Source organism: Brassica napus, chromosome C3, assembly GCF_020379485.1.
Source record: "Brassica napus cultivar Da-Ae chromosome C3, Da-Ae, whole genome shotgun sequence".
NCBI lineage: Eukaryota > Viridiplantae > Streptophyta > Magnoliopsida > Brassicales > Brassicaceae > Brassica > Brassica napus.
The window spans coordinates 35,830,565-35,892,015 of record NC_063446.1 but is presented as its reverse complement, the minus strand read 5'-3'; the positions used below and the strand labels follow the sequence as shown (position 1 = coordinate 35,892,015).

The window sequence follows — 61,451 nt, the reverse complement described above, 5'->3', positions numbered from 1 at the left end:
TTTTAATTGTTTATAAATTTAAAATTTTATTTATTTATTTTTATTTTATTTTTCTAAGTTTTATCTCCTTTTCATTTATTTCTGATTTCTTAAAATTATTTTTTTTAAAAGATATTTTTATTATTTATTAATTAAAAAAACAACGGACACGTCATACTTTTTTATACACTAATGAACAGTACCGCTCACATTTTTGCTTGGTAAAGAAGCCAGTTAGTTTCAAGGTTTAATGTGTTAATATAATTGGTTTGAGGGTTTGAAGTGTGAGTTTTTGAGCACTGAAGTTTAAAGTGCTACCTTTTTATGCTTTCATGGTTTAAAATGCAATTTTTCCGTTAAATTTTACATTCTTCATACTGAAATTAAAACAATTTGTGTGTTGAATTCGACTACCATAAACGTAAATATTACAGAATTTGAAATGACATCAAATAGCTCTATGTTTTTGTTACTAAAGTAGTCTACAAAAGTCAAGATAATGTTTAAAAAATTGTTAGGCCATGGTTAGATGCCTTTTAACGATTATTGCTCATGCGCATGCCTAAATCAACTTTTTTAATGTCGACTTTTTAACGTTTAAATTACTTTTCTCAAAGATAAAAAATTCTAAAAAAATTTCTCGTTCGAAATCGATTTGCCGACTAGTTGTCGCATAAACGATGGATCAAAGTGATCAAATAGATTTCATTGGGATAATAACAGTTATACCATTTCCTACCATATATTAAATAAAATTAATGAATCTTAAAAAATTCCAATTTTTTTAAAAAACTCATATTATTGAATAAATATACTATATCTTAAAGTTTAAGAAGATACTAATAAAATATGCATAATATCTTCATAAAATTTAACAAAATATTCAAAAATGTGTATTAAAAATATATTATGAAATCTATATCTAAGAAAATCTTCATGAATATATATTTATTAATAATTTACTGAATTTGTATTATATATATATATATATAGTAAGATATTCTTGAATATGTATAATATTTTCTTAAAGTTCTAGGAAAACCTTCTTCAATTTGATTTCTGAATTTTATAAAAATATTACACATATTTAAATATGCATAGAAGATGTCATACACATTTAGAAACTCTTTCCTAAATATACATATAAATTATATTCAAAAAGTTTAATTACACGTTTACGAAGATAATCCTGAATTCGGAAAAATAAATTTATATATTCAAGAAATTATCATCAATATTCAAGAAGTTTTTACTACCCCAAAAAAATTTGCAGGAACAAATCTTTTTTTTTAGAAATTGAAATTTTATTTTAAAAAAGAAAAGATTTCGAAATTTTTTTTAAAAACAAAGTATTTCGAATTTATTATTTTTCAATATTTATTTATTTTATATATTTAATAAATACTTAAATTAATTTATAAATGAAAAATATAGTATCATTTAACCCTTTAATGAAAGAGAATTTGCACAATTTTACAATTTGAGCTCATATTATACAGTGTAATATATCAGTTGGACTAATGTATTAATTATTTTTCCATTTTTTTATAGTAATTTTTCATTTTGTTAACTTATATTTTAATATTATATTACATCATTGAATAGTTGTGTCTTAAAAAAATAGTAATAATTGTGTCTTTTCTTTCATTGTGTCCATCAAAGAAGAAATTGCTTAGATATCTGAACTATCTTTCAACAAATCATACTAACACTCAACATACAACGGATCTCACTGTTTAGTATAATTAGAGTAAATGAAATCAGCGAAAAAGTTTTACCGGTTTACTCTAAAAAGTGAGAATACAAATAAGAAAATAAAGTAAAATTTTTCACAATTCGAATGAAATAAAGAAATTTACCTAATGATACTATTTTTCTTAAATCTGATTTCTACTTTTGTTTTCCACCTTTTTACTCTATTATCAACCAAAACATGTGTGGAGTTTGCAAAAGGTTCTCACTACAATTTTTGTATGACAATTTAAAAATATAATAATTATCTAAAATGATTTAGTTTGTCAAATTAATAACAAAAAGCAACATAAATATTTATCACAAAAACATATCACACTAATTATAAGTTTATAACCATTGTTTGTAGGACAAGATATGTATTCTTTTTTAGTCAAAAAAAAGAATTGTATATATTCTTGAATCAAATTCTTTAAAGTTGAACTGAAATTGAATGAAAACACTAATCAACTGCCAATCATTGAAATCATTTTCACCATGTCAGTGACTTCCGTGAAACGACTTGCTAACAAAAAATAAATTCTATGCTTCAACAGTTCCTGACACGACAAAAAGAAAGCACAACATCGTAGAATTTTCATCGTTAATTTCAGACCATCAGATTTTACATCATAAAATAACATATATTTTGATTCCATCAAAAGCTAGATAAATAGATCCCCAGTCACCTCGACTATATTTCCCTTTTTTCTTTTTTCTTTAAAAATTATATTAACACGTGTGATGTGAACCAGTTGATCGTGAAAGAAGTAGCTTTATCGAAAATAGCCATTAGGACATGATTATTGGTAGTCCCAACATTGGTCTTTAGTTCGTTTGGTGTGGAGTCCACTACATTTTTCTAAAAACTTTGTTCAAATGTTTCTAATTAAGAAACGTCCCAAGGGTTGTCCCTAACTGTTTGCGGATCCCACTGACACGTGACGGTCCGCAATTGGTTCATCATTTAATTTAATTTTTTTTTAAATAAAAAAAATAAAAAATTAAGGACCAAAAAAATGTCCTTAGATTTGATTCGAGCTTCTTGATCTGTGTTCTCTGGTTAATGGAAGATTATCTTATTCGATTGTTTTCCATTGATTCTATATACTCTATGTTTTCCATTAATTCTATATTAGCTTTTTGCTATGTTCTGTGGACGGTGGACCGTGGCCAGGATTGCTCCAATTTCTTAAGCTCTGAAATTGTTTGTAACATGCTATTTTTTTTTCAAAAAAAAGAAATTGTTTGTAACATCGGCTCTACCAATAAAATATCTATATATTTTTTTTTAAGTAATACTAGTTTAAAACCTGTCACAAATTATACTCAAGTACAAATATGATCTTAAAATTCTCAAAATTCGAAACTAGACACACTACTAACTTTTGGCTACACCATTGTTTATTGGTTATGAATCGGTTCATTACAATTCTCTGCTTATATAACAATAAATATAATCAGAACCAATTCTGATCTTAGAAGATAATCAAATTTGCGTTTGAGATCGCTGATGTGTTTAAAGTTTTAGGCACCAATTTTTATTTTTTAACAAAACGCCGATAGTCTTCTCGTATTTGTTCATATCAGTAGAAGAAGGCAACAAGTCAATTCCTTGTGAATGATTGATCACTTCCTGAAAACAAATGTTGATGTTGCATGCATATTTGAGTAGCTTGGCGTTTGGGAAACGAAAATATCATCTTGAGGGGATGTACAGCACGTTGACACTGAAACCGATACTTAGGGCTCAGTTAGTGAAGGAGATATCAGTGGTAGAGCTCGTAGATGATTGCGATGATCAGTATCTTGTAAGATTCCACTAGACTATATTTGCGAAGTGATTTTGCCACATGTCTTATTTACAATCATTTTTACAAAAAAAATGATGACATGGGTAATAAGATTGATGACATTGCTTATATATTATTGCTTATAGTTAATATGACATTGACAATCACATTTATTACTTACATATATTTTTGGTACACTTTATAGAATATGACAATAATTAATACATTACATTTAATGTTGATTTATATTTTTGTTAAACTTCTTAAAATATGGTAATAATTCATAAATCATCACTAAAATAAATATATTGAAATATGCATTATAAATTTCGAAATACATTATTTAATTGTATTTTTATAATTATACAATTTTTATTACTAATATTTTCAAAATTTTCTACATCTTTTTTAAAAAATTAATAAATTGCTAATCGTAATTTCATTAGTTTCTTTTAGATATCTACAAATTTTGTAAATATTGTTTAGTTATAATTTTTAATAACTATACAATTTTTATATGATTTTTAGTAATTTTATACAAGTTGATTTAATACATTTAACCAAAATAAATAGATAAAAAATTTATCTAAGATTCGAATTTTAAATATATTACATATATATTATTAAATGTAATTTAAAATAAACAAAATTATTTTTTCTTAATTTTATGTTTAAATAATCAACTTTATATTAAATATTAGTCAAAAATAATAAAATATATAATATTAATAAATTTTATTTTAAATATAATTTAACTTTAAAAAAATTTATCACTGCACATGGTGCAGAAAAACACCTAGTGTTCATATAACTGCTTATAGAAAATCATCGTATAGTTTGAAGTCGTGGAGAAAGTTCCATGTATCTGCCCATGAAAAGGAAACTGACATGAGGATTGTGGAGTCTCTTGTAGATTATTTGTGGCACAAGTAAGAAGAGGAAACTTGCCTTTTGAGAAGATGGTGTGGCACCAATAAAAAAAGGTTGGATCTCCGTAGAATAAAGAAAATTTGGAGGTATAAAAGAAGATGAACCTAATGGAAATTAGGTAAACCGAAATAAAGAGAGTAAGAGAACAGGCAAGAAGACTAGGTTTATGATTTTGGTGTATGAGTTATCTTGTGCGAGACGATTGCTGTGTAGGGTATTTTTGGATAATAATTAAGAATTAGTCAGTAATGGTGAATCACAAGTGTGTTGTCATATAAAACTGATTGAACATATCTTGTAAGATTGTTCATATAACTGCTAATAGAAAATCATCGTTGGTGATATTGATTCGAGTCACAATCTTTCATTTTACCACTGCTCTAGGTTTTACAGCCAAGTGATGGACTAGACTCGGCACTTTTGGAAATTCATCCAAGATAATTGCAAGATACTTTTGAAATATATAGTTTTTGCGCACTTTTTAATATAGACAATGATATCTGAACGTGTAAAAACATATACAACAGCAAAAACTTATCATACATACTGCAACACATACGAGGTCTGATGTATTATTTCTGTTATCAAAAAGAATGAGATTGCTCAACCACCAAGAAGCAAAAAATCAAATTCAGCTTGAATGCCATTAAACTGATACAAAAGATAGAGGCATGAATCAAAGTCGATATCAAATATAATAATGACACTAGTTAATTTTAAAACAAAGCAAGGAGAAACAGAGACCGCCAATAATATTCTACTTTATTGTTTTATAATAAGACCAACGCAAAAGAAGAAGAAAAAGGACAAGTTGTAGACATTTTGCAAAAGAATGAAGAAGGGTTAACTTGGAGTCTTGAGTTTTATTGCGACGCATACTTCTGGGTCCAGCTTCGAGCCGTGGCTTCGTACCTGACCCTATCGCTTTTGTATATGTGAGCTATCTCTGGAACCAGAGGATCGTCAGGGTTTGGGTCTGTAAGAAGAGAGCACACAGAAAGAAGGACCTGCAATACCAAATATGTTGAATAACTTGTGCTCTATGCAATGGAGCCAACATCATCTTGGTATATAATCTTAAAAATGATTTAATCTAAATGATTTCAAACAAACCTTAGAGATTGTAAGGGCAGGGCTCCATTGGTCTTTGAGAATGTCCAAACATATGTTTCCATTGCTGTTGACGTTCGGATGAAAGACTTTGGTTTTGAATACAACCTGAAATCATCAACCAAAAACATAACAACAACAATCCAATCATGATGGTTTTTGTTTTGAGCCCTAGGGAAGAGACTATTTATAGAGTTGCGTATTGTTGAAGTTATATATACCTTGGGGGGTTTAAAAGGATAATCTTTAGTGAAATTGATATCGACAAGGAAAACACCACCCGTGTATGGACTTTCGATCGGACCCATTATCGTAGCTTGCCAGTGAAACATATTTTCTCCTATTGGACCTGAATATCAAAAACAAAGGAGACAGAGAGACAGAGAGAGAGCGACAAAAATCAGATCTCCTATTGGATCATTACTTTGATGCATGGCTTATAGTGTACGTGCATTAGATATCTACGATGAAAAGTTTTTCTCTTTACCAGCACTGCATGATACAGGAGGGTCTCTCTCCAACTCCCTTAGCTCTTTCAATATCCGTTTCGTCGCCATCGTGTTTGTTTGATTCAAAGGAAATCTCTCTTGCTTGGATGGGTCTCACCAACTAAACCTAATACTTATATACATACATATATACAATAAAACATAAAAAGTTTTTTTTTTAAATCCCAAAAGGAAATAAGAGAAAATAGAAATCTTAAATAATTTACCAAAATCACGAAAGGAAATAGAAACTACATTAATATTTTTTTTTAAAGAATACATTAATATGAACGAGTGGCCTGTTTTTAAAGCGTGAGCCGTAAGCCTATTGCTGATTCTCTTAGAGCACAATTAACGGGATGATAAAAGGGTTTCTTAAGTGGTAGGTTCCAATTTTTTTGTAAAAACTGATGATAGAAATGATGAAATAGAGATCGATTTTGGTTAGTTTCTTGTACTGTTCACGGACCCCATTGACATATGGCGATCCGCGATTGGTTCAATTTTTAATTTTTTTTTTAAATCAGACAAAAAAAAATATTTAAAAAAAAAAATATCTCCTAAGAAACCGTAGTGCACTACGGTTTTAGCGTTAAAGACGTCCTTAATGGACTTAGAGCATGTGCATTGCTATAACCCTTTAATAGCTCTTAGCTAATATTTTAGTAATTAATGTAGATTAAGAGTTAATGCTAAGAAATTCTTAATTTTTAGTCTTCCAATGGAGGTTTCGTTAAGGGTTCTTAAATTATTTTTTTTTAATTTTTTTTTGGAAAAAAAATTTATTTATTAAATGAAACAAAATAAAACATTACATTTTAATCATAGAATTTAAAATAAAAACATAAAAACAAAGATTACTAAAATAAGCGATAATAATTTAAAAGAGGCATTAAAGATTAGTTGTTGTCTTGATCACCTCCAAATTTAGACCACAAATGTTCAACCAAATCAGCTTTAAGTCGTTCATGAATTCGTCTATCACGAATTGTAGTTCGAACATTCATCATATTGCCCATATTTGAAGGGATGTCTGTAGAATAGGTGAGATTGACTTGTGAACTTCCGTTGCCTTCTCCTTGTTGGAATTCCGAAACATCAAACTGAGTGTTTTGATCTCGTTCGTCTTGTACTATCATATTATGGAGTATGATACATGCTCTCATAACCTTACCGATCTTGACTTTATCCCAAATACGTGTCGGATTTTTAATAATGCCAAATCGAGCTTGCAAGACTCCGAAAGCACGCTCGACATCTTTTCGGACAGCTTCTTGACGTTGAGCAAATAAAGTTGCTTAGGGCCCTTGTGGAAGCGAAATAGATTGGATAAATGTAGTACATTTCGGATAAATACCATCAGTGAGATAGTACGCCAAATCATACTCTTTTCCGTTGACCCAGAAATTCACTTTCGGAGCTTGACCATTTATTATGTCATCAAAAACAGGTGAACGATCAAGAACATTGATATCATTTAAAGTACCTGGAGGTCCAAAAAATGCATGCCATATCCAGAGATCATATGAAGAAACCGCCTCTAAGACAATAGTGGGTTTTCCAGAACCACGAGAATATTGCCCTTTCAAAGCGGTGGGACAATTCTTCCACTCCCAATGCATACAATCGATGCTCCCTATCATCCCGGGAAATCCACGAACCTCTCCAATGTAAAGTAGACGTTGAAGATCATCCGGTGTTGGTCTTCTTAGGTACTCATCGCCGAACAAATTTATTATTGCTTCCACAAAATTTTCCACACATAACCGAGCAGTGCTTGCACCGAGCCTGAGGTATTCGTCGACCGCATCAAGCGGAGAGACCAAGCCTTTCGAGACCGTCTTTCTTTTGACGAAAGAATGGAACTTCATTGGATAGCTGATCAACAATACGCATGAACAAAGGCTTGTTCATTCTAAACCGTCGTCGGAATATATTTTCAGGATATGTTGGAGTGTCGCTGAAATAATCATTCCATAACCGGAGATTGCCTTTTTCCCGATTTCTCTCGATAAAAACTCATTTTTTTGTTGTATTTCTTTCATCTTCTTGATCATTGATGAGATTATCAAAAGCTTCATCAAATTGTTGATCAAAAAATTGATCGAAAGCTTCATCAAATGATCCCCCAATATTGATACGAGAAGAAGACGCCATCTTTGTTTTAATCAAAGAGATGAAGAGAATGAATTGTTTTGTATCAAAGAGATGAAGCAAATGAATGGTTTTGTATCAAAAGAGATGAAGAGAATGAATTGGTGAATGGTGAGAAGATGAATGAGTTGTTTGTTGTAGAAAGAAGAGTTATTATTGTGATCAAGAGAATTGGTGAACTTTCAGAATATATAAAGAAGAGTTGTTGTAGAAAGATAATCGAGAGAAGATGAACGAGTTGTTTGATATAGAAAGAACTCAATTTATACAACTCATCAGTTTAATGTTTGTCTCGTGATAGGACACAACAAACTTCTCGTGATACAACACAACAAACACAACAGAAACTCTCGTGACTAAAAAAAACAACTCCTGTGACAAGTACACAAGAACATTCTCGTGATTAACTCTCGTGATACAACAAACCGTTGACAAGTACAGAAGAGAAGACCACACCCAACATTCTACAACTTAAGTTCATTACATATGACCAACAGACAAGAACAATAAAAAGAAACAGAAACTTAAATACTCAAACAGACACAAGAACCTAAACAGACAACACGTCCTCAATCAGCTTCGTCTTTAGAGCTTCTTCACTCTCAGACAGTGGCTCTCTCTTTGCAAGAAGATTGTCAAGCAGAGACATCTTGTAAAGCTCTTTCTTTGCAAGAAGATCCTGCTGTTTGATGGACCACATTGACTGAAAATCAGCTGCCTTCCTATCAACCGTCTTCTTACTCCGTGCCTTAGAAGCCTTTACACCCGAGGGGCGGTTGGTGCAGTCATCAGCTGCAGAAGCCTTGCTTTCGGTTGCGTGTGAAGCTGATGAATTATATCCGTCGTCCAAATTCCTCTTTTTAGAGCTTCCACCGTGTCTAGAGCTTGAAACATCACACCACTTCTGGTCATTGCACAGCTCCATCCACGCATACTCTAGGGTGAACTTCTTTTTATAGTTGTTGTAGAAAATCTCATGCGCTTTTTTGAGAACATCAGTCTCATTTTGCCCGCTGGTCTTCTCCCTGATTGCAGCCTCGTACGAGCCACAAAACTTGCACGCGAGGTCGTTGATCTTCTGCCACTGCTGCTAACAGTGCAACGCCTCTCTCGGTTCGCACCCTGCAACCTTCTGGCTTGCCGCGAAGTAGCTTGCAATTCGAGACCAGAAGGCGCATGATCTCTGCTCAGTACCCACGACTGCATCTTTGCTCGTGTTCAGCCATGAGCTGATGAGCAAAATGTCATTAGAGGGCGTCCATCTCCTCCTTTCTCGGCGCTCTACAACACTCTCTGGACCGAGGTTGCTATCCACCGTCTGTTGAGTTCCAAAAATAGGAACTTCTGATGAACCAAATACACGTTGACTTTGAAGAAGATCAACAAAGTTAGACCCACTCGTATATGAATTAAAATCCATATCTGAATGCAAACAACAAAAGAAAGAAAGAGAAGAACAAGAGGAAAGTGTTTAAGATAAGAAAGACAGGGAACAAGAGGGAACCAGAGGAAGGCGTTTAAGATAAGAAAGACATGGAACAATAGGAAGGCGTTTAATAGAGGGAAGAGGACTTGACATATATCTAAACACATTCATCACAACCTTCCTAGACTTGACATATAGCTAACACATTTAAAGATCTAAACACATTCATCACATCTATTTATTACTTATACAATTGTAATCTAACCCTAAACGAAACATTTATTGCAGACACTTCAAGTCAAACAAGAATCAAAAGACATTAAGCTCAGTTGTTAAGATCAAACAGAGATGTTTACCTGTATTGCAAATGTTGCCCTTTTTCTCTCCTAGCCTTGCTTATGTCTCCTTATCGTGTCTCCTTATTATGTATCCTGAACACGTCTCCTTATCCAACAGACACAAACACATAGAAGAATCAAAAAATAATCACAGGAAGGAAATATTAAATTGAACAAAAATATTCTTCATTCTCAAGATTCTAGATCACGACACCAAGCCACCTAAACCAATACGATCAAGAATCTACTAAACATTTTATCTACTAAACCAATACAAACATGAATCTACTAAACATTTTTACTAAACGAGAATCTACTAAACGAGTTCAAGAATCTACATAACGAGATTCCACTAAACCAATAAGATCAAGAAGTACTAGACATTTAACGTTCAGTGAATCGAAATTTATAGAATTCACTCAAAAAATCAAGGAAATTATCAAAACATTCCGAAAGTTCTCAATCAACATCACATTATCAAGGTGATTTGTATGGTATACAGGACCGAGAAGATCAAGGTTGGTAGGAAAAACAAACCTTGAGTTTCAAGAGAAGATCGACTGTCTCTCCAGAGAATTAAGGATTCTCTCTTCAATGGAACTTCAATATGCAATTTAGACAATCAGATTTACAAACTAAACATCAAAAGCGAACAAGAAGGAGCAAAATCATTCACATGCAAATTTGAGGATTCAAAAATAAAAACGAAATAACTTAGCTTTGCTCATCGATTATACTCAGCAGCAACCGACGACCCTGTTCGTAAAGCCGAGCCACCGATATTTTCTCCGTCAAGCCACCGAGATTCGCCGTCACTGAGAGCCACCGAGATTCTTCCTTGAGGAGAGACACCGACTTCTCTTCCTCGACAAGACCAACGAGAATCTCGGTCAGGGAGAGCCACCACCAACGAGATTCTTCGTCGTCGAAATCAACCCAGAGATTCTTCGAGGAGCCGAGACGGATCGTCTTCTACGGTGAGAGAAAGAGGCTTTTGCTTCTTTTCCTCTCTTCTTTTCCTCTGTTATTTTCCTCTCAAAAAACAAAAAACCAAGAGACATAAAACACGTGTACACCAACGCTTAATTAAGCCTCGATGCTTAACTAATTACCTTTTTTCCTTTTATTTTTAATTACAAATTAGCTAAGAATCATGGTTAAGCAACTGCATTGAACATGTTCTTAGATTTTCCATTTACACGTGTTTAAGCAATATAGCCGCCAACTTTGTCCCATAACGGTAATGGAGAAAGAATCATTATTTAGTTCTGATTCTGAAAGAGAAGACTTATCCTGAAGCTAAGAGCACCATCAACGGAAGCGCTTGATGGAGTGTTTCTTGGTGGAACCCACCATAAAACAAGAAAACTGAGTGCTTAAAACGCCTGATTAGGCGTCGCTGCTTGAGCTGTTTCGCGGGTTCCACTGGCACGTGGCGGCCAGCGATTAGTTCGTTTTTAATTTTTTTTTTTTTAAAACAGAGAATAAACAAAAAAAAATAAAAAAATTAAGCACGCCACTTGGGGTACCAAGTGCTAGGGTTAATGGTGGTCTAATGATCTTTGCATGCTTGATGCAATGTATTATATATATTGAACGGTCTTTAAATGAGTCATGTTAAATTCCTGAAGGAATCTGAGAATAAGAATTTTTAACATGAAGAATAGTTATTACAATATCCTTTGTTCTTGTCGTCTTGTTCATGTTCATTGGACCAGGAAAATGAACTGTTACCAACTTGCAAATCAAAGTCGTTTCAGAGTACACAAAAGCAAGTAGTGTGAAAGAGAAGGCTCTTGGTCTCTTCTTGCGACCATCTCTCTTCTTACACACCATCTCTCTTCTTACACACCACCTAGCTTGGGAAAACATTTAGGGAGAATCATTTCTAATGGAATGGAACGAAAATATGAATTCATATAGTTACAGATTCAGCGTGCAAAGAAAGAATACAAACTCGAAGTTTCAGTACTTAACAAATCTGTTTTCTGTATGTCACTTTTTAGGACTACAAACAATCGATTCTAAACAAGGATTAGTCAACTGTTGATTCGTGTTTCTTCTTCTCCAAATCACAATATAGAACAGCCCTTCTGAGATTTTCTCTTTTTCTTATTCTTGTTTTTGGGTAGCTGGAGAACTACTTTGATGGCCACATCAAAGACAGCTTTAACATTCTGTATAATTGAACGAGTTTTCTCGTCAGCAAGATTCTGAAAGAAAACTATAAAAATGATGTTGAATTTTGTAGTTACTTGTTGTGTCTTTGCACTGCATTCTATATAAGCAAAAGCTCCAACAAGCTTCATTAGTTCTACACCCTACCATGAATAAAGGAAGCATATAAGAAGAAGAAACTTACGTAAAAGAAAACGAGGATGAGGAGAGTTACATGAGAAGTAGATATAGGCACAGCTCCAGGGTGCTCAAGCAAGTACTCCTTATCATCTCGAAGATCTGAAAAAGCATCCATATCAGAACTCTCTTTTTATCTTTTAACTGATAATAAATTAAATAAAAACAGAACCAACCAAGCTTTGTCCCAACAAGGAATATGGGAACACCAGGAGCATAATGTCTGAGTTCAGGAACCCACTGAGAAAAAACATAATGTATCAAAATGACTTAGATAATATCTCAGAACTGATGATTTATATTTAACCTTTTTAGCAACATTTTCAAAGCTAGCTTTAATGACAAGAGAGAATGCGAGCAAGAAGACATCAGTAAGATGATAGTTCAATCGTCTTAGTCTATTATAGTCAGCTTGTCCTATGTTGTTTCATCAAAGGCAAAACATAAACACAGAAAGTTTAAAGACAAAGAGGACTCGAGAACAAAAGAAAGGTTTCAAAGTTATATAACTTGCCTGCAGTGTCCCACACCCCCAAGTTGATGGAGTTCCCATCGACAATCACATTGGCGCTGATAATATCAAATACAGTTGGCACATAATCCTGTCACCACAACATTCCACAAAAGAAAATATATACGATGAAAAATTTACGAACATCCCAAAGAAACAATTGAGTATGTTATGAAGCAGACAAGCTCAACCCTATAGATCACCAAAGTAACATCAGTGAGACAAATGTCCTCCTAACTTTCTAATGATCGGTAAAACGAAGTTTGGGGATTAACCAAAAAGTGAACTCACGGTGGGGAAAGTGTTGCTAGTGTAGGAAATGAGTAGACAAGTCTTGCCGATGGCGTCATCACCGACGGTGGCACACTTTATAAACATTGGATCACTCAACTTTTCGCCGTTGACTTCAGACTCGAGCAGAGGATTTTTTGGTGAAGGAAGAGAGAGAGACTAAGGCCGACATTATCGGTGGTAGGGGAGACTGCTTAAGCGTGGATCCCAATCACTTTTTCTTAATGACTGTGCCATAATGTTTTAATATAAGGAATTTCACTGAGTCCTTAGCACTGTTTACGGGCTCCACAATACGTGGCGGTCCGCTATAAGTTTATATTATTTAGATTTTTTTTTTTAAACCAAAAAAAAAAAAAAATTTAAAGACCAAAAAATGGGACCACCGATAATGTTGCCCTAAGATGTCGATTCTCTGACTTGGATTCTTGTTACATTTCATTTTTTTATTTGTTCTTGGGTTGACTTTTCTTGAGACCCCTCTACTATTGAATTCCACCCTCAATTCCCCCAAACTCTCGATTTATCATTTAACCTCCCAACTGAAAATTTCATAAGTAAAACTACCTATACTATTCGATTGGAATTAATTCCACAAATCAATGAAATTGTTTAATCACGTTTACTTTACTAAAACATGATTACCTAATCGTATTTGCCTAAAACGTGATTAACTGATTGTATTTGCCTTAATCCAATCTATTGCCACATCTTCCCTTGCAGTCATCTTACTCCTTCGATGATTCAAAACCTCCTTAGTCATATCCAAAATTTTGGATCTGTGGCCTCGCGGTCACAGGTTAAAGCAGAAGCAACACTTGAGGTTGAAGAGATGCCCATTTTAGTGCATCCTTTTGCCCCACTAGATCGTAGAATTTTTAACATAAAGAATCGTTAAGACAGTATCCTTTGTTCCTGTCTTCTTGTCCATGTTCATTGGACCATGAAAATAAGCTTACTAGAGCATCTCCATTGTACACCACTCTAATTTCTTTTAAAATAGAAATCTCTATTATAGAGGTGAAAATGTTCCAATGTATGCCCCTATAATAAAATTTTTCTATTTTATAAAAAAATATAGAGGAAAGTTACTTTTTGCCTTTAAACAAATGGATAAACTGGGTAATGCAGTACTTCACTTCTGTGTCTTATTTATTCCTAATTAATGACACAATCTACGGGAATGTGAAACCTGATATATGGTGTTTTTGGCATCTTGTATATATGTTTTCTAATTAGTTTTAAAGTCTTTATCGAGTTTTCCTAATCCTTTTCGAGTCATTACAGGTCTGAAGTTGCATTGGATGGGAGATGAACCAGCTGGAACAAAAGAGACAGAAAAGAGTGCAACTTGGAGTTTTTCACGCAGAGCAGTCTGACGGAGCAACCTAAGTGCATGTTCCAGCGGCAGAGATTTTAAGGAAGTTTCCAAATATTTCGGGATTTTACCTAGGGCTTCCCCCTTTTTCTCCTGCAGCCGCCAGAGACCTGCAATATATATTTTCTTATTATTCTAGACATTCTACGTTACTTTTTAAAAAGATTTTGGAGAGAGAAAACTTGTACTTTTGTTAAGGAAGAAGAATATCTACATCCTTGGGAGAAGATTTATAAACCTTCTTTGCTTTTTATTATTAATTCTGACATGTTTTCTTCATCTGTTATCTCTGTGATTTCTCTGTCCATGGCTGAGTAATCCACTTGCTTAGTTTAGGGTGTTAGGGTGTTAGATTCGTGAGTTAAACATAGATAAGTGAATCCCTTGATTGTCTTCATTCATAACTATTCTTAATGTTTGCATTAAACTGGCCGCTTAATGTTAGATCCTAGGTTTAACATGTTCATTAACCGTGTAATAGGTTGCTAGCTCTGTTATGAATGAGCATTGCATCCCTATTCAGCGAGAGTAGATATTAGGATGTATTGTGAACATATCGGACTTGATCTCTAAAGCTTGCTAGCGCGTCTTGATCCAAACGAGAGTTTAGGCATCAAGACCGACTTGCAAAGGAATCAATGCCACGAGAGTGGGTTGATTCAACCTGAGTAATCCGAGTTCTGGACTTACCATTAATTGAACTTGAATAATTGTTTGGCTCACACTTGTTTAACACCCTATCAAACCACCCTAGGCTAGCATTCTTAATCATCTGAAAAACCTTAAATCAATCTTTTACTTGCTTGTTACGAAATCAACTTTAAAACCCCCATATTGTTTTAGCTTGATATTGATCCTATAGAAATAAAGTGTAATCATTGGTCTCTGTGGATTCGATCCTAAAGTGCTACATCGACATACCATTCGATTGTGGTAGTGTGCACATTAGGTTAATTGGTGTGCGTATACACATAATATCAATTTGGCGCCGTTGCCGGGGACCATCTTTTTACCTTTATTTTTCGGTTATTTATTTAGTCTAAGACCTCTAACTTGCTCTATCCTTTTTGTTGCAGTTAATTTTTCAGGTGCATAACCAGTAGACATACTCGGAGAAACGCACAACGAAATTGGTTACACTTACCAACCAGGAGCTAGCAAGGTTAGAAAGAACAAATCGTCAATAGCCAAGGCAAACCGACACCACTATGGGTGATCAAGCCGATCAGGATGATCGTATTGCTGCAATGGCACTCATGCAGCAGCAGATGCAATAGTTGCAGCAGACCATTCAAGCGCAGGAACAAGCTGCTCAGCAACATCAGGAACAACAGGCACATACTGTTCCGATTGGGAGGAGAAACCTTCCGCGTAACATCCCTACTACGTGCTCTGCCATTGTTCCTCCACCCTGCACCAGGCAGAACTTCGAGATCAAGCCTGCTTTGATCGGTCTAGTACAGAGAAAGGTGTTCTCTGGTCTCTATACAGAAATTCCAATGGAGCATATTGAGAGCTTCAAAAAAGTCTGTTGTTTCACTCGCGCGAATGGTGTTCCACCAGACTACATCAAGTGCACATTGTTTCCATTCTCTCTTGATGGAAGAGCTGCACGGTGGTTGAACTCCCTCCCTACCGGCTTTCTCACTTCATGGGAACATGTCCGATTAGCGTTCCTCAACCATTTCTACACTAAGGCGAGAACAACTGCATTGAGGAACAATATCACCTCTTTCAGGCAGCTCACTGATGAGCTTTTCTGTGACGCATGGGAGCGCTTCAATGACTATCGCAGAGAATGTCCTCACCATGGATATGATGATGACTACCTCTTGGAAATTTTCTATGATGGAGTTGACTGGGAATTTTAGAGTGTTATGAACTCTGCCAGCAACGGAGACTTCATGACTCAGACCACTAATGGAGCATTTGAGCTGATTGAGAACATGGCTGCTACCTCAGCCAATAAGAACGAGGAGAGCGATCACTCCAAGAAAGAGAACAGTTCCGACACCTAGAAGATAGATGAGCTGACAGCCAAGGTTGATCAGCTACTGAAAAAAAACCAAGGGCACGTCTTCAGCATGAAGCAAGCTACGGCCGGGCAGATTCAGAACCAGAACCAGCGACAACCGCAGAGCAATCGGCAAGCTGTTCCAGCTACTGGGAACAATCAACCAGATGAGCTGAAGGGTCGGGGTATGATGATGCAACAACTGTTGCAGGGTCAGCAGGTTCATGCCAAGGCGTTGAATCAAGTTTCTACAGACATCAACACCAGGATGGAGAACATGTTCACCGAGCTGAATACAAAGTATGATACTGTGAGCAACCACATAAAGAGGATTGATGTTCAACTTGCTCAAACAGCTGAGAGTGTCAAGAGACAGCAAGGTACCCTTTCTGGAAAGAGTGTGATGAATCCTAGAGTTGAGCACTGTAATGCAGCAGAGCTGAGATGTGAGAAAGCTGAGGGAAAAGAACCAGAGCAACTGTATGCTGAGACTGCTCCAGGCGCAGAAGAGAGAACAGCAGCCTGGTAGCTCTGAAGTGACTGCTCCCGACGAACCTATTGAGATTCCACCAGTGCAAGTCTATGTTCCTAAGGTTCCATATCCAATCCCGCATAAACATCTAATGGATCCTATTAGTACAGAGCAGCTGGCTGGGTTTACGAAGTTGGTAAGAAGGCTTCCTGAAAAGATCTCATTTGAACATGCTTGGGAAATTCGGCCATTGCATATGTTCTTCAAACATTGCAGAGAATCTCAGGAGGAAATCAAGGCACCATTTACTGAAGCACTAACACCATCGCTGAAGGTACTGCCTAAGGTTGATGACCCTGGAAAGTTTGTTTTTCCTTGTTCCATTGCTGGAGTGGAATTCAAGGAAGCTCTTTGTGATTCTGGGTCTAGTGTGAACCTTGTCTCAAGGGCGATTGTAGACGAGCTGAACATTGTGGACATTGAGCCTTCTCAGGTGAAACTGGTTTTTGCAAACTCTTCCATGACAGTCCCTTATGGCACAATTCGCAACCTTCCTGTCCAAGTTGGGAACTGTATTCTCCATACCGAATTTCAGGTTGTTGAGATGAGCAAGGATCATGAGATGCCTTTGATCTTTGGAAGGTCATTTATGGCCACAGTTGGAGCAGTCGTCGACATGCCTAATAAGAGAGTCTCCTTCTCCAACATAACCAAGAAGGTTTTCTACAAGACTGTCCCAACCAGATCACAAATCCGCTACGCCTCTTGCATTTCAGTGGTTAGTGGAGAACAGCTGGAAATTGTTGCTAAGAAGGAGCTTGGTAAAAAGGGTGAGATCAAAGAAGTCCTGGATGGAGATCCTCACACTGATACCAAGAAACTCAGTGGGAATGCAAGGGTGAATGAAAAAGTTCAGAAGAAAAGGGTCAAGGGTGACCCTATGATGACTTTGATACCTCGGTTGTGTGATGAGAAATCCATTGAGTATGAGGTAAAGTGCAAGGATACCTCTAAACCTTTCTCTAAGGTCAGAGTAATTCTCACACATGAGCTTAAAGATAAAGGAGAAGCTACTGTGAAAGGGTTGTTGAGCAGAGTTTTGAAGCTGAACATGTCTGATTGTGGAGCTTGTTTTGGAACAAGCCCTCATGCTCAACCCGACTGATTCATGTCACCAAGTCAAGCTAATGACTTCAACCAAGCGCTTGGTAGGAGGCAACCCAGTGGTAAGTGTAAATATAACTTGGTTTTGTTTTTTTTAGCTTATTTTTCGTTTTAGTTTATTGAGTCTCAGGTCAAAAAACAGAAAATCCGAAATACTTCAAAATTTTGGGTTGTAGAAGGGAGCGACTGTTCCAAGCGCAGATCTTACGATGGAACACCCAAAATTTTCTTGGAGCGTCCGCTCCACTCAGGTAAGTATCTAAAAAAAAGTTTATTCTTGTTTTCACCTTCTTTCTAATTTACTTTCACACCAGGGATGGTGTGAAGTAAGTCTGGAGGAGGGTTTTCGTTGTTTACTAACTCATTTCTTTCTTTGTTTTTCTTTTGAGTCAGTTTGAGTCAGTTTTTATGATCGATTCAGTTAAAACTTTGTGGGAATTATGACCTTATTCCGTGCTTTAGTTATCTTATTCAGTGACCTTAGTGGTGGCAAAGACACACATGTGGACCTGGAACACCATGACATATCTCACTTGATTCTCCAGAAGTTCTCAGCTGATCAGGTTACACTGGGTAGACTTAACTTCACCTAACTTGAATCTAATCTTGACTGAAATTTTTCTTGTTTTGGGCATTAGATCAGGGAAACGAGAACACACTCAGGACTTCTTATCCTTTTTATCCATCTTGCTGATCCTGAGTGGCTAGTTCATCTTTAGCTAGTTCTCACCCTGCACCTTAGCCTTTATTCCACCTTCATGCATTTGTTTTTCAGTGTCATATGTGCAGATATATGCAAAAAGGTCGGAGAAGAAAGGATCGATGCAGTCTCTTACTCGTTACTGTTGCAGAAATTCAGTCAAAAAGGAGAACAAGCAGATTAAGGGAGCAACCGCTCCATAACCAATGAACTGCGCAACAGCAGGGGTGGAAAATCAGAACCACCAGTGGCACTCAGAAACATCATGTATTACCTCCTTCTTCGTCATATCACCATATCAGTATTCAGAAAAAAAAAAACGAAAATGAGGTGATGGAGAAGGGGAAGAAATCAAAGAAACTTGAGCCAATGGGAAGGTCAAGCAAAAGAGTGGGTACCAAGTTGAAAGATTGGATAGCAGGCAGATGATCTGATCATCCAGATGGCTGATCGAAAACGGAGCAGTCGTTCCAGATAGAGCAAAAATGAGTAGAAGCTGTGGACATCAATGGATCTATCCTCTCTTGCCATTTTGTGCGATATCCTGCATCTTCTACAATGAAATAGTAACCCCTAAACACTTTTAACACCACCATTAAATAGCCTGTTTAACACCTAGCCCGTCTACCCTGAATAGTGCATGTGATGAGAAGCTCACGCTACTCTTAAATGAATGTATAGAGTTTTGTCTCGATAGTGTTGCTTTTTCAGGTTTGAGATGTAGAGTATGAAGCCGATTTTTGAGCAGCAGTCAGTGGGGTTCCGGTAAGGGTGTGTTGTCCTAGTTTTACTGTTTATATGGTTCAGAGATTCGTGGTTAAAGTATGGTTGCTGAGAATAGGAGAGTTTCCACACTTTCAAACCTTTCTCCTTGTTCTTGATACTTGACATTGTTTGAGGACAAACAAGGATCTAAGTCTGGGGGAATTGATATATGGTGTTTTTGGCATCTTGTATATATGTTTTCTAATTAGTTTTCAAGTCTTTATCGACTCTTCCTAGTCCTTTTCGAGTCATTACAGGTCTGGAGTTGCATTGGATGTGAGATGAATCAGCTGGAACAAAAAAGGCAGAAAAGAGTGCAATTTGGAGTTTTTCACGCAGAGCAGTCTCACGGAGCAATCTGAGTGTCTGTTCCAGCGGCAGAGATTTTTAAGGAAGTTTCCAAATATTTCGGGATTTTACCTAGGGCTTCCCCTTTTTTCTGCTGCAGCCGCCAGAGACCTGCAATATATATTTTCTTATTATTCTAGACATTCTACGTTACTCTTTTAGAGAGATTTTGGAGAGAGAAAACTTGTACTCTTGTTAAGAGAGAAGAATCTCTACATTCTTGGGAGAAGATTTCTAAACCCACTTTGCTTTTTATTATTAATTCAGACATGTTTTATTCATCTGTTATCTCTGTGATCTCTCTGTCCATGGCTGAGTAATCCACTTGCTTAGTTTAGGGTGTTAGGGTATTAGATCCGTGAGTTAAACATAGATAAGTGAATCCCTTGATTGTCTTCATTCATAACTATTCTTAATGCTTGCATTAAACTGACCGCTTAATGTTAGATCCTAGGTTTAACCTGTTCATTAACCGTGTAATACGTTGCTAGATTTGTTATGAATGAGCATTGCATCCCTAGTCAGCGAGAGTAGATATTAGGGTGTATTATGAACATATCGGACTTGATCTCTAAAGCTTGCTAGTGCGTCTTGATCCAAACGAGAGTTTAGGCATCAAGACCGGCTTGCAAAGGAATCAATACCACGAGAGTGGGTTGATTCAACCTGAGTGATCCGAGTTCTAGACTTACCCTTAATTGAACTTGAATAATTGTTTGGCTCACACTTGTTTAGCACCCGATCAAACCACCCTAGGCTAGCATTCTTAATCATTTGAAAAACCTTAAATCAATCTCTTACTTGCTTGTTACGAAATCAACTTTAAAACCCTCATATTGTTTTGGCTTGATATTGATCCTATAGAAATAAAGTGTAATCATTAGTCTCTGTGGATTCGATCCTAAAGTGCTACATCGACATACCATTCGATTGTGGTAGTGTGCACATTAGGTTAATTGGTGTGCGTATACACGTAATATCAAAACCTCACTGGGGAATTAGGCAAGGAGACCCGATCTCCCCCTATCTCTTCATTTTGTGTGGGGAGGTACTATCAGGTCTCTGCAGAATTGCAAAGCTAGACGACTCCTTGAGGGGGATACGTGTGGCTAGAGGCAGCCCCGGGTCAACCACCTATTAATTGCTGACGACACGATGATGTTCTGCAACTCCCTGGCCCTTATCCTGCAGAAATACGAGAGAGTTTCAGGACAAAAGGTCAATATTTCCAAATCATCTATCACTTTCTCTGTTAAGACCTCCCAAGAGGTTAAAAACTCAGCTAAGGAGATCTTAGGAATCCATAAAGAAAGAGGTGTAGGCAAGTATCTTGGATTACCCAAAAATTTCGGGAAAAGGAAAAAAGATTTATTCACCTCAATAGTGGACAGAATCAGACAGAGAGCCTCCAACTGGTCAACTCGATTCCTCTCGAGAGCCGGAAAGCTCACCATGCTCAAAGCAGTCCTGGCTGCTATTCCAACCTACTGGATGTCTTGCTTTTAACTTCCAGTGAGCCTCTGCAAAAGAATACAATCAACTCTTACACGCTTCTGGTGGGATAGCTCAACAGACAAACGCAAGATGTGTTGGGTGGCTTGGGATAAGCTAACAAAACCTAATGCACTAGGTGGTCTCGGACTAAGAGATATCCAGTTATTTAATCAGGCGCTTCTAGCAAAAGTGGCGTGGAGAATACTAGCTTCACCGAGTTGACTACTAGCACGAATACTTACTGGGAAATACTGCCACAAGAAGATCTTCCTTAACTCATAACTCCCAGCAGTTTGCTCGCATGGATGGAGGAGCATTCTCCACGGCAGAGATCTTCTCCAAGAAAACCTAGGAAAGGCAATTGGGAATGGTCAGAATACAAGAGTTTGGAGAGACTCATGGATATTTCCCAACACCACAGCTAAACCTATGGGACCAGTTCATGATACAACGCTAGACCTGAGGGTATCTGATCTACTGATGGATGATTTGCACTGGAATAAAACCAGGATAGAGCAATTTTTACCAGAATTTAGCTCGCAAATCCAATGTCTTCAACCTAGCAAGGCAGGAGTTGAGGATGTTTATGTCTGGACCCCACTAAGCTCTGGAGTCTACTCAACAAAATCTGGATACAACTCGCAATCAAGAACTCCAACAAAAGCTAACACTCCACCTCCAATGCTCTCCAACCATTCTGACATGGAGTTTAACTGGTTAAAAGATGTTTGGTCTCTAAAAACAGCTCCAAAGCTAAAAAATTTCCTTTGGTCAATTATTCAAGGAGCCTTACCAATTGGAGCTGAACTTCAGCGAAGGGGAATGACCTCAGCAGCTCTCTGCCCTCGTTGTAAGGAGGTTGAATCAGCAATGCACGTTTTCTTCCTCTGCCCTTTTGCAAAAGAAGTCTGGCGTCACACCTATCACCAGTTCACATAGCTGAGGATACAGACTTTAAAACCTCGATCTAGGCTTTCAGACAAGCACTCTGCCTCCCACCCACTGGAATACGATCACCAATCCTTCTGTGGATCTGCTGGACCATCTGGTTAGCTAGAAATAAGCTAATCTTTGAAGACAAGACAAATCGACCTAAGGAAACAACAACAAAGGGTCTATCAGCGGCTTTAGAATGGACTCAAGCTCAAGATAAGGATCAAACAGAGACTAGAAAACCCATACCGCCAAAGACTGCTACTCGTCAGGAACCAACATCATCCACACGGCCATCTTGCGCCGTCGACGCCTCTTGGGAGGCTTCATCAAAGCGAGAAGGACTTACTTGGTGTCTCTCCAGTGATCGATCACATCCCCCAAGATCAGGATCCCAGATCGTCGAATCGGTTAGCTCACCCCTCATGGCTGAATCGCTCGCCCTCCGCAGAGGCATCGAGAAAGCAATTGAAGCGGGAATCAATTCAGTCACAATCTTCTCAGACTGCTCAACGCTCATTCGAGCCATCGTAACAAAGAGCCAGATCACAGAGATCTACGGTGTTCTCCAAGATATCAACCGTCTCTCATCTTGCTTTGTCTCTATCCAATTTCAGCACATCTCTCGTTCTCAGAACAGAGAGGCTGACCATTTAGCTAAACAGGCCCTTAAGGCCCACTGTCGTTCTCCCCTTTTGTCTGTAAACTAGCCCATGGGCTTTAAACCTTCTTCCTTTCCTGCATGATTAATATAACCTCCGTTGCTCAAAAAAAAAACATATCTCTATATTTTCCCCTATAAATAGAGAAACTCTGTCGTAGAGACATACATTGGAGCATTTTCACCTCTATAATTGAGTTTCTGGAAAAATATAGAGATAGAAATAAGAGTGGGTTGGAGATGGTCTAACTAGCAAATCAAAGTCGTTGCAAAGTAAGTAGTGTGGAAGAGAAGGCTCTTGGTCTCTTCCGCAACCATCTCTCGTTACAACACCACCGAGCCTGTGCCGTAAACACTTAGGAAGAATAATTTCCAATGGAATCGAAGCAAATGTCAACACTTAGGAAGAATTTAAAGATACAGAGTGCACACAAAGATACAACCCCAAAGTTTCAATACTTGAGCAATGAGTTCTTATATGTCTACTTTTAGGACTACAAACAACAGATTCTTGTTTAATGGGAAATAAGAGAAAATGGGCACTCGGAAACAATGATTAGTTAACTGTTGATTCGTGTTTATTCTTTTCTTGAATCACAATATGGAACAGCCTTTCTGAGATGTACTAATGTTGTTGTTGTTGTTATTGGGTGGCTCGAGAACTACTTTGATGGCCTCATCAAAGACAGCTTTAACATTCTGTATGAATGAAGAAGGTATCTCATCAGCAAGATTTTAAAAGAGAATAATAAAAATAATGATGAATTTGACGTACCAGTTGTGTCTTTGAACTGCATTCTATATAAGCAGAAGCTCCAACAAGCCTTTTTAGTTCCTCGCCCTATAATGAATAAGGGAAGTTAAGAAGAAGAAACTTCCTTAAAAAAAGATCAGCAAGAAGACAATGAGGAAAGTTACCTGAGCAGTAGATATAGGCACAGCTCCAGGGTGCTCAAGAAAGTACTGCTTATCATCTCGAGCATCTAAAAGAGAATCTGTTAATCTTTTTGAAGGATAACAGATGAAGAAAAAGTATAAAAATAACCAACCGAGCTTTGTTCCAACAAGTACGATGGGAACATCAGGAGCATGATGTCTGAGTTCAGGAACCCACTGCGGAATCATAAGCAAAACATCAAACTTATTGTATTAAAAATGTGTAGATAAATATCAAAGAACTGATGATTAATATTTAACCTTTTTAGCAACATTTTCAGAGCTCGCTTTGTTAACGAGAGAGAATGCGAGCAAGAAGACATCAGTAAATGGATAGCTTAATGGTCTTAGTCTATTGTAGTCATCTTGTCCTGTGTTGTTTCATCAAGGCAGACCATAAACACAGAAAGCTTAAAGACAAAGAGACAAAAGAAGCAAGAAATTAGGTCTCAAAGCTATAACTCGCCTGCAGTGTCCAACAATTCCAAGTTGATGGTGCTCCCATCGACAATCACATGGGCGCTGACATTATCAAAAACATTTGGCACATCATCCTGTCACCACAACATTCCATCAGTCAGAATCTACATAAAGGTTAAATGGGCAGAATAAAAAAGTGAGAGGGACAAACAAAAATAAAACTAGCGTTAGTATTTTCGCTTGTGTATTGGGGAGGGAAAAAGTTTCTTTGCTTTTTCTGGTTTTAAGCTGAAAGTCAGCAAAAACCTCTGATTAATAATTTTAACATGATTATATTAGGAAACAGACAAAAACTGTAAGACCCAAAAAGATTACAAACATCCCAAAAAAACAATTGACTATTATGTCATGAAGCAGACAATCTCAATCCTACAGATCACTAAAGTATCAAACACAGAGACAAATGTCCTCCTAACCTTCTAATGATCCGTAAAACGAAGTTGTGGGATTACGCAAAACCAACCAGATAAAAATATCAACTTTACGTCTACACAACAAATTCAGTGATCAGCTCATCGTTTTACCCAACGATTTTATTGGATCACAGAAAAAAACTGAACTTACGGTGGGGAAAGCGTTTCTAGTGTAGGAAATGAGTAGACAAGTCTTGCCGACGGCGCCGTCACCGACGATGACACACTTTAACCTTGAAGCACTCATCTTCTCGCCGTTGACTTTAAACCCTCATTTTGATTTGGGCAGAGAGAAAGAGAGATAGATGCTCTTTTGGCAGCTACGAGACGAAAGAACAGCAGCTGAAAGTCTGAAACTCAAAAGTCTCTGGCAGACTTTTCGACTCTCTGACTTCTTGTTCCATTTCTTAACCTTTTTCTGCTCTTTATTTACTAATATTTTTTTTTTGTCTTGGTTGCGATATCTTATAAAAGATATTCATCCTGACCCTATTACACTACACGAGAAGGAAGTAATTGATGGCTCATCTTTCTCTCTTTATTTTCTCCAACTTCTTTCTAAAAGCTGTTTGAATAAAGATAATTGGTGACCGGGTGACCTTCGCCGCCGGTTACTATCTTTCTCTTTGCTTTCTCTTTGCTTTTTGTTGTAAATATACAAGATTGTTTTTTTTTTTTTTTTTTATGATAATCCAGGGTTCCCCGCTTCGCGGGTCATTACCTGGGCCCGGTCAGGCAGCGGACCGGCTTCATCCGGGAGGGTATGTCCTGGGCCCGAAGGCCCAGTACCCGCTTTTGGTGACATGGAAGAGCAGTTCGCCTCTGGCTGGCGTCGAACCCGGAAGCATGACAATTAGCCCCCAAGGCTCTAACCAGTAGAGCTGACTCATCCCGGCAAACAAGATTGTTTAGGTGTTTCACATGTCGGAGGCAACTTCGGTTCCGCTTCGTCGGTAGTTTTCTTCGTTGGGCGACTTTTTTTGTTGTGTATCTTTAAGCTAATCAGAGTTTTTCGTCGTATCTTCATTTTCTATCTTCGATTTGCATGAATCACTTCTTCCCGTGTAAGTTTAATTTCTTTATTCCAGATCTTTGATTTGTTCTCTTGTGATCTTCGGGTGGTAGATCTCCTCCATCGAGAGTAGTCTTTTTCTTCTTGTTGAAATAAGTCGGGAATTTTTTCCTTCTTGGTTGAGATTCGAAGTTAATGGATGAGGCTTATCGATTGGAAGCGGATTAAGTGAAGTTGGGGTTTTGTAATAAAAAAGTCCTGACATATGATCTGTTTTTTGATCGGTCCCATAGTTTAATGATCGATGATCATTTGGAGCTCAAATTAGAAAACTGGCGAGCATTGCATGTGGGTTTCAAGACGGATTTGACGACAAAGCTTCATGCGTCATCTCCAAATAGACGATCAGAGGGATGATCGGAAAGTTGAACGGAGCGCACTGGTGAGCAGAACTGGATGGATGACTAGGGAAACATCTCAGCCCCCCAGTGACCTTTCTTAGCACATGTAACGTTTGTATTACAGTTATCTTTAAGGTTTGTATTGGGCTCTTAGACCATCTCCGTTTGTATTCTAATGATTAGTTTAATTGTAAATTTTGTAATTTGTGAAGTTTAGAACCTTTTGTAACGTAATTAAATTTGTGAAGGTCCAATGATAAAACTCCTTTGAAGTTTTTAAAAATTAATTTTTCTTTTTAATTACAGAAGTTGAATTATTATTGAATTTCATAAAATTTAAACAAATATGTATGTTTGCTGTCCTGAGCTGATGACATACCGGAGCTTCCAACAAGTTGGGTCTCTGTGTCATGGTATGTTTCCTTGAAGCCTCTCTTGAGTCTCGAGATCGTTATTTTGATAAAGTTGTGATCTTTCAATGATTTGGCATCTTCTTATGGTTTGGTGAAGTGAGCGAACTACTGGAAGTAGAGAAAAGAAGGAATAAAATGGCTGCACATGCTTACAATTGAATTAGCTTGTGTGTGTTGCAGTAAATACATACATAGTTTACTGTCAAAAACCTGTCATCAAATCAAACAGCATTCGCAAAGATCTTCAGCCTCTATTGGACAATACATAAGTAATCTATTATATATATACTCTCACTCCTATTAATGAAATGTGACAGAAGACTTGATCACAAAAGAATTGATTGCTTAAAAAGAAGCTAGACACAAAGGACGAGCTCATTGTTAAAACTCCATGTTAATGGTGGTTGGTTGAGGACTACATAATTGTGCAGATGCTGGAATCTGAATCATAGTCATCTGTATCGCTTACTTCACTGCAAGCATCAAATATAATTGTTTTCAATTTGCTAGCAATAACACAGTAATGTAAGAGAGTAAATTCTTGAAGGAAACTACTCTATTGGTCCTATAGCAGAGGAGAAGCTACCAATGTGGAACATCAAAAGAAGTTACCAATAATCTAACTTGTACAGTAGTAGTAGTTCATCAAGTGAAGGAGGGATCCCAGGTGTTTTTACTAAGTTAGATTCCACAAGTCCCAGAATGATGTGAGAAGCAGGCCTACAAGTAAGTGAACTAAACTGTTGCCACATAAGGTGCACATCTAGATTTCTTAGATACGAATGAAAGTAATGAGCTATAATACAATTTACAAAGGAAAGCCTAAGTGTTTCTCATAGACTCATCAGCAAATTACACAATGCGTTCCAACTTGACGCTGACAAATCAAGGAGAAACAGATTAGCAACCAACTACAAGAATTTCTCAACTGAAACCATTAAACCAACAGGGAACTAGTCAAACATCAAGTAGAGTATTCCAAAACCACATGTCCACAATATCAGCCAAATCAATACAAACATAACGTTAAAGGATACTGCAAAACTATTAACTATGAAGTAGCAGAGGGAGACCAATAAACGAGAATACAATCACACCACAATTCACAAATTAAAGTGAAAAAAAAATGAAGGAAACAAAACAAAACAGAAAAGAAACAGAGATTCTTGTTCCTTACCTTGGTTCATATACCAAAACCTCCGCAAGATAATCTCACATCAAAACCAAATTTCAATTCCAACGAGGTTCACAAGCTTTAAATCAATACAAAAAACTCAAAGAATTCGAATCTTCACCTTGATTTCATGGACGGATTTGCAGGAGGAGAGCAACAACAAAGAACGACGACGAGATTTTTGAGAGAAAAAAAAGCATCGAGGAAGAGAGAGACGACCAATACCAAGGAAGCACGTATGGGGTTTTTACCGATTCCAAAAGCCCTATATTAGACGGCGGTTCTCTTGTTTTATCATTTTTTTTATTTATTTTTTTTGGTTTTTTTTAGAACCTTTTATAAAAGCCTCCGATGGAGGTGCTCTTAATGTTTGTATTGGTCTTTCAAATCCTCTTGTACTGTTAAGCTTTTATAAAAAACAATAAAAAAAAAGACTACAGAAGAAAAGCCAAAACATTATTATAGACAAGCCCATTAACCCATATGTTTAGGGTACCCATGTCGACTTTGTTTTACCAAAAAAGAACACTTAAAAGATTCTACCAAACGAGATTTTGGTAGATTCTCTTTACTTGGAAAAGATTTAGGGTTCGACTGGTGACCATTCTGGAAACAAGCGGAACGAATAAAAAAGGAACGTAAAAGAATAAAATTGCAGGAATGAAAAGGAACGATTGTTCCTTCTCAAATTTAACAAGGAATAATTTTGTTCTTTATTTCTCTACAAAAAAGGAATGGTAGGAAATGAGAAGAAAAAATTACTCCTTATGAAAGGTGATATTTTTTAGAAACATTACGGAATGCATTATTCGTCACCGTTCCCTGGTCACCATTCATACTCTTAGTTTAGCTTTTCTCTCTCGACTAAGAAAGATCGCCACTTGATATCTTCTGGCTACTTCACTTTACCATGTTGTCTTTGCAGCCTCCTTCTTTCACACTCAAAATTCTATCTTGTATCCGTTACATTATCCTCACTTGCAAAATAGAGTGGAAGCCATGAGGTATTATCTCAGTCAAATCCAATACTGCTCGCTGGAACATACATTACTAGGGAAAACCAAATGGCCATAAAAATCGCAACCACTGTTACCGGACACCAGAGATTAGGAATGGGCAAAAAAAATCAAACCGAACCGAGTCAAACGAAACCAACCGAACCAACCGAACCGATTCAAACCGAACCAAAGTCTATTTCAAATCATTCGGTTGAAGATTTCTCTAACCCGAATGGTTCGGTTCGGTTTCGAACCGAACCGAGAAACTGATGTATTTTTGTAATTATTTAAATTAAATATATTAGTAATACCAATATACTAAAATTTTAATACTAAATCACTTTTTTCCATTTTTCATTCATTAACATATATTCTTCTAACCTAATATGTGATCATCAAAATATTTGATTTTTTTTTAAAATAGAAAAGTATGTATTCTTATATTCTTATATATGTAAACATGGATGTTAAATCTAAACATAAAACCTAAAGCAAATTTTATTAAAAACAAAAGTTCTTCTCCACAGCGTCTCTTTCCTCTACGTCTCCTGCATATTTTTCCTGCATCTAGATCTTTTTTGTGGTGTCAATTCTAAATAATGGAATCATGGGTTTAGAGTAGTAAAAATATAAATAAAAACTCGTATAGTTTGTGTATTGACATATACTAGTTATTGATTTGTTGCAGGCTTTTTGATGATATCACATAGAAGATGATTCAATGCAGATTTTTTAATTTTAATGATATAAAAGACATTACTAATGATGTTGGTTTTTTTTTTACTTTAGTTAAATTTCATTTTTTTTTTAATTCTTATATACTTTTTGTGACTTTTTTAAAGGTTTTTGTTTCAGTTTTATATTGAATTTAGTTTACATAATTTATGTTTACATAATTTATTTTTTAAAACATAATTTCTCTTAAAAAATTAAACTAAAAAGAACTCAATTAAACCAATCCAAAAAACAAACCGAACCGAATACAAACCGAACCGAATATAAACCGAACCGAACCAAACTAACTATTGTTTACTTCAGTTGGGAAAATACTAGAACCGAACTAACAAATTTAAACCGAACTCGAACCAAACTGAGAAAATAACCAAAATGCCCACACCTACCAGAGATCACAGCCCTCTTCAGCTCATCATGTTCCCCTCAATGAGTAGGGCTGGTCAGCATGGGCGAAGCTAGACTTATATTTCATTGTGGGTGCAATAATAATGAAATTCCATTTTATCTAATAATTTCTCTAATTTTACTTTATAAAAATAATCAAAAATGAAAATTCAGTGGGTATCTACTACTTGGCTTCGCCCTTGCTGGTCAGTAAGCAAATCCTAGCGCTTTGAGAGTTAGTACAAAACCTAGTCTATTGGTTGGTACTATCTCAATCCTTGTAGGTTTTATCTATATGCTCTTTTCAGCTCGGATTCTATCTATCTGCCTTTTTGAACTTTTTTTGTCATATATACTGGTGATTTCGTTTTTGTTTATCTTCACTTTTTATGTCATATATATATTCTCCAAACAGTTCGGTGCAAAGAGTATTTATATTGATAGATCATGCATATGTGTATCATATACTTTTGACAAATGATTTGATTAGAGACTCCACCTCAGATAATTTTATATAATGAAAACAACAATCAATGGTTCTCCATGAACAAAGTTTTAAGCATTTCCTCAACATAAGCATTGGCTCACATTTTTTCTTCCTTCTTGATGGTGAGAGAAGTGTTTGTGTGTATACCCGCCAAGTTAGGCTCTCCAAACAAAAAACGTTAAAATTAGAAACTTCAACGTAACAAAGAAAACAAAATGAAAGGAGAAAATTAGGAAATAAAAAGGAGAGTTCTTTATAACAAACCTTATTTCATTGTCCCAAGAAAAAAAAGAAAAAGAAGACAAAGAAGATAGTCAAATGAGAATACATTCTTCTAATCATCCGTGGCTTTTACTAGCCATTCTCGTTGTTCTCCTCTGCTTTCCTGGAGCTCTCTCAAGCAAGGACGAGGAGAAGACAACCTCGAAGAACACGAAGAAAGAAGTAACTTATGATGGAACGTCTTTGATCATCAATGGAAAAAGAGAATTGCTTTACTCTGGCTCCATACATTATCCTCGTAGCACTCCTGATGTAAATCATTCGTAAATCATTTCTGTAAAACTTTTATTTTAATTTTGTACTTACCTGGCCAGAATGTTTTGTTTTAGATGTGGCCCAAGATTATTAAGAGAGCAAAACAAGGTGGTTTGAACACGATTCAAACATATGTTTTTTGGAATTTTCATGAGCTTGAACAGGGGAAGGTAATTTCTTAGCGAATATATCAGAAAAATTAATAAGAAAACTTACATCATTGTTTTGAGGTTATTTGTTTCTTTTTGTTGGGACAGTTCAATTTTTCGGGTAGAGCCGATTTGGTGAAGTTTATAAAATTGATTGAGAAGAATGGTATGTACGTAACCTTGAGACTTGGACCATTCATTCAGGCTGAATGGACTCACGGGTAATTTCTTTGACTCTCTTCTTATTCATAGTGGTTTTGGTGTTTTGAGTTGTTATGTGACATGTTTCATGGTTATGGTTGTGATTAAACATCAGAGGACTTCCTTACTGGCTTAGAGAAATTCCCGGGATCTTCTTCCGTACAGACAATAAACCATTCAAGGTATTTTTATTTGTACATGTGCATGTATGATATGTTTATATGAGTGTGATAATAGAATCAAAAGGTTTACAATAATTTGATGAAACTGCAGGAACATACAGAGAGGTATGTTAGGGTGATACTTGATATGATGAAGGAGGAGAAGCTTTTTGCTCCACAAGGAGGCCCCATCATATTAGGACAGGTATCATTTACCCCAAAAATATATTTTTAGTTATATATGAATTTGGAACTATTGAAAACTTTGTAAACTGAAAACTGGATGCAGATAGAGAATGAGTATAGTGCGGTTCAACGTGCATATAAAAACGATGGATCAAACTACATTAAGTGGGCATCTAAATTGGTACATTCTATGAATTTGGGGATCCCATGGGTTATGTGTAAGCAAAATGATGCTCCTGATCCTATGGTAAGTCATCTTTCTATCACATTACTTGATAATTATAACAAGGTAATCGTAGAATTTAACATCAAGAACTTTAATATTTTAATAGATCAACGCCTGTAATGGAAGACATTGTGGTGATACATTCCCTGGTCCCAACAGAGACCACAAGCCATCTTTATGGACAGAGAATTGGACTACTCAGTGAGTTCTTCACTTGAGCTCCTTAATTAGCATCAACTAGAAACAAAAGACAATGAGGTCAAACTTGAAATTATTCGTGTACATTGATTGTAGGTTCCGTGTTTATGGCGATCCTCCGGTGCAACGATCTGTAGAAGATATCGCCTTTTCTGTAGCCCGGTTCTTTTCCAAGAATGGAAGCCATGTTAACTACTACATGGTAGATAAAAATACTGTATAAACCCCATTTATATGTTTGAAGAACGTTATCAAATTGTTTGTTTTCTTGTAGTATCATGGAGGTACTAACTTTGGAAGAACCTCTGCTCATTATGTAACCACTCGTTACTATGATGATGCACCTCTTGATGAATACGGTAAAATAAAAAAAAACACAAGTAGCAGATGTTTTTTTTTATTAATAAAATCTAGTTGATGATTAATGTATTTTTCTCGTGTGCCTTTTTGTTACACACATAGGATTGGAAAAGGAGCCTAAGTACGGTCATCTAAAACATCTTCACAACGCACTTAACTTGTGCAAGAAGGCACTTCTCTGGGGCCAATCTCGAACTGAGAAGCCTGGCAAAGACACAGAGGTAACTGCATCTATATATATGCATCGATAAATCCAAACATTTGAAATCTTTCTAACAGAATAAATAGAAATGCTCAATTTCTTGATTTTGATATGTATTGTTGTAATTGCAGATAAGATACTACGAGCAGCCTGGAACTAAAGTTTGTGCAGCGTTTCTAGCTAACAATAACACAGAATCTGCAGAAATAATCAAATTCAGGGGCAAGGAATACGTTATACCGCCTCGTTCCATCAGTATTCTCCCTGACTGCAAAACTGTTGTGTATAGCACCGGAGAGGTGATGATGATAAATCAAAAATCTTGTTGCAAATCAAGTAATTACTAAGAGAAATAAAAGATTCTTTAATTACATTTTTTTTTGTTGCTTTATGTTTCAAGATTGTCTCTCATCACACTGCAAGGAACTATATGAAGTCAAAGAAGGCAAATAAGGCAAATAAGAAGTTTGATTTCAAAGTGTTCACCGAGACCGTTCCACAGGAGCTTAAAGGTGATTCTTATGTCCCTGTTGAGCTCTATGGCTTGGCCAAAGACGAGTCTGATTACGGATGGTACACAACAAAGTAAGCGTACGAATGGATTTATTTTATGTATCAAATTTTTAAGAAAAAAACATCAAAAAGAAACGTAAGAACTTTATCTGATTAATTTTCTATATTATAGCTTCAAGATAGATGACAGTGACTTTAAGAAGAAAGGAGGCAAGCCTACTGTGAGGGTTGCTAGTCTTGGCCACGCGTTGCATGTCTGGCTCAATGGAGAATACCTTGGTAATATTGAGAATTTACAACATTTAGATTTTATGATTAGAGAACTGGAATAATTAATGAATTTTTTTTCAGGAAACGGACATGGTAGCCATGATGAGAAGAGTTTCGTCTTTCAGAAGCCGGTTGCACTAAAAGAAGGAGATAACCACCTTACCATGCTAGGGGTTTTAACAGGATTTCCAGTATGAAACATATATTTTCTTACAAAAAATTATGTAGTAACAAAAACATTCAAGTTTAATGATGATATCATCTATGATTTTCTTGTGTGTCCACAGGACAGTGGGTCTTATCTGGAGCATAGATTCACAGGTCCACGTAGTGTTTCCATCTCAGGGTTGAGCTCTGGACCAATGGATCTCACTGAGAAAAGCAAATGGGGAAACAAGGTTTGTCATGAATCTTACTTTCTCAACCGCTGAGCCGATTTTGATCTGGTTTTCCAAATCTGTAGGTGGGTATGGAAGGCGAAAAGCTCGATATTCACACCGAGAAAGGATTGAAGAAGGTTAAGTGGGAGAAATTCTCAGGAAAAGCACCAGGACTTACATGGTACCAGGTGGAGTTACTAAAACCTTTTCAGAAAAAGATATATTTGATCATCAGCCATCATATAATAGAGATAATTTAAATGATCTAATGAACAATATTTGAAATATATGTTGCAGACATACTTTGATGCGCCAGAAAGCCTAAGCCCTGCAGCAATTAGGATGAATGGAATGGGAAAGGGTTTGATTTGGGTTAACGGAGAAGGTGTTGGTCGATATTGGATGTCGTTTTTATCTCCTTTAGGCCAGTCAACACAAATCGAGTATCATATCCCTAGGTCTTTCTTGAAGCCCAAGAAAAATCTTCTGGTTATATTCGAGGAAGAACCAAATGTGAAGCCAGAGCTTATCGATTTTGTCATCGTCAATAGAGACACTGTGTGTTCTTACATCGGAGAAGAATTCACTCCTAGTGTCCGACACTGGACTAGGAAGAATGATAATGTCCAGGCCATCACTGATGACGTGCAGCTCACGGCTAATCTCAAATGTTCCGGCACTAAGAAGATCTCCGCAGTTGAATTTGCTAGCTTCGGAAACCCTGATGGGATTTGTGGAAACTTCACCCGGGGATCTTGCCATGCTCCTGTCACTAAACAAGTCGTCGAGAAGGTAAGAAAATATGAACTGGCGATAGTTTTTGTAAATAATGTTTCTTGCTACAAAAGTAACTGGGACTGGTTTTCTTTGTTGCTGCAGTATTGTTTGGGTAAAGCAGAATGTGTGATTCCGGTTAACAAGAGCACCTTCCAGGAAGATAAAAAGGATTCATGTCCCAAAGTTGTGAAGACGCTTGCTGTGCAAGTCAAGTGTGGCCGTCCAAAGAAGAACTAAGTATATATCTTTACTTGCTTCGCTGAACTGTTTTGTATTTCATGTTGTGTAGATACAAAAACTATTTTGTTGTTCCATTTTTGAATTTATTAATTAAAACGTATATTATAAGATGTAACGAATTTTGAAATTATTCCTTATAAACTATAACTAAATTTGGTAGAGTGTAGCGAAGAAGACTGATTGTTAAATGAAATGGACTTCTTGCTATTGAAAAAAAAAAGTGATATGATTTTTATTGAGTTTACGAGAATTCGCGTGATTTTTGTTAAACAACGCTAGAATCTTAGCTAAAAACTAAAAATATGAAATTTGTGTTTTTATTTTTATAACTTAAACTCCTTTTAAACACTCTAAAAATATTTTTATTATTTTTGACCAATTCTAAAAACATTTAAATCACTCTGACATCTCTAGCTTAAATTATTTTCAATAACACTAGATTTTAAAGTGTTTTATGAAACAACAAGTTCAGTAATATTAGATTTTAAAGTATTTTTTTTTTAAATCCAAGTTTGAACAACAGTAAATTTGTCATTTTAATACAAAGCACCTCAAATTCTTAGTTGAATACACCTCTTAAATGTCTAACACCAATCTTATAATTTACAATTTTTGGGTTTTCGGAAATTAGTATTTTGCAAACGTAAACTAGAATTTCTTAGGCCTCAATTGGTGACCACAATTTAGATGGTAAATTTTTCATTCCTCAAATTTTATGCCATTTTTGTTAAATATTTTGTTAGTTATAGATTTATGAGTCCCACTTTATTCTTCTCATTTTCTTATGAATGAAAAAATTAAGAAAAACAAATCTCTTTAGTTTCTACGAAGAATGGAATTAATGAACACAGGTTCATCTAGATATGCTTTTTTATTTTCTCGACTGAATATTTGTTCATTGCATTATTCACTTTTCCACTGAATTTAACGGTTACCAATTGAAGCCATAGATGGATTATAAAGAAAGAAATGTTTCTTAATACAAAAACATGCTTGCCGTTTTATAAATATGTATCAACTCTCATGCCGTTTAGACGATAGAAAAACAACATGCAGATTATAATACTCTTATTAGGCGGGGAAATAGATACTGCAGAGAACAGAAGATCACTGACACCGATCCATCTTTTCTTTTAAGCCCATTTCCCCATTGGGTGGTTTTATCTCTTTGGCTCAAACTTCAATGTTAACTAAAAAACAAGATTTGATTACATTATCTTCCTTTGAACCATATATTGTTTCTTATATATCTTCATCTCTCTCTCTCTCTCTCAAAAAAGACTTAAGAATAACAATGGCGGCACTCATCGTTGACGCGGAGTACCTCAAGGAAATCGACAAGGCTCGCCGTGAACTCCGTGCTCTCATCGCCAAGAAGAACTGCGCTCCGATCATGCTCCGTTTGGCGTAAGTTTCTGTTTTTGTCGTTTGAATTTTTTGTGTACTGCATGTGCGATTTCGGTCTCGTCTGGTTTGTGAAAAGGTGGCATGATGCTGGAACCTATGATGCTGAATCCAAGACCGGTGGACCTAATGGCTCCATTAGGAACGAAGCAGAGTATAGTCATGGTGCCAACAGCGGTTTGAAGATAGCGCTTGATCTCTGTGGTGCGTTTTCCTTTTTACCTTCTTTATATATGGATTAACGATTCGATTTTGAGGTTTATTGATTGATTGTGTTTGATATGGGTTATGATATCTTTATAGGTTATACACATACTTTGAGATGGTTGGCTATGTTTCACCTGGATTTACTTGTACTTGTGATGAGATAGTTCTATTAGTATTGATTATGAGAAATCACAGGTTGTTGAACAAAACAAAAAAAAAAAAGAAAAGAAGAGAAATCACAGGTTTAAATTTTTAGAGTGTCTTTTATGCTCATCAATTTAGGAAACCTTTACCTTGTACTCATGTGGGGTGTATTTTTGTTGTCTTATGACTTGAATCATTTTTTAAAATATTCTTACTGCTTATTTTGAATTTTAATGTTGATTATTTGATATTTCAGAGGACGTGAAAACGAAGCATCCCAAGATCAGTTATGCGGACCTGTACCAGGTAACTAAAACGAATGTTGCTTGAACGTCAATGATGATATTATCATTACAATTAAGACTCTGAAGTAAAATCAGTATCCCTTTTTGGTCAGTAAAGGCTACAAGACTTTTTATTAGTTGCCTTTATAACCTTGATTTAAGTGTGTTAGTTTGTTAGATATATTTGTTTCAGTTGTCGTGCAGTTCTTTGGGTATAGAAACAGGGGAACTGAGAATTACTTGTACTGAAATTATTTCGGCTTATTTTGTCTTTTTGTGTGTTTCTGGCTTTTACAATTGCAACCATAAAGTGAATGCTCAGAACAAAAGTACACAACCAGCAAAACTACACAACCAGGGCCAATATTATCTAATAGAAAGAATGTTTTGCTCATTCATTTTCCCATGAATTTGATTATGCCAATTTCAGCTTGCTGGTGTGGTAGCAGTTGAAGTGACTGGTGGACCTGACATCAGTTTTGTTCCCGGCAGAAAAGTAACATTCTCTCAGCAATTAATAACATCTTACTTCCAAAAAGCAATATAACAATATTAGCTTTATGTTTCTTTCTTATAGGATTCAAATGCATGCACGGACGAAGGAAGACTTCCTGATGCTAATCAAGGTAGGATGAAAGTTATATGCTAATAATCACAAGCTTTGTGTTTGTGTAGCAAATAAGTAAAATGGTGGATGAACGCATGGAATATCTGGAGTGTCATGGTTTTACCCAAATATACAATATACTTTATCTGTTGGAATTGTATTATTTCCTGAATGAGGATTTAAATATGAAGTTATGTCTTGTTAATTTGCATGTAGGTTCCAAACATCTGAAAGATGTCTTCCACCGGATGGGACTGTCTGACAAAGATATTGTGGCACTGTCAGGGGCACATACTCTGGTAAATTCTTTGTTGCACAATTCATATTAGTCATTTGGTATTAAATATAAAATAATAATTTGTGTATAGAGTTTACAAAAAATAAGATTCCGATGATTAGGGAATGGCTCATCCAGAGAGATCAGGTTTTGACGGACAATGGACTCAAGATCCTCTCAAGTTTGATAACTCATACTTTGTGTAAGATTCTTTAAATTCCTGTGACATTTGGGAACAACAACTAGTAATTATGGTTAGTGGTTTGTTTAAACCATGATCATTGTTGGCACCAGGGAATTGCTGAAAGAAGATGAATCAGATGGCTTGCTGAAACTTTCAACGGACAAGTCTTTGTTGGAAGCCCCGGAGTTCCGTCAATATGTTGAGCTTTACGCAAAGGTATGTTATATCTTCATTGTGCCATCTTGATTTCTCTTTTTGTCAGCCATTTTGTTTGTTGAAGTTTGTAACTCTTCTTCCCAATTCTTCCCAACAGGACGAAGATGTATTCTTCAGAGACTATGCAGAGTCACACAAGAAACTTTCAGAACTTGGATTCACACCAACGTCTACAGTCACTATGGCGATAACAGACTGCACCGCACTGGCACATACTGCAGTCGGAGTCGCGGTGGCTGCTGCTGTTGTGGCCTTTAGCTACTTATATGAAATTCGCAGAAAGATGAAGTAGATGAAATAGAAAGAACGCATCCCCCTTCTCTTCTCTCTGGTTTGTAAGCATGCATTTAAAAAAGATAATATGTACTGATAGATTCTTATATTTCTGCAATAAGATCACACATTGATCAGTTTATGTCTTTATGATCGAGGTGTTCCATTCAAGTTTTGGTTCAGGTTTTCTATTTTAGGAAAAACAATCGTTAAACCAAATCTACTTAGGATTAGTACACTGCACAAAAAGCTTAGGATTTGTAACAAAAGGTTTCAGATCCTAACCGGATATATCTAATTTTTAATAGAGCTAAGTTTTGGAATCAAGGTGACCATTGTTCACCTTGTTTCAGAAAAGCATAATTTAATATGAACAACTTTGGATGTGTTTATTCAGACATTAATTTTGGTGTTTTAGTTTTAACATTAACTAAAATGTACTTTAAATGATGTTGTTAAACTTTGTTGAATCAGATGTCAGTCATGTGTCTAAATTTTGCTAAGTCAACTTCCACACGCTAAAAATTATCAATAGGTACCTACAATTTTTAAAGTATACTCTAAAACCCAAAAATATATATGAAACTCGAAAAACTTCAGAATAACAAAAATCCAAAAAATACTTGCAAAGCTAAAATATATCCAAATATACCCAAAATATACCCAAAAATCGTAAAATATACCCAATAATTCAAAATGAAAAATATACCCAAAAATCCAGTAAAACTAAAATATCAAAAAAAAAAAACCAAAATATCAATATAAGCCTAAATTAAATACACTGAAAACTGAAGAAAACTAAAAACAAAAATACGTAATATCAAAACCATACTGTAAGTCTGTAATAACTAAAAATTTAAAAAATAATATAATGTTTAGACTATAGGGATACCCGATCGATTCTTGGATAAAAACTGAAACCAAATTAATATCAAAGGTCTAGAAGTGCAAAACCTAATACGGTAGAATATCTATAACTGGACTTTGTGTGAATTGTTTTTTGTTTTATTGGTTCCATTTCGGGTTATCAGGTTCAAGTAAAATGCACAGAGCGTTCCCCAACAAAAACCAACCCAAAAAATGACTCGAATCAGGTTTGGTTATGGATGTTTTACCCTATTGAATTCTCCATGCTTAGACCCTTGGATATGGGTTAGGTTCTGATTCCTTCTTGAGTATAGATCAGATACCCGAATAACTCAAAAAGTTGTATGTATTGATTTGTTAGGTATCATGCTATATTATGAGTATTTTAGTATCTCGAATTTTCATATATATCTTGATTTGTAGGATATACTTTTAGGTTTTAGGTATGTTAGTATTTTCAGGGTTTTGGATATATTATTGAATTATATATATTTATTAATATTTTTTTGTTGATGCATGGCAGATAAATCATAAGAAGCTGTACATTTAACTCAGCCGAAACTGTATGCATGATATCTGACTCAATAAATTGACCAACTTATTTCAGTATATGTTGATTTTGGGTCAAATTTGATAGTTCATCTAGTTTATTTGATTTGAATTTTAGCTTTTGTTGAAATTTGTATAGTATCAAAGTTAAGGTATTAAAAGGTATGATGCAAATTTTCTAGTTTAAATAAGCTATTTTCCTATTTCGAGTTTTCGCTTATATTTTCAAACGGTGTGTTTTTACGTTTGTAGATTTCTTATATATATTTTTAGATTTTTCAGATATATTTTTAAGATCTTCATAGTTTTTGATGAACTATTTATATTTGACAGCTTATTCAGCAAAATTAAATATATGATAAGTAACTTAACATATAACTTTTTGTTTTTAAGCAAGTGGTCTTGACCTAGCGGTAAAGAAGTTTCAGCTGGAACTTCCGCTATGGATTCGATTCCTCTTGGCCATCAATCGATGGTTTAAGTGACAAGAAAATCCGGATTTTTATGGGTCTTTTGGTGATTAGTCATTGAACCTAGAAAATCTTTGGGATCACACAAAGATTATATAAAAAAAAAGACTCAACATATAACATCTGAGATATCCAAGTTGGCTAATACTATCATTTTAGTGGATGTTGATTTTGACTTAAATTTGATAGTTAAAATAGTTTATTTGAAATTAATTTTTGTTTATGTTAAATTTAGCATGGTATCGTGAGATACGAAAATGTACAAAGAAAATTGGTTAGATCGAATTAGGCTATTTTCCAGCTTGTTTCCTATGTGAGGTCCATGGTTACGTACCGCTGCGCTATAGAGTTGCCTCGTACTCTACGTAACGTTGATATCTAATACCGATAGCATTGATTGATGATATAAAATTGGTGAATAAGTACCCACCACACCTTACACCAAGTGGGACTTACCTGAAACCGAACCCAATTGAGGATTAGACATGGTTGGTATTGTTAGGTACGAAGCTTCTTTAGACTTTTTTAGTTTTATGTCAATTTTTTATTTTATTTCGAATGTTTAGGATAATATTTATAAGATCTATTGATACTGGGTTAAAATCATCTCCAATAGTTTCCCTCATTTTATCCCTTAAAATGAATTAAACTCAACATGAGTTTGTGATTTGCTTCAATGGTTTTCTCATTTTCTCTTTCAAATTTTATTATATTCATTTTTCAATATCTTATTTCATTTATTTGATAGAATGTAAAACTATGTTTACTTATTTTAAAATTTTGGATTTTAAACTACAATCTATCTTTATTAAAACACACTATTTATTTTATTAATAAAATTACACAATCACATACAATACAAAAGTAAAAGTAAAATTTTATTTAACAATAGTTAATATATTTTTCCCACACATAATCAATCAAAACATGTTCTATATATGTTGTGTTAGGTTTGTTTGTGTTTTTAATTTGTATTACTTATGTATTTTGATATTAATTTTTATTATTTATTATATATATCATATTAAATTGCAAGTTATAAAAAATTTAATCAGTATATATATGTTATATAAAAATTTTAAAAGGAAGATTTTGTGTAAATATTATGTTTATGCATAAAACAAAGTTTTTCAAAAAAAATAGGGATCATTATACAAATAAAAAAGATCAACATCAAAATGAATTTATGAATAGTGTTCTCTCAAATATGATGTAGCACTATTCACATTCTCTTTTTTTTTTTCCTTCAAAATGATGTACCATTGGAGATAGATTTTTCTTATTTTTGATGTTTTTCCTCATTTTGATGCACCATTGGAAATGCCCTAATAGTCTTTAATTTATTTTGATGTTTCCTTCACACTTCTATTTATGTTCACACGTTATTAGAATAATTTACTTTCTAATGAGATTAACATATTAGTGGTTGATATGGTTTTTTGCTAAACACAGAAAATGAGGAGGTTAGCATGGTAATTACAAAATAGGTAGTTAGAACAACTTTCAGGATGACCGGTGTATGTTGCAATCTGTCTTTGTACATTGGAAGGTAAGGTCGGCCCATGAGTCATGCCATCTCTCTCATTTCCAAACACTCTTTGTCACTAGTTTTATTTATTTTGTACGGATACAAAGCATATAGAGTCTTATATACATAATACACTTCGTTAAAAAACAATAACTATCATTCTATTTTTATAACAAATTACAATTCCTGTGTTTTTTTTGTCCAGTTAATTATGCTATTACAAATTATGAAAAACATTAAATATATGATATTACAGCCGACACTTATCCTTAATAGCATATTACAATTCCTACACTTATCCTCCACCTATAACTTTGAATACTCGAACTAGGTAACCCTCTCTACTCTGTGCGGTTCATCAATACTTTGTTTGTGAATTTTACAGAAACCTAAAAATTCTTATAAATTAAAAGAAATAAATCAAACTTGCAAATTAAGTTGTTTCTAAGACGAAGAAAATTGATTTTCTATAGTAAGAACGCAAAGTAGCTAGCTAAATTTTATTATTCTGGACAACTAGTTAAAGGCAAACATGGGGGACTGCTATTACATGATTCAGTATGGATTTTTTTTCATATTTTTGTAACCTTAATGAAAATCTATGCCCTCCATGTTTGGTTTGGGAGATCGTTCTTGTTCGATTTTTGTACAAGGATATGCTTCATCGAGCGACTTTTCTTCTAGATCAAGATCTCTGATTAACTCTATTCTGTGTAAACATTATCACCACATTTAAAGCAACAATAAGAGAACGTTGTTTATTAAATTTGTACCTACATTTACGAGCTTAAGACATTTTCAATTTGTTATCAGTTTTGTATTATAATATAATGCGGATTTGTCACGTATTATCGTATAATAAACTATAGGTTTATTGTTATAGGTTGTGAAGGGCGAGTATATGTATATATATATAATATTGAGGGACTTAGTTTAACTTATCAATCAAGTTTTGTCCTAACAAATGTTCATTAAATAAGTAAACAATACTAGAACAAGCAATCTAAATCCGCAAGGAAAGACCAATTAGATTAAACAAATAAAATCTTGTATCTAACTAATTTTTTTTTAACAATCCATCAAATCATTTAGACAAATGAAAAGGAGGGTTTGGAGTCATGATGATATAATAGTAATTAAAAGAAACTAAGTTGGACTATTCCCTCACAAGGCGTCACGTATGGGCATGTAGGGCTTTTTGTCCCAACTAGATGATAGTGATATATGAGTTTGGTAACATCGATTTTCTAGAACGTTATTTTTTTTTCTTTTCCAATTTTGATCTGTTTGTATTTGAATTTATATATTTTGACAGGGTAAAAGGCGGTGACGCGTGGTTGCAATTATTAAAAATGTTATTCGATGGTGTGATAGTGTTCACATATTTTGACTCCGGTGTGAACTTTACGAAATTTTAATTGTTTCGATTGGAATATAGGATTTAACTAATTATAAATACAAAAACTTTACGAAATTTTAATTGTTTCGATTGGAATATAGGATTTAACTAATTATAAATACAAAAACTGGTGAATTTAAGTATTTGTTAATATTAATTCCAATCAAATTAATCTGAGGCTTGCGGACCAGCTATCAAGTTGGTTGAGCAACAGATGAAGATCAAGAATTTGACTAGGACTATACTTTTGTATCATTTCCCATCCATTATTGTTTGTTTGAAATTTCGACTATATATACTTTTTATTTTTGCTAAAACTCTCAAGTCTCATAACTCCGAATAAAAAAAAAAGAATATAGTAATGTAAGCTACAATCCAAATTAAAATAAAATAAAAACTGAAACAATGTTATAAAAGTAATGGAAAAGTCTATCTTTATTCATAAAATAGAGGTTCTTTATATAAGAGATTACACCGTCATAGATAAATGGAAAGATTATAAATCATAATCTCTTGGTTATGAGCCATCCACAATCTGGTTCATAACACTTCCCCTTGGATGCCATAACCATTTAGAGCTTGTAATGTGTTTTAATGTTGCATCATTAAAACCTTACCAGGAAAACCCAATTGGGACAAAACTATGGTGAAGGAAAAAGAGTACAACACACATTACTCCCCCTGATTTGGACATTACTGAAGGTCCCTTGGACCACTCCAATTTTCTGCAATCCGTGGGTGATGAAGATCTTGGACAGAATATGCTTAGTCCTCGAACATGATAGTTGGTTCTTCTTTACCATCGGCCATGCCACAATCTGATCGAACATATTGAGTCATCGACCTCAAATACACACACACGAAATCTTGGATGATGTTGCTGTGATATGCGTGTACCACCATGTGTAAAACATAACCTGTCTGAAAACAAATCAACAAAACCAAATAACCCCTCTTTGGGCTGGTTAATATAAAATAAATCAAAATCAAAGGCTTCTTCATCGTCCTTCTTATGGACCAATCAGATCAATGTCTTAAACAAGACTTCTGCATCGTCCATCTCAGGACTAAATGGACTTCTTTATCGTCCACCTTTGGACTGAATGGATCAGTGTCCAAAACAAGTGATCTCACGCCCATGTACTAGATAATGAGTGAGACTGGTCCATATTAAATATCTTGAGTACCCTTTTCTGTATATACTATTTGATGCACAAGGATTTCATTGTTAATGTACTCAAGTTGTAATCCCAAACAAAACTTTGTTTTTTAAGATCTTTCATCTCAAACTTTTTCTTGAGATATTCAACTGTTTGGGAAATTGTATCCAGAGGTTCCTAGGATATTCAGATCATATACTTTGATGATTATCAATATTGTTCTCGAGAACTTGCTGTACTTTCAGCTCAATACCCTCTAGTACTTTCATTATCCAGTGGACCATATAAATATGCAGTCACTACATCAACTTGCTGCAAGTCTAATTTTCTCTCTTATATAGCCAGACTTATGAGACATCTAAAAGTAGTTGCATCCACCACATGGGAGTATGTCTCCTCATAATCTATTACTGGTCTTTGTGAGAATCCTTATGCAACATCAGCTTTATATCTCACGATTTCTATTCCTCACAAGACCCATTTATATCCACTGGTTTTAACATCATATGGCGTCTTAATCATATGACCAAATACGCCTTTCTTCTTTAAACTATTTAACCTCACGTTTCCATTCAATCCAATATGTTCTACGAGTGCGCACTCGTATATTGACGTGGGTTCATGATCTTCGCTTATATTCATAAATTCAAGTGCTACTCTGTATGCAAATAAATCATCTTATGTCGACATTCCTTATTGGTTCCATTATGTTCCAGACATGATATAATCGATTGAGATTCATTATTATCAGGACCTTTAATACTTTGCAGCTTGGCGTCCCAAGCTACATTGTTTGGTACTTGTACCTTAGAGCCGACCGGCCTTATCTCCATGTCTGGGATGGTTTCCTTAGTAACCTCGGATTTGGATTTTGATTATCATTCTCTGCACCTTTCTTTTGTTTCCGAGGATTCTTATCTTTTGGAACCTATTGGTCTACCACGTTTCATACGTTGTCTAGACTCTGTGGCAACTTGACTGTGTCTCTTCTTGGGCATCAAATTCGTTGGTGCTTTACAAGCTGGTTTATATATGACTTAGTCATTCTTTTTCGGGTCAGCAAATGTGTCTGGCATTTGATTAGCTAGCTTTGTAAATGTATAATCTTTGGATGTCTATTTCACATTCTTTAGTCCGAGAATCTTGCCAAGACATTGATGATTGATTCCATTTTATTTCTTTTACCATTCTTTTACCAGCTTTATTATTTTTTCTCCTCTTGGTCTTAAAATAATCCGTGTACCTGGCCTCAAATATAATCACCCATAGTTGGCTCAAAGTATTTTATTATTGTGGGAGAATCATATCCAACATATATCCTCATCCTCCTTTTGAGGTCCCATCTTAGTTCTCTGTGGTGGAGCAATTGGTACATAGACAGCACATCCAAATGTCTTATGATGGGGTATGTCTGGCTCTTGACCAGTTAATAATTATGATAGGGGATATCTATGCTCACTAAATGGCCTGATGCGTATTAACTTAGGTGCATGTAAATTTCGTGTGGTCCAAGCTGTGAATGAGAGTTTTGACCTCATAAGTTATGGTCTATCCGTTCTTGGTATGGACATGTATCACAGAATTGTCTACACTTACCCCCATGGACATACCATAATTATTTAAACGCTTGGGACATGTATTCACCAGTATTATCTAGACAGATAGTCTTTATTATGAAAAAGAGGCTCGTAACCGTTTTACTGGTGATGGCCTAATGAGTTTCCCTTGTGTACATGCTACTCACGTGAGATTCTTTGGGATAACTCTTCTTATCTTTTAATGTGTGTCTTTTGAATATCAATTTTTGCATCATGTTTGGACCAGGATGGCCAATCCGGTCGTGCCATAAAGTGTATATTTTCGTAGGCATTTAGCCTCTATCATACTGATCTATGCATAATCTAGGCCAGTAGAGAATGCATGTATAGTCTTTAGGACTTATTATGGCCTTGGGCGATTTTATACATATATCTGAAGGAACTCTTTGTTTCTTTCGTCCATTGTTTCAATATGGAAACCATTCATTCTTATATCTTTAAAACTCAATAGGCTGCTCTTGCTCTTAGAGTTGGGTGAATATAAGGCATCACTGATTTCTAGATGCATACCCTTAGGCAATAATATATTAGCCTAGCCGGCGATACCTGCTTTAGTACTTATATTGGCGTTTTTCAGTGTACTCATATAGAAAAATCATTCATTCATTTAATCTAAGCAGACAATGTAATAGAAATAAATTCAAGGAGATAAAAATCAGAGAAAACATACAAGCAAAACAATCACACAAGTTTGATGTCGAAATCAGATTATCAACTTGATTCTTTTAGGCAATCACAAGTCTCATATTCCATAAGATCATCTTAATCATGTTCGAAATTATTTTCACCATCTTTATGGACCAAGTGGGTTTCAAGATTCTTCCCTTTCAGACTCTCTTTGATAGAGGTCACAAAAATGTTTGGGAGTCCTTCATATCTTAGCCTAATGGTTCCTCATTCCACATCTATGGCACACTGATTTGGTCGAGCTTTGTGGTTTAAAGGATATACCACGGCCACTGCCTTGACCATGGCTCAAATTGGGTTGATACCCACGGCCTCTGCCATAGTGATTCTCACGGCCAAATGTGTTATAGTGGCCATGGCCACGTCCTTTCCACCCTCCAAGGCTATGACCGTGTGGTCTATCATTCTGGACGTGGTTACCTTTTTTTTCTTCTACGGCCTTATTGGTATCAGATAATGGGGTTAATCCAGGAGGTCTCAATTCACTGTTTCTCATCAGTAATCCATTATTTTGCCCAGCTAGCAATAGACTCATCCACGAACTTATAGTCCTGGATTCTGGGATTCCTCCAATCAAATAGGGTCGTTGGTAATAACACCGTTCTTTGGTGATCATATCTCGACTTTTTTTAACTTTGTCCAAAGGTCTAGAGGATTCTCTATAGTCAGATACTGATCTTTGAGACTCTTAATAAGATGATGGCTAATAATTAATATTGCCCTGTATCAATCTTTCTCATTTGGCATTATCGCCTTTTGTGATTCATTCACCAAGTCCTTTGACTTTAGGATAAACTTAGTATCCAGTGCCCATTTTAAATAATTATCTCCTGAGAGATTTAGGGCAGCAAAATCCAAGTTGATTTTTGACATCCCAAATCATATATCAATCAATTTTAGATCTCATAAACTATTTAAAATACGGCCATAAACAAGACATGCTATCAAGTCAATACATTTCTAATAAGCAAACAAGCCACACGGCCAAATGTGATATAATGCAATAAGGCCACACGGCCAAAGTGATATATGATGCATAATAAGTCACAGATTTATCAAGCAATGGTATCGACCAAACAAGCAATTTCTATATGTTTTCATGTGGCCATATGGTTATAATGCAAACCTAGCATACTGATTCTATATGTACATGAGTGAAATTATGGAACCTCAATTTAAAACAATCAGATCATGCAAATGTGATAATTATTAGATCATGCGTATAACATAAACATGTTGGTCAGGATGATATATGATGCAAACTGGCCACACGGCCAAGTAGATATGATGCACTCAATCTTAGCAATTAATCAATCAGTTTCAAGTATGAGATTTAGCTAGACTAACAATCAGATTCAATTAGGTTTTATCAAGACTAGCTATTGGATCAATAATCAAAAATAATCAAACGGATTCAAGCATTACACAATTTAGGGTTTCGATCAAAAAATAGGGTTTCAATCATGAAAAACCAAAACAATCAGTTTCAAGGCTGATTCTATCAATTTTATTAATCAGTTTCAAGGCTGATATTTATCAGTTTCAAGGCTGATATTAACAAGATGGAATCAAGCAATCTGATTTTAGGAATACGCAAATTAGGGTTTAGGGTTTCAATGAGAAATTAGGGTTTTATCAATCAATCAGCTTCTAGCAAATAATCTTAAACCTTAGAACAGTTGATTATATCATGAAACTATCAACCTAGTATAATATGAAACCTCAAAACATTCAATTCAGATTATGCAATACACGGATTCTATTTTACGGTTTATCAATTCGAATTAGGGTTTATATTATAACAGATTCTAACATGCAATATTAAACCTCAAATCTTTCAATCAGGTTATAAAAGCTATCAATCCTAACTCACACGGATTTAAAGCTCAAGAATCATGCAATCAGATCATTCGGATTTTAAACGAGTAAACCTCAATCAATCTATCAACCTATCAGATTATATAAGCAAAGCAAGCTAGCAACCTATCAGATTCAATCAATGTTTTAACAGGCTGGTCGGTTTAAACAATTTTAAATCAGATGAACAATTAACCAAGCAGGATGAGAAAATAAATCTATCAATTTAACGGTCAAACAATTCTGGCAACATAGCATCAGATTCAATCAGATTTAAAACTTCAATGATCAAAACCGAAAACAGTTTTGATTTCAAAATATTCGATTAGGGTTTTGATATGTGATTTGATAATTATAGTATAATTAATTCTGATACTTATATTATTTAGGGTTTATAGATATAGGGTTAGGGTTTATTGGATTTTAACTTGTAAAAACCGATTTGAGGTTTTAATCATGTAGGAACATGATTTAGGGTTTGGGGTATCGAACTTTTAGAGCTTCGATTTACTCAATTAGGATTTTTGATCTATTACCCTATGGATTTGATTCATAAAGATTAGGGTTTTAGGATTTCATTCTTTATCAGTCAATCCATGTTCGATTATGGGTTCTTAGGTTTTTAATTACCTTTTAACCTTAGATGATTGTTGAATCAGGCCATCAAAGAAGTTGAGCCGCGAGCTGGACACGAACGGGACGTGAGCAGTCTGATGCTGTCGCGAACGAGGAAGAGGTCACGTGCTGGAGCTGCTCTCGGGTCGCGAACGTCTGAGCTAGGATCAGGAACGCCTTGGGCTGAAGATGATCGGGGACGCGAGCTGGAACAGATGCGGGAACAAGAGACGCGATCGGAGTTTAGGGTTCGTCGGATCGCCGGCTAGGGTTAGGTTTTAGGGTTTTTCGATTTGGGTATTAGCTGAGGGATTTAGAGTTTCGTGCTGATAACGTATTATAAAAGTAATGGAAAAGTCTTTCTTTATTCATAACATAAATGTTCCTTATATAGGAGATTACACCGTCATAGATAAATGAAAAGATTACAAATCATAATCTCTTGGTTATGAGCCATCCACGATCTGGTTCATAACAAACGAGATATTTTGTTGAACAAAACTCCATCAACTTTTACCGTAGATATGTAGAGTTAAGATAATTTTGTAACAAGGTAAAATTGATGGTTTTGTTGAACCGCAAAATCTTTAACGTTTCATGTTGAGAAAATGAGATTTAGGGGGCGACTGGTTTCCCCCGCTACCACCCGCAAACGCAGCTTTTGCGGTTGGTAGCGGTTTGCAACAATCACTCAAATCGCTCTAAACCGCTTCAAACCGTTCCGAATCTCATAAATTCAAAAGCTGGCTCCAGCTAGCGTTTGCGGTTGCGGGCGGTTGCGGGAATGTAATTTTTTTTTCTTTTTTTGAAAACAATATATATACAAAAGTAAAAATATTTAATAAAAAATTTAAAAATTGAAATTATGAAAATATTAAAATATATCTATTATATTTTAATTAATATTATAAAATTTTATAATAAAAACAATTTCAATAAATTTTCAAAAATTAAAATTATAACTTTTTAAATATAAATTTTATATTTATTATAATTTTATGATTTTTGATATTTTTATAATTATATTAAATGTAAATATTGTTAATTTATTTTTTGACTATTATCGCATTTGGTAGTTAACCAGTCATAAGTCATCCGCAAACGCACCAATTTTTAACCGCAATGCCAGTCGTATAAATCTCTTAAAATCGCTAGAAACCGCAACCGCCCGCATCCACAAACTTCCGCAACCGCAACTGTAACCGCTGTGTTTGAACGACTGACCCTTAATGAAATTTTATTCGTCGACAAAAAAAAAATAATGAAATTTTATTTTAAAAATAATACATGGTGTGAGATCTACAATAGTAGTGAATAATGTGAATGTGGTAGTTATAGATTGATGTAAAATAAAATACTAAACAAACCAAAATAAAGAGCCCACCAGCCACTCCTTCAAACGTGTCCTACCAACTCTCTTCTAGAAGCCATTAGGCCCACCTTCCACCTCCAACCTTCTCTATCTCTGCTCTCTCCTCTCTCCTCTCTCCATAAAAGCCCTACAACAACTTCTTCAGAGACAAGAGCAGAACAAGAAGAAGAAGCAGAAGGAACCATGGGAAGATCTCCCTGCTGCGAGAAAGAACACATGAACAAAGGTGCTTGGACTAAAGAAGAAGACGAGAGACTCGTCTCTTACATCAAATCCCACGGCGAAGGCTGCTGGCGATCTCTCCCTAGAGCCGCCGGTCTCCTCCGTTGCGGCAAGAGCTGCCGTCTCCGGTGGATCAACTATCTGCGGCCTGATCTCAAAAGAGGAAACTTCACCCGCGACGAAGATGAAGTTATCATCAATCTTCATAGCCTCATTGGCAACAAGTAAGCAACCCTTTTATTCATAGATTCTAAGATGCTATGTTTTCTTTAAGCTTCTGCTCTGTTTTCCGAAGCTTATGTTCTGTTTTTTTCATTAGGTGGTCTTTAATTGCGGCAAGATTACCTGGAAGAACAGATAACGAGATAAAGAATTACTGGAACACGCATATAAAGAGGAAACTTTTGAGTAAAGGGATTGATCCCAACACTCACAGATCGATCAACGCAGGGAAAGTTTCTGATTCGAAGAAAACAGAGGACCAAGTTGTAAAAGATGTTTCTTTTGGGTATCTGTTTGATAAAACAGAAAAGTCCGAGGAGCAGAAGCAAAATAAAAAACAAAAGCAGAATCTAATCAATGGGTTAGTTTGCAAAGAAGAGAGGGTTGAGCATCACCCAGCTGTTGTTGTTCAAGAAATTTTTTGCCCAAATTTGAATCTCGAGCTTAGGATCAGTCCACCATGGCACAACAAGAATCATGATGATAATACAAGAGAGAAATCTACTACCTACACTACATCCCGTCTTTACGTGCAAAACGGCATGGAGTCTAGTAGTGATACTGCAAAATGTCAAACAGAGGATAGCAGTAGCATTAGCCATTCTTCACTCGACATTAGTAGTATTAGCAGCGTTGGTTATGACTTCTTGGGTTTGAATACGAGGTTTATGGATTTTCGGAGCTTGGAAATGAACTAAACAAAAAACAAAAAATAAATTTGTAGATCTGATACTGTTACTCTTAATCTCGCTTTTACTTTATTTTAATGGTTTTCCTAATTTTGTACATAAACTTAAAAATATTATGATCAAATGTATCGCTGTCTCATTTGATAATGCAGACATATTAATCAAGTTTGAATTCAGTGTTTTTTTTTATTTAATAGAATTTGTTAATGGTTTTTGGAATTAATTTATGCTTATTTATTGTGTTTAGTGAACAAGAAAAAAAAGTGATTTTGTATTCGGTTTTTTGTTTGTAACTCAAAGATTTAAGAGAGGGAAGAGGATAACTATACTAATAATCTCGGTCGGGCTCAGAATCCTTTCTCAATCTCATGAGAACATGTACATTTAGACCTACAGTTTCCTGTGATATGGATAGAAGTGGTTGGATGGTACATGTTTATATCTATTACAAATTGACAATATTACATACTTTAAGCACTGTTCTAAAAATCGGCCGCATAGGCGCTACGCGTTACTTTTTCGCCCCGATTTATGTCAAATCGGTTTAAAAAATCGGATATCCGATATCCGATTTTTTCCGCCTAGACCGCCTAAATGACCGCCTAGGCGGCCGCCTAGCCGCCTAGGCGGCCGCCTAATCTATTTTTTTTATTTTTTTAATTTTAATTTTATTTTAAATAATATTTTTATTTGTTTATTTGGTCTAAAATTTTATAAATATCATTTATATTCATAATTTTGATGAAAATTACACTATATTAAGTTTATATATTCTATTTGTGTGTGTTTATACAATCTTAAACATGAAAATGTATTAATGTTATACACAATTAAAGATTCATGTTTTATAACATAGTAAACCATCTAAAAATTTCGCCCCGCATAATTTTTGATTAATCCCCGATTTTTTTTTAGGCGCTAGGTCTAATCCGACCGTCCGACTAGCGCCTAGCGCGTTGCGCGTTCCCGGACAGGGAATTTAAGCGATAACTTATATGCGGATGATAAATTGTATCATTGTATGAGGATGAGACGTGTGATAACGATAGAAGTAGTTGGATAGTAAATGTTCATATTCATCACATACTTTAAAGACTTTTCATTGATCCCAATATGAGATTTCCGTTGGGTTATTTTTTAGCTGAATAAAATTCACTCTTCAAAAGAGTAGTTTTACACTTTACAGTCTAAACTTTACACTAAACAAAAGCTCACCTAACCAAAACAAATCTACTTAGAGCATGATTAATTGATTAATGAGAGGTTCTTAGGATAGTATTCTTAGCGTAATATAAGAAACTGTCTCTTAACTTTTAACTTTGTCCGGAACATCGTGGCCGAATGGTAAGGACGTGTTCTTTCCTGCACCCAGGTTGCGAGTTCGAACCCTGCCGGAAGAAACTACCTCATGATGTCTCTGGACACCCTCACACGGATATGAGCCTATGCTTTAGGGCTCATTTGCATATCCGGAGAGAGAATCTATCCGTGGGCTGCACCTCCCCTTGGGGATTAGTCTGTGCCCTTCCATAGGCCCGTGATACCCCAGGTTAAAAAAAAAAAAAAAACTAAGAACCGGTTCTTAAATATTTTATGAAAATATTTGAAAATCAGAGTGGTTCACGTAGATACTGTGGGACACTGGGATACACAAAATCAAGGCACAATACTTTTAACTAAAAAAACTAAGAACCGACTCTTAAATATTTTATGAAAATATTTGAAAATCAGAGTGGTTCACGTAGATACTGTGGGACACTGGGATAGACAGAATCAAGGCACAATATGTTAATTTAGATCCCACGAAGTTGTTGGTTAAGGATTGTGGGAGATGTCTATTTAGACTTGCATGTCCATTTATTATAACGAAATGTTCAAATCAGAATGTGCACTAGCGGCAAATAACGCAAATAAATGATGATTGGGCAAATATGCAAATTTAATATATTTTGGGCAGTAATCGTAAAGTTGACAAACAACGAGACTAGTCGCACGACTCAGTATATGAACTCGAGTTTGACAAAATAAGCATTCAAAGAAATCTTTGTTTGCTCACTTGGTAAATTGTACGTGGACATGTTACTTCGTGTTTCAAACCTATCATAAATTGGCTGTTATAATATAACTAGACTTTTTGTTGTTGTTGTTGTTGAACTGTTAAATTCATCAGGGTCACCGCAAATAAGACATGCCTGAGACATTCCCAACTCCTCATACCATCCCATGTTGATATTCTGTTTCGAATGACGAAGGCCTAACTGGTATGGCTTCATCAAAGCAAACAATCCGATGCCAAGAAACCCAAGACTTTACAATATAAATTTGATCTCAGTTATGTTCAGTAAGGATTCTGCTTTCATAGTGATCCTGATTTTGCTTCCAAAGGAGGCAATCAGAGCCTGCATCTCAATTAGGAATTGGAGGTTTGTCGACGTTAATGAATCAAGACTGAAAAGTCTGATTCTTGCTCCTGCGAAACTTCCAATGGGTTCCATCAACAACATCTACAACCTTTGCATTTCTTAGCACTCCTAGTTGTCAAGGTCCATTTGCTCCTGTGAGATTTATCAAAGGGCCTAGTTTCGTCAAGTTATCTGACCAGAAATGAGTTGTTAAACCGTCTCCTATCTTTGTTTTTACAAAACTGAAATCCTGAGTACAGAGCTTGAGAAGTTTTCTCCACAACCAAGAGTCTCAAGTTATTTTTTCAGGGACTCCCATAAGGATATATCTTGTAAAAGATAGTTCCTCGTCCAGGCAACCCAAATAGATGAGGTGTTATTAAAGTTTCCAAATGAGTTTTAAAGCAAAAGCTCGAGAAGCATCACTGAGTTTCCTTATTCCCAATCCTCATTCTCTTTATGGTACGGTTAGGTCATCCCACTCAATGTTCCCCCGAGTGGTGAGATTAGGACTTCCTGACCATAAGAAGGCAGCACACACATTTTATCTATTGTTGCAAAGCAACTGTTTGAGAGTCGAAAAGCAGAACTCCAAAGGTTCATAACACTTGAGATCAATGTATGAATAAGTTGGAGCCTTCCAGCGTATGAAAGAGTCTTAGCCGACCTGTTCAGTAAGCGAGTTTGAATCCTGTCAACCACAGGTTCAGAATCAGTCTTGTCAAGCTCTTCTTTGTTAGCGAGAGGCCAATGTATCGAATGGGAAGCTGATCAGTCTCCAATATAGCATATGGAGAATTTCCTTCAATCTGTTGGACAAGATTCTCGCTATAATCTTATAGATTGTGCTACAACATGCTATGGGCATGTAATCTTTCATCCTTTGTGGGTCAACCTTTTTCGGTATAAGAACTAGACTTATTATTATTTCAATGTCAAAAATAGAAGCATTGCTTGAGCTTTTAAGTGGAAGTTTATTCTTCTAATATTACTTTAGATTTTTTAATAAAATTTAGACTTTTTTATATCAAACGATTCTTTTTTTTATTCAAACTTGAGATGGTATGGAGAACCATACCGAAATAAAACAACCAACATAACAAAGTTCCCTGTGGAACTATCAAGCATTCTAGATAAAGAATCATATATTGCATTATATGCCTATGAAGAACATATGAAATCTTGAATGCTTAGATTTATCTTTGAAGAATATCTATCTCTTCCAGCTCTGTTGAAAATTAGCCAGCATGAAGCTCATTAATCATTGTGATCATGTCCTTGTAGCCTATCCCAAAATTCTAACTAGTTGAATGTCGCATCATATTCTCCATCACCCAAATCAGAGCTTCTAATTCGGAATGCAAATTAAAGCTGACTCACAGCGTCTTAGATTCTTCCAGTAATTGGTTTTGTCCAGATGTATCTTTCCATAACCTGACGCAACCAATGAATTGAGAGGTTGTAGTCCATGATACATCTACCAAACAAATATTCTCCAAGCATATAGCTTGTGATTCATAATTACTTAATGTTTGTGATGTTGAAGGAACAGTCACATTGGCCGAAAACCAAACTTGACACTCTCCAACTTTGTGTTTGATTAGATCTTGTGGGTTTCTATTTTATCCTTCTAAATAGCTTATCGTTCATAAATTTCTATTGTTTATAGATTTCTAGAGATACAAAATTTAGATTTAAAAATAATATATATATATATATATATATATATATATATATATATATATATATTGTGTGTATCCTCACTTAATTAAGATAATAATAAATATGCTATATTAAAAGATATTGATTTTTGGAAACTTTTAGAATAACAGAATTCATATCTAATTTACAAAATAAATGATAGAAAAGAAAAAGTAAAAATCCTTGATTTTTTTGTAGTAATCTACCAAATAAGTATGATAAAAATCCATAAAAATATGATATTTAAAGAATCAACATAATTTTATCAATTTCACAATAACCAAAAAGGGAAAGAAAAATAAATAACTGAAAAGACCCTTGTGCCCCAAGCCAGAATATAAAGTATATAAATACATTCTTCTAAGCCTTAGGGTTTTTGTCGTTCTCCACCTTTTCTCTTTAACCTAGACGCTTTCTTCCCTTCTTCTCCATGGACAATAAGTCTGCCACCGCTGCTGAAGCAGATCCTTCTGTGATCGAAGCCACAACGCATCTAGAGGAAGTTAACAGAGAGCCGAAAGATGTTTTGGAGAAACATAAGAAAGACATGGCTGAGAAGAAAATATCTGATGTGATGGAGATATTGCAAGGAGTGGCTGATCGTCTTCAGAAGATGGAAGAAAAGATGGATAGTCGTCTTCAAAAGATGGAAGAAAAGGTGGATTTGTTGATCTCATCGTTTAGTGTAAAAGCGGAGGCAGATAACATGTCTATCGATCAATTCTCTTTTGGCCAGGAATCTGGTGAAAGGTATAGTAATGACCGTTTTGGTCGTTTTTCAGATGGTCCTGGTCAGGAGCCTTATAATCGGTTTTTATTTGGTCCTGGTCCTGGTCAGGAGACCTATGACGGTTTTGGTCGTGTTTTCGATGGTCGTGGTCGTGGTCAGGAGACCGATGACCGTTTTGGTTGTTTTTTCGATGGTCCTGGTCGTGGTCAGGAAACCGATGACCGTTTTGGTCGTTTCTTCAACGGACGTGGCCGTGCTCTTAATGTTGGTGGTCGTTTAAGAGGTGGTCGTTGTGGCGGTCAAGGCTACTGTGGCGCTTGTTGAGCTAATATGGGGAAGAAGAAACCTAGTTTGCTACTCAGCGACGAGCCTACGACGACTATCTTCGACGATTAGGAGTGGAAAGCTTTTTCTTAGAATGAGAGGAATCTCTTTGGTATTTTAGCTTGTGAATCATTGCCACCTTTTCACTACAAGAAAACAGTGACATACCGAGGGAAAAAATCGTCGGTATGTCGTCGGAATAACGTTATTCCGACGACATACCGACGAAACAAGTCCTCAGAAATAACTCCTCGGAAATTCATTTTTCCTCGGAAATCCCTCGGAAATTTCTGACGGAATTCCGAGAAAATGAATTTCCGAGGAAACTCCGAGGACCACCAGTTCGTCGGAAAGTTCCTCAGAATATACCGAGGGAGAACTTCCTCGGGATATTTCGATGGACTTTCCGATGGTCCAATCCTCGGAAGTTCCGACGAAATGTTCCTCGGAAGTTTCATCGGGAATTTCCGAGGAACGGAGCCCTCGGAAAATTCCGAGGAATGAGTCCCTCGGTATATTCCGAGGAAGGAGTCCCTCGGTATATTCCGAGGAAATGTTCGTCGGAAATCTCCGAGGGTTCATTTTCTCGGAATTTCAAAAAAAATTAATTTTTTTTTAAAAAATAAAATTTTTGAAATTTAAATTCGAAAATATAAAATTAAAATTAAAATTGAAAACATATTAGATAATATTCAAAGTCTTACAAATAAAAATAAAACATTCCGAGTTTTTGAAAAAAAAAACTACGGGTCTTGCATGTTCGGGAACACCTCGTTCGGGTACATCCTCTGCATCATCTCCATCATTTGCTGGTTCAGCCTCTTCTGTGCCTCATAGCCCGCCTGTTGAGCCGCCATCTGGGTCTCCAATAAAGATATGTGATCATCCTTGTCCTTCAACTGAGCCGTAAGTACTTCTGGATCAACAAAGGGCGGTGGTGCAGAAGAAGGAGGAACCGACCGGGTGCGACGACCCAAACCGACCAAACGTCCCTTCTTCTTTGAAACCGACTGAAATAGAAAATATCCAAATTTAAATAATATAAAAAGATGATAGAATAAAAATCAAGAAATAAATGAATTGAACTTTAAAAAAAGAACTTACTGATTCAACGATTTCGTTGATTCGAAACCGGGACAAGTTGGTCAAAGCCGTCGAATCGTCATCCTCGGTTTGAAGCTGAGACACTTCGTCTTGCACCTGAGTTTGGACCAGGGTGACCACTTCCCTCACAAGACCGTCATTAATCTGGCTGGTCTTCTTGTTGGTATACGCCCTCTTCATTAGGGCGAGATCATCAACCGGCTCGCCATCATTTTCTTCCGCCTTGAAAAAAACATAAATTAAACAAACATTAGAAATTAGAAGAAATGCCCAAAAAATAAAATTTCAAAACTTAAATAATTGAAGAAAAAGCGGCTGAACTTACCATGCGATCTCCCAGAGTGGAAAATCACTTATTGTCCACATTAGTACTACCCGCATTTGAAAGTTTTCTTTACACGAAACATCGTATGTTTCAGCACCTTGAGCTCATAGTTGTTGCAACTCATATATTAGTGTCTGAAGAAACACATCAAGTGATCTCTTAGGATGCTCTGGTCCGGGAACGAGAATCGAGATAAACAAAAACTCTCGTCGCAAGCACAAGTTTGGGGGTAGGTTGTATGGTGTAAGAATGACTGGCCATAGAGAATACTGTCTTCCACTCTTGCCAAACGGGCTGAAACCATCAGTACATAATCCAAGGTAGACATTTCTTCTCTCATACGCAAAGTCGGGATACTTTGATTGGAAATGCTTCCACGCGTTTGCATCTGAAGGATGTCTGATCTCACCATCTGTTGAGTGCTCCGCATGCCATCTCATTGGTTGCGCTGTGCGTTCAGACAGATACAACCTCTGCAACCTTTCCGTCAAAGGCAAATACCACATCCTTTTATATGGCACTGGAACTCTTCCACTCGTATCTTTATAACGAGGCTTCCCACAAAATTTGCATGTTACCCGCTGTTCATCCGCCCTCCAATAAATCATGCAGTTGTCGCTGCATACATCTATTACCTGATACGATAAACCAAAACCAGCTACGAGTTTCTGAACCTCGTAGTATGAACCAGGAGCTACATTATCCTCGGGTAGAATACCTTTTACAAAATCAGCAATCGCATCCACACAGTCTTCAGCCAAATTATAATCTGTTTTAATGCTCATCAATCTTGTAGCAGATGATAAAGCTGAATGATCATCTCTGCAACCTTCGTACAATGGTTGCTTTCCAGCATCCAACATATCATAAAATCTCCTAGCTTGTGCATCGGGTAAATCTTCCCCTCTAAAATGATCATTTACCATCTGCTCAGTACCTACACCATAATCTACATCCGTTCTAATTGGTTCTTCTAATCTAACCGCTGGCTGAGGTTCACTAGTACTATCATGTTCATAATCAGTTTCCCCATGATGATACCAAATTTTGTAACTTCGTGTAAACCCACTCAAATATAAATGAGTCCAAACATCCCACTCTTTAATAACCTTTCTATTTTTACAATTAGAGCAAGGACATCTTAACATACCTGTTTTTGCTTCCGGTTGTCGGTGAACTAACCCCATGAATTCGGTTATACCTCGTTGGTATTCTTCCGTAAGCAATCTCGTGTTCGGATCCAAATGAGGTCGATCGATCCAAGAACGAAAATAATTTGAAGAAGACATGTTTTTTATGAATCAAATTCGTGTGTAAAGAGAGTAAGAAAGAGGATGAAGATATGGAGTGAATGAAGAGGAAGAGAGGTGCTTGTATTTATAGTTGAAATCCTGCCGACAGACCGAGGAAATTCCGACGGAATTCCGACGCCAACGGCTAGTTCGTCGGAATTTCCTCGGAATTTTTAAAATCCCCCAACGGCTCTCTAACGGCTATAATATATCCTCGGAATTTCATCGGTTTTTTCCGAGGAATACATTTTTCCTCGGTATTCCATAAGAATATTCCGACGGATTGATATTTCGTCGGAATTCCGTCGGTATATTCCGAGGAAATTCCGAGGAAATCAAATTTTGTGTTTCCTCGGAAATTCCTCGGGATATTCCGAAAATTTTATTTTCCGTCGGAATGTCCGTCAGAATACTGCTGTTTTCTTGTAGTGTTTATATAATTCGTTTTCGTTTTTTTTTAAAAAAAATTAAGCGACATAGTTTGGCTCTTTTATAGGTAGTTATGTTAGTAGTTTCTTTTTTAGCGTTAGATAAATAAATAATATAAACGATTTCAATTGTGAGTCTTGTAGAGCACATGTTAAAGTCAGTTGTATGTATGAGTGTGAAGCAAACATCACAGAACTTTAATTACACAAATCCAAATAAACCAAGGCAATTTCATTAGTTCCTCTATATATACTAGAGGATTTTTCCGGGCGTAGCACGGGTATATTATTCACATTTTTGTATGAGAGTATGATATTACGATGATGGACAGTAAAATTGACTCTTTTCATAAAATGAATGGTTAATTTAATATTTTGAAACTGTTCATGTAAAATTTCTGGTATACGATTGACTTTATTATATATATATATATATATATATATATATATATATATATATATATATATGTATATATTTATAATTTATGATCAATTACTTTAAAAGATTTATAATAAGTATTTTCCTTTTTGGTTCAGCAAATATTTATTCATGAATTTATTTGTGTCAAATCAAGTTAAAAGTTTCTTGTATTTGGATAATTTCCATAATTTCCTTTATTAATTTAAAGTTATTTTATATTTTGTGTTGAGTATATATATTGTGTCACTACATATATAAGATGCTTATAAAACAAACTCAAAATTATTAAATAGTAGAACTTACTAATTTCGTAATGGCCAAAAGCCTTCAATAACATATACATATTATACTTGTGTAAGCCACTGGACTTGAAATACAAATCGAAACAACCCAATGATAATATTTTTAGACATCCGTGCATATACATTATGTACCCACGTTTACTCTTATGAGAATGTTTTTCGTTTCCTTTGCTTGGAAAATATTATATATTGCGACGGATGTCACAAGATAGAGATTAACAGATGGATAAACAATAAAGAAAGACACCGAAATTTAACGTGGTTCACCCCTAACGGCTACTTCCACGTGCAAAGAGAGATTTTATTGATGGAGGAATTACAGAGATCTGTCTACAACAAGATTAGATCTAGTTTCTCTACGCCTGCTAACTAGGTTTAGAGGAGGCACAAGATATATATAGTTGTGTCCCAGAAAACCCTAGCACTAGTGGACCTCAAAAAACTAAGGTCCAACAGATTCAAGGCATTATTCAACAAATCTCTACCTTGACTTGAATCCTCCATAATCAGATGTACCAGAATGCACTTCTTCGTGCTCAGAATACAGATGTACCAGACTCTCTCTTTGCTCAGATGTTCCGTCGAACTCAGATGTCAGATGTCCCGTCGGACCATATGCTCCTCAGAGCCAGATGCCCTCACTTGGGCCAGATCCTCTCTTCGAGCCAGATGCCCCTCAGGGCCAAACGCCTATCAGGGCCAGATTTAACAGCTTGAGATGTT

General features: G+C 35.7%; 8 protein-coding genes, 2 long non-coding RNA genes and 1 other non-coding gene across 17 annotated transcripts; 5 read left to right on the top strand and 6 right to left on the bottom strand.

The window, feature by feature from the left end:
- Positions 1-5,105: 5,105 nt before the first annotated feature.
- On the bottom strand, positions 5,106-6,283 carry LOC106389453 (ubiquitin-conjugating enzyme E2 29). Its single transcript, XM_022699724.2, has 4 exons — positions 6,031-6,283; positions 5,765-5,892; positions 5,547-5,651; positions 5,106-5,440 (listed from the first exon to the last, which is right to left on the bottom strand). The coding sequence occupies exons 1-4, from the start codon at positions 6,098-6,100 to the stop codon at positions 5,297-5,299; spliced, it is 447 nt and encodes a 148-aa protein (XP_022555445.1). The 5' UTR covers positions 6,101-6,283; the 3' UTR covers positions 5,106-5,296.
- A 2,452-nt stretch (positions 6,284-8,735) lies between these two features.
- On the bottom strand, positions 8,736-9,605 carry LOC106384446 (glutathione S-transferase T3-like). The gene is made up of 2 exons (XM_013824407.1): positions 9,307-9,605; positions 8,736-9,210 (listed from the first exon to the last, which is right to left on the bottom strand). Exons 1-2 carry the CDS (start codon positions 9,603-9,605, stop codon positions 8,736-8,738), a joined length of 774 nt encoding a protein of 257 aa, XP_013679861.1.
- Positions 9,606-11,820: 2,215 nt separating this feature from the next.
- On the bottom strand, positions 11,821-15,277 carry LOC106384445 (rac-like GTP-binding protein ARAC3). 3 transcript variants are annotated; one of them, XM_048751173.1, is made up of 6 exons: positions 13,107-14,361; positions 12,819-12,906; positions 12,481-12,544; positions 12,342-12,406; positions 12,205-12,270; positions 11,821-12,126 (listed from the first exon to the last, which is right to left on the bottom strand). In XM_048751173.1, the coding sequence occupies exons 2-6, from the start codon at positions 12,855-12,857 to the stop codon at positions 12,022-12,024; spliced, it is 339 nt and encodes a 112-aa protein (XP_048607130.1). In that variant the 5' UTR covers positions 12,858-12,906; positions 13,107-14,361; the 3' UTR covers positions 11,821-12,021. The 3 variants fall into 3 exon arrangements, with proteins under 3 accessions (XP_048607130.1, XP_048607131.1, XP_048607132.1); XM_048751174.1 differs by lacking the exon at positions 12,205-12,270 and having other exon boundaries at positions 11,821-12,162; positions 12,312-12,406; positions 13,107-15,277; XM_048751175.1 differs by lacking the exon at positions 12,205-12,270 and having other exon boundaries at positions 12,312-12,406; positions 13,107-15,271.
- A 916-nt stretch (positions 15,278-16,193) lies between these two features.
- LOC125584807 lies at positions 16,194-16,301 on the bottom strand. The gene has a single exon (XR_007321715.1). It is a non-coding gene; the product is annotated as a small nucleolar RNA R71 (small nucleolar RNA).
- Positions 16,302-23,416: 7,115 nt separating this feature from the next.
- On the bottom strand, positions 23,417-25,379 carry LOC106389450 (rac-like GTP-binding protein ARAC3). Of its 2 annotated transcripts, XM_013829708.3 has the most exons (7): positions 25,016-25,379; positions 24,438-24,525; positions 24,233-24,342; positions 24,085-24,148; positions 23,954-24,018; positions 23,811-23,876; positions 23,417-23,734 (listed from the first exon to the last, which is right to left on the bottom strand). In XM_013829708.3, exons 1-7 carry the CDS (start codon positions 25,109-25,111, stop codon positions 23,630-23,632), a joined length of 594 nt encoding a protein of 197 aa, XP_013685162.1. In that variant the 5' UTR covers positions 25,112-25,379; the 3' UTR covers positions 23,417-23,629. The 2 variants fall into 2 exon arrangements, with proteins under 2 accessions (XP_013685162.1, XP_048607129.1); XM_048751172.1 differs by having other exon boundaries at positions 23,954-24,148; positions 25,016-25,317.
- A 313-nt stretch (positions 25,380-25,692) lies between these two features.
- On the top strand, positions 25,693-26,560 carry LOC111204615. The gene is made up of 2 exons (XR_002657110.2): positions 25,693-25,928; positions 26,170-26,560. It is a non-coding gene; the product is annotated as an uncharacterized LOC111204615 (long non-coding RNA).
- Positions 26,561-26,818: 258 nt separating this feature from the next.
- LOC125583724 lies at positions 26,819-29,060 on the bottom strand. Of its 3 annotated transcripts, none has more exons than XR_007320785.1 (2): positions 27,303-29,060; positions 26,819-27,163 (listed from the first exon to the last, which is right to left on the bottom strand). It is a non-coding gene; the product is annotated as an uncharacterized LOC125583724 (long non-coding RNA). The 3 variants fall into 3 exon arrangements; XR_007320786.1 differs by having other exon boundaries at positions 26,819-27,901; positions 27,986-29,060; XR_007320784.1 differs by having other exon boundaries at positions 27,986-29,060.
- A 1,659-nt stretch (positions 29,061-30,719) lies between these two features.
- On the top strand, positions 30,720-36,154 carry LOC106385885 (beta-galactosidase 13-like). The gene is made up of 18 exons (XM_013825788.3): positions 30,720-31,002; positions 31,080-31,175; positions 31,263-31,375; positions 31,471-31,537; positions 31,629-31,721; positions 31,806-31,949; positions 32,035-32,129; positions 32,223-32,328; positions 32,401-32,485; positions 32,589-32,707; positions 32,820-32,987; positions 33,089-33,273; positions 33,374-33,480; positions 33,553-33,662; positions 33,759-33,869; positions 33,935-34,039; positions 34,149-34,643; positions 34,731-36,154. Exons 1-18 carry the CDS (start codon positions 30,787-30,789, stop codon positions 34,863-34,865), a joined length of 2,550 nt encoding a protein of 849 aa, XP_013681242.2. The 5' UTR covers positions 30,720-30,786; the 3' UTR covers positions 34,866-36,154.
- Positions 35,960-38,601, top strand: LOC106389449 (L-ascorbate peroxidase 3). 2 transcript variants are annotated; one of them, XM_022699723.2, is made up of 11 exons: positions 36,014-36,275; positions 36,352-36,476; positions 36,576-36,597; positions 36,675-36,721; positions 36,880-36,929; positions 37,338-37,403; positions 37,485-37,533; positions 37,731-37,813; positions 37,914-37,993; positions 38,086-38,191; positions 38,289-38,601. In XM_022699723.2, exons 1-11 carry the CDS (start codon positions 36,052-36,054, stop codon positions 38,481-38,483), a joined length of 1,047 nt encoding a protein of 348 aa, XP_022555444.2. In that variant the 5' UTR covers positions 36,014-36,051; the 3' UTR covers positions 38,484-38,601. The 2 variants fall into 2 exon arrangements, with proteins under 2 accessions (XP_013685161.1, XP_022555444.2); XM_013829707.3 differs by lacking the exons at positions 36,576-36,597; positions 36,675-36,721 and having other exon boundaries at positions 35,960-36,275.
- Positions 38,602-50,600: 11,999 nt separating this feature from the next.
- LOC106386650 (transcription factor MYB7) lies at positions 50,601-51,888 on the top strand. The gene is made up of 2 exons (XM_013826472.3): positions 50,601-51,012; positions 51,108-51,888. Exons 1-2 carry the CDS (start codon positions 50,750-50,752, stop codon positions 51,706-51,708), a joined length of 864 nt encoding a protein of 287 aa, XP_013681926.2. The 5' UTR covers positions 50,601-50,749; the 3' UTR covers positions 51,709-51,888.
- A 4,062-nt stretch (positions 51,889-55,950) lies between these two features.
- On the top strand, positions 55,951-57,192 carry LOC125583722. The gene has a single exon (XM_048751171.1). It carries the CDS (start codon positions 56,233-56,235, stop codon positions 56,854-56,856), a length of 624 nt encoding a protein of 207 aa, XP_048607128.1. The 5' UTR covers positions 55,951-56,232; the 3' UTR covers positions 56,857-57,192.
- The last annotated feature ends 4,259 nt before the right edge of the window (positions 57,193-61,451 follow it).

Bases quoted from the DNA above. Each gene is read 5' to 3' on its own strand.
- LOC106389453 (XM_022699724.2), bottom strand. From the start codon at position 6,100: ATGGCGACGAAACGGATATTGAAAGAGCTAAGGGAGTTGGAGAGAGAC. The intron at 5,893-6,030 runs GTAAAGAGAAAA...TTTGATATTCAG, and splicing joins TCCTGTATCATGCAGTGCTG to GTCCAATAGGAGAAAATATG. The intron at 5,652-5,764 runs GTATATATAACT...TGATGATTTCAG, and splicing joins ATCCTTTTAAACCCCCCAAG to GTTGTATTCAAAACCAAAGT.
- LOC106384446 (XM_013824407.1), bottom strand. From the start codon at position 9,605: ATGGATTTTAATTCATATACGAGTGGGTCTAACTTTGTTGATCTTCTT. The intron at 9,211-9,306 runs GTGCGAACCGAG...GGCTGCAATCAG, and splicing joins GCAAGCCAGAAGGTTGCAGG to GGAGAAGACCAGCGGGCAAA.
- LOC106384445 (XM_048751174.1), bottom strand. From the start codon at position 12,857: ATGGGAACTCCATCAACTTGGGGGTGTGGGACACTGCAG. The intron at 12,407-12,480 runs GTTGGTTCTGTT...ATGCTTTTTCAG, and splicing joins CCTTGTTGGGACAAAGCTTG to ATCTTCGAGATGATAAGGAG. The intron at 12,163-12,311 runs GTAAGTTTCTTC...GTTTTCTTTCAG, and splicing joins TCATCCTCGTTTTCTTTTAC to AATCTTGCTGACGAGAAAAC.
- LOC106389450 (XM_048751172.1), bottom strand. From the start codon at position 25,111: ATGAGTGCTTCAAGGTTAAAGTGTGTCATCGTCGGTGACGGCGCCGTC. The intron at 24,526-25,015 runs GTAAGTTCAGTT...TTGTGGTGACAG, and splicing joins CTAGAAACGCTTTCCCCACC to GATGATGTGCCAAATGTTTT. The intron at 23,735-23,810 runs GTACGTCAAATT...TCATTCATACAG, and splicing joins GCAGTTCAAAGACACAACTG to AATGTTAAAGCTGTCTTTGA.
- LOC106385885 (XM_013825788.3), top strand. From the start codon at position 30,787: ATGAGAATACATTCTTCTAATCATCCGTGGCTTTTACTAGCCATTCTC. The intron at 31,950-32,034 runs GTAAGTCATCTT...ATATTTTAATAG, and splicing joins ATGATGCTCCTGATCCTATG to ATCAACGCCTGTAATGGAAG. The intron at 33,870-33,934 runs GTTTGTCATGAA...CCAAATCTGTAG, and splicing joins AAAGCAAATGGGGAAACAAG to GTGGGTATGGAAGGCGAAAA.
- LOC106389449 (XM_022699723.2), top strand. From the start codon at position 36,052: ATGTTAACTAAAAAACAAGATTTGATTACATTATCTTCCTTTGAACCA. The intron at 36,722-36,879 runs GTTTAAATTTTT...TTGATATTTCAG, and splicing joins GAAAAGAAGAGAAATCACAG to AGGACGTGAAAACGAAGCAT. The intron at 37,404-37,484 runs GTAACATTCTCT...TCTTTCTTATAG, and splicing joins GTTTTGTTCCCGGCAGAAAA to GATTCAAATGCATGCACGGA.
- LOC106386650 (XM_013826472.3), top strand. From the start codon at position 50,750: ATGGGAAGATCTCCCTGCTGCGAGAAAGAACACATGAACAAAGGTGCT. The intron at 51,013-51,107 runs GTAAGCAACCCT...TTTTTTCATTAG, and splicing joins CATAGCCTCATTGGCAACAA to GTGGTCTTTAATTGCGGCAA.
- LOC125583722 (XM_048751171.1), top strand. From the start codon at position 56,233: ATGGACAATAAGTCTGCCACCGCTGCTGAAGCAGATCCTTCTGTGATC.